The sequence below is a fragment of the Lactuca serriola genome, chromosome 8, assembly GCF_051521515.1.
Source record: "Lactuca serriola cultivar US96UC23 chromosome 8, Lser_US96UC23_V15, whole genome shotgun sequence".
NCBI lineage: Eukaryota > Viridiplantae > Streptophyta > Magnoliopsida > Asterales > Asteraceae > Lactuca > Lactuca serriola.
This window is the reverse complement of record NC_136415.1, coordinates 184756635-184828723: the sequence shown is the minus strand read 5'-3', so window position 1 is coordinate 184828723 and position 72089 is coordinate 184756635. Positions and strand designations below refer to the sequence as shown.

The window sequence follows — 72089 nt, the reverse complement described above, 5'->3', positions numbered from 1 at the left end:
ACAAACAACAAGTTTGATGGTATATTGAGTACAAAAAAAAAAGGAAAGGGACCAAATGAGAACAAATGCAACAGTTGGTTACCCTCCTGATTCATTTTCTTTTTACTCATTTACAGCAAATTTCACGTCATCTCCTAATGAAATTAATGACTATGAGATTCATTATTGATTCTCTTCAAAACATAACTCACGAAAGGACATTATTCATGCATGTACAACATTGTAATGCACTTGAATATTTATTAGGGGAATCTTGACTAAGCAGGCGCATTTCATGACTACATTTACATTTGCAATCAAATGCTTTATCGTATCATGGATTCTAGACAAGTCTACAAACGAGTGGAATCACAAGTGCTGTGATTTTTGAGTTTACTTAGCTTTAAGATCGAACTCATGGGATAAGATACAACATCAATATGTACAATATCATGCTGCTTTTGTAGACACATCACCATAATATTGTACATATTAATGTTGTATCTTATCCCATGAGTTCGATCTTAAAGCTAAGTAAACTCAAAAATCACAGCACTTGTGAATCAACTCGTTTGTAGACTTGTCTAGAATCCATGATACGATAAATCATTTGACTGGAAATGTAAATGTAGTCATGAAATACGCCTGTTTAGTCAAGATTCCCCTAATAAATATTCAAGTGCATTACAAAGTTGTACATGTATGAATAATGTACTTTCGTAGGTTATGTTTTGAAGATAAGCAAGAATGAATCTCATAAAGTCATTAATATCAGTAGGAGATGATGTGGGATTTGTTGTAAATGAGTAAAGGGAAAATGAATTAGGAGGGTAACCAACTGTTGCGTTTGTTCTCATTTGGTCCCTTTTTTTTGTACTCAATATACCATCGAACTTGTTATTTGTGTTCACCATAACCCTTTGACCGGCTATCACAGGTCAAAAGCCGGTCAAAAGGGCTATGGTAAACACCAACAACAAGTTCGATGGTATATTGAATACAAAAAAAAAGGGACCAAATGAATACAAACGCAAAAGTTAATTACCCTCAAGAGTCATTTTCCCCATTATTAATGCACTACCTATGTTTTATATATGGTGTAAATATGTTGATGCTCTTTATTCCACATAATTGTTTTGATTAATACTAATCTGAATTAACTATAATTTGAATGGATTGAAATTTGTTTAATATTTAATATTAAAAAATCAAGTATTAATTATGAGAAAGTTGCCAAAATTTCATAGTAATCGAGCTTGTGTGCTGGTATTAGCAAATTTGGTTCTTAAATTTATTTACACCGGTATGACATAAAAATGTTGTTAACTTGTTTATTTTTAAAACTATTAATGTATTATTATATTGTACATTTAGATAGCATGTACTTGTATTTAGCCCAGCAGTTACCTAACACATGGGGCCCATGTAATCTTGTATTTAATCATTGTTATTATAATTCTTTTTCATTGAGCAAAGATATCATCCAATATGGTATCAGAGAAAAACCCATCTACCCTAATTTCCTCTTCACGATCCTCCTGTTGACGTGCACCAACTCTATCGTCGATAAACCTTCTGCTCTCCCCTGTTTTCTTTTCTTCTTTCTTCTTCACCTCTCTCTCTATCTACACTCTCTATAATCAGCCATCGATGGTGATGAATCCTCAGGTTCCAAAACCTCCACCAATCAGAAGCCATATGGTGTTGTTAAAAACAAAACTCATGTTCCTATTATTCTCGACTTCAATATAATTAAACGATGATGCCTGGCGCGAATTGTTTGAAACTCACTGCAGGGGATATCGGGTGCTTGGATTTCTCGACAGGACTTCACGTCCAACGTCTGATAAGGATGAAGAATGGTATACCCTTGACTCCATTGTCAAGTCATGGATCTATGTCACTCTCACTCAGCCTCTCCTCACATCCATAGTCAAGAAAAACTCCACCGCTCATTCCATATGGCAGAGCCTTGAAGACTTGTTTCGTGAAAATAAAGATACCCGGGCCATTGAACTTGAAAACGAACTACGATTCATGACACAAGGTGAACTTTCAATTGCCCAGTATTGTCAAAAAATGAAGGCCATCAATGATCTCTTGGCCAATATCGAGAACCCTATCCCTGAAAAGTCGTTTATTGCACATCTGCTGAATGGCTTATCCCCACAGTTCGAAAACATATCCACGCTTCTTCGCCACAGGGACCCGTTTCCAACCTATAATTTGGTCCGCTCCAAGCTTCTGGTTGAAGAAAGCAGACTAAAATCGAACCGCCCAACACCACCTTCACACTCGAATCACTCCTCTGCACCTTCGGTCTTGTATGCCGCCAACAGTAGTCGCGCACCGTCTTCCTCTAACCGCAGTGATCATCGTTGATATTTGCATAATTAGTCATACATTTAGCATATATTTTTATTCATTTTTAGCTAATTATGTGTATAATGTGGACAAAAGGTACTTAAAAGTGTTTGAATTATGTTTTCAGTCCAAAAGTGAAGCTCGGAAGCAAAAGGAAGCAGGAGAAGCGGTTGGGAGCTCGAGAATTGAACAAAGAAGAAAAACCACCAAAAACAACACCTACTTGGCGAGTCTGATCGAATATTCGAGAAGATAACGACTCAAAGACACAGAGACTTATCGCATACGGGGATTGAGAGATGGACTCGGCGAGTCGGCACCTGACTCGACGAGTCATTTCGCATATATAAAGATAACTTCTCTGATCGAGAAGGGGGAATTCTGGAAGCCTTCTGGAGAGATTAGCTGCGATTGAAGAGCCAGAAGAACCCTAGAGAACGAAGATGCAAGCTAGAATCCAATTCCGAAGGAGCTTTGAGGCAAATTTCATCATTCTACTTAATCTTTTGTTTTCCATTATGGCTAGACAATTAGAATTCGTTTATTTGCTGATATTTACTTTAATCATGAGCTAAAACTCTTAAAATTCTGTTTGGGGATACAAAATTGAGACTATGGTTTGATTATTGATAGGATTAATTCAATGTTGGTGATTTTTGTTAGTTTTAGCTTGCTAAAGAACCTTGTGTATGAATGATAATTAATTTTTTGTTAATAGGAAGATAATTAAATAGTATGAACATCTTTTGATTATCAACCTCATATGCTTATGTGACCACTTTATCATATGTCTAGGATTAATGAACATGAAACTAGAATTAATAAGAAAATTGAGTAAATTCATGTGTGAGCTTGTGTGATGACCATCAACAAGAAGTTAACTAAAGGACCAAATTAGTTAACTATTGCAAGTCTAAATTAACCCGAATAATTAATCTAGGGAATTTAATTAAATTAGACAACTGATCACTGTTTGAGTTAATTTATTCACTAAGGATTAGTGTAGTGAACGCGTATCTAATCACTTGAATCGGTAGCCAACAAAAGAGTTAATCCATTGCACTATTATCATAATATCAACCATAGGAACAATTGAGTTGAACTAAACAGAAGTCCTTCTCATTATTGAATCTAGTTAATTCTTTGCTTTTCTAGCTTTTAGTTTAAGTGATAGTTATTAAGTTTTCTAGTCTTGTAAAACTAGAGAAAACCCCTACTTATTAATTAATTTAGATAGAATTAGTTTTTAGTTTTAATTTACCGTTCCCTGTGTTCGATACCCTACTTCTTTAGCTACACCACAATTGACAGGTCCACTGCCTTTGTGTGTTTATTTTATAATTTAAAGTAGGTTTAAAACTAGTTGAGTTTACACAAGCATCATCGTCCTAATCAGAACCGCCGTGGAGGCGGCAACTCTGACTCGCGTCGCCCGAATAATTCTGGGTCTAGTCATATGCAACATCCCCAACCAGTTCCTTGGAATCCATTCACCTTACCTTGGCAGACTTTTCCTTAGGGGTATCCACCTTCTTGGCCTGGCTACAGAACCAATTCAGCAACCCAACAACGCAGGCTCAACTCACCAGCCCAGTCAATTCAATTCAACACGACATTCTTGGTGCCCCGTCTTCCGCTACTGTAGTTGCGTATCACACCACTACCACTCCGACTCTTCAGCCTCCATGGCAGTGGTTCCCTTTAATATCTCAAGATCATCCTACCGACCTCGCTCAAGCCTTCAACTCTTTGAATGTTACTGACGGTGCGGATGCTAATTGGTATATGGACACCGGAGCCACATCACACCTTGCCTCCGATACAGGTATACTCACATATTTTAGCAATAAGAGACACATTAAATCTATTCTTGTTGGCAATGGTTTTTCTATTCCTGTTACTCATACCGGTCACTCTAAACTTTTTTCTATTAATCGTCCTTTACATCTTCATAACATTCTTGTCACCCCTAATACTATAAAAAAATTTATATGTGTGCATCATTTTACAAATGACAATCAAGTGTCTATTGAATTTGACCCCTTTGGTTTTACTGTGAAGGATTTGGAAACTCCTCAGGTCCTGCTTAGGTGTGACAGCTCGGGTGATCTCTATCCCGCACCATCCTCATTCCACTCATTTGTTGCTCTTGTTTCCGATAGCTCTAGCTTGTGGCATCAACGCCTCAGACATCCTGGCGCTCGTGTTTTTAATCATTTAATTTCTCTTTGATTTATTTCTTTTAATAAAACTTCTAGTTCGGATAATTGCCAAGCATGTCAACTTGGAAAACATGTGAAACTTCCTTTTTATAGTTCTAATTCCATTGTTTCTAGTTGCTTTGATATCGTTCATTCGGATTTGTAGGAATCCCCTATTACTATCTATAGTGGTATTAAATACTAAATTATTTTCCTTGACCATTTCTCTCACTTTCTTTGGGTCTACCCATTACGAAAAAAGTCTGATGTTTTTTTTCCAAGTTTCTTCACTTTCGTACTTTTGTCAATAATCAATTTCAAACCGAAATTAAACAATTCCAATGTGATCATGGTGGCGAATTTGACAACAAAAAGTTTCACAATCTTTTTGACCAACACGGTATCCAATTCTGTTTCTCGTGTCCCCGCATTTCCCAACAAAATGGAAAGTCTGAACATATGATCCGCTCTATAAATAAAGTTATTCACACTCTTCTTTTTCAATCCCATCTTCCGCCCACCTTTTGGGTTGAAGCTCTTCATATGGCAGCCCATCTCATTAACATCACACCCTCATCATCAATAAACAACGGCATACCTTTCTCCAAACTATATAACAAACCACCATCCTTCCTCCATCTTCGTGTCTTTGGATGCCTATGTTATCCTCACCTTCACACCCCTCACAAACTTGCCCCAAGATCTAGACCATGTATCTTTCTTGGTTATCCTAACCAACATCGAGGCTTTCGTTGTTTTGACCTTGAAACCAGAAAAATAATCATTTCACGTCACGTTGTTTTTCAAGAAAACGTCTTTCCATATAAAGCCATGACACCCAACAAAGCACCTTCTTATTCTTTTCTTGACGAACAATGTGACATAAATCCCACATCCAGGGCTTTTCGATTGCCTGAATTTCCCACTACAACCACCACCGAAACTGGGAATGAGTCTGGCAGCCATATTTTTGCCAACGACAACCACTAGGCTGACTAGGCTGTCAATAGCCCTCTCAAACCACCCTTTTCTTTTTCTCACAACCATTTAACACCACCCACTAAATCTCCACCATCTCCTGAACCAACTCACCCTATGGTCACCCATGGTCGTGCAGGTATATTCAAACCTATCTCTTGTCTCAACCTACACACAAACACTGAGTCTCCTCTTGTTGAGTCTCACCTTCAAGCACTTCGGGACCCCAATTGGACCATTGCCATGAAGGACGAATATCGTGCTCTTATTTCTAACAGTATGTGGGTCCTTGTTCTGAGACCTACATATGCTAACATTGTGCGCTCTATGTGGTTATTTAGAAAGAAATATAATGCAGATAGTACACTTGAGCGATACAAAAGCTCGCTTGGTAGCGAATGGCAAAAGCCAACGCCTCGGCATCGACTGTGATGAGACATTTAGTCCGGTTGTCAAACAGACTACGATTCGTACGGTTCTCAGTCTTGTCACCTCTCGAAAATGGCCGATTCATCAGTTAGACGTAAAAAATGCATTATTACATGGTCAACTGAATGAAACGGTTTACATGCACCAACCACCTGGGTTTAGAGACATCACACATCCTGACCATGTCTGCCTATTGCAGAAATCTCTATATCGGCTGAAACAAGCTCCACACGCTTGGTTTCAGCGATTTGCATCATATATCACCAGGATCGGTTTTACACATAGTTGTTATGATTCTTCAATGTTTATATTTTTCAGGGATACGGAGATGGCTTATTTATTGTTATATGTTGCTGACATCATTTTGACAGCCTCCTCTACGGATCTCCTACAGCGTATCATCTCACTTCTAGCATCAGAATTTGCTATGAAGGATCTTGGTGATCTATCTTACTTCCTGGGCATTGTTGTTACACGGGATTCTAATGGTATATTCCTTTCCCAACGCTACTGTCACACCCCAAAACCAAGAACGGCGGAAACGTTCTGGGGCGGAGGACGTCATGTATAGTATCACAACACAGTAAGTGTAAATAAGCAAACAACATCATCCATTGCATTAAATATATAATTTTAATACAAGTGTGTTCTGTACAGTTATAGACACCAAAAATAATGAAACACAAAATAATATGAGATGAGTCTTGAATGCACTCCATCTTCTCAAAAGCTGGCCTCGGTACCTGTCTACTGATGACCTGAGAATACAAGTTATTTTGAAAGAGTTTATCAGCATTAAGCTGGTGAGTTCATAAGTATTTTAGTGTCAATGTTTATTGTAAAAAACGTTTGAACCTGTCTCAATGTATAAGTTTGTAAAAATGTAAGCAAATGTTTGAAAGTGTTTGTAAAAGTTTGAATCTCTCAGAAAATCCTATATTTTCTATAAAAGTAACCTTCTACCAAGGCTAAACTATTTTGTAAACTTGTCTGTTGTAAAAGTGTGTAATTACCCAAGTATAACTATCATTTGTTAAAAATATAGTTTGTACACTGATGCTTAAGTGAGATTATCACTAAAATATGTAATGGGTAAATCATTGTAGTACTGTAGCTTTGTATAATAAGACTACTGATGTACTAAATACTACTACCTTAAACCGGATTTATATTAAGGCATAATGTGATAAATTGCACCATGCTATCGACTGGTAACAACGACATAATGAATGGTCGTAATAAAAGAAATGACGTTTGGCACCCGCAGACCTGCAGGTCCGGCTGTAGCTAGCAGCAAGGTGTAGGATAGTCAATCCAGTATAGATCTATACGCAAACTCACGCTCTCCCTCCAAGAGAATTCTGGCTACAACTCGGGCCATGACATTTAAGGCATGCCCGATACAGTGGATCACAATTATTACGTATTTATGTATATGTATTGTTTCTCATATATCTGTATATGTATTGTTTCTCGTATATCTGTATATGTATTGGTTCTAGTATATCTGTATATGTATTGTTTCTAGTATATATGTATATGTATTGTTTCTAGTAAATCTGTATATGTATTGTTTCTAGTATATCTGTATATGTATTGTTTCTAGTATATCTGTATATGTATTGTTTCTAGTATACCTGTATATGTATGATCCTGCGTTACCCAGACGGTAACTAACTAATGAGGTACTGATGAGTATGAATACGGAAGTACTTTTATGTCTATATATGTATATATGATGTATAAGTAATATTGAAACGACCTTCGGATGGTCACCCGAAATCCCACCAGACCACATCTCAAGGCGCGAAAAGGAAATAGGGCGGATGGCCTTCCTAAGTCCTTTAAACATTATTTATACATCTATACATATATGGGCATGCAATTGAATATATAAAAACATAAATAAGTTTTCATAAAACATTTGAAGCATAAATATGATTTCAAGAGGAGATCGACTTGATGTCGATCTATAAAACAATTTGAAGGCATAAGTTAATAAAACAGTTTAAGTATAAGAAGCATTTGTTTAAATCACAGTCTATAAGTAAGTTTGGATAGTAAAACAGTTTGTAAAACATTTCAAAGTAAGGCATTTTGATAAACAGTTTGAACAGTGGTAAAAATCGTTGTTTTCCTAGTTATTAATCACATGTGATTAAATGCAATCACATGTGATTGAAGCAATAACTTATAAGTATTTGACTTGTATCCCCCCCCCCCCCCCATAAAGTATTTAAAACACTTAAAATCATTTCAAAGGTTGATTCAAGGGGTATGAACTCACTTGTGGTGAGTCGTCTGAATTGTAGTGTCGGCTACCGTGCTAGGTGGCAAACGGAGACTGGTTTACATGCACGAGCCTAGTTATCATATAATAAGCATATATATAACTAATTAGACAAATAATAACTTAAATAAATCAGTTAAGACACTTAGAAAACATTTAAACACTTTTATGAGTGTTTAAGGTTCAAATGGTTGCATCTAAGTTGCTACGGGACAAGGCAAAAGGGTTTGAAACATCAAAGGGCCTTGTATAGGAGTTCACCACCCAACAAACCCCACACCTTGGAGTTTACGGCCGTAAACTCATAGGTTTATGGCCGTGAACTCCTAAAAGGGTAGTTTTGGGTGTTTTGTGGTGTTATCTTGATCCTAGAACACTCCTAGCTTTGTTGGAATAACACATGAAGTAGTTTAAGGCTCTAGAACACTCCATATGGGAGTTTACGGCCTAAGGTCCTTCATCCTAGAGTTTACGGCCGTAAACTCTTGGATTTTAATTGATTTGAAGCACTTAAACCACAAGGATTGCTTTCATGAATTTATCTAAGGCTAATGGGGACAAGAGACACACTTTGGTGCCTTCACTTGGAGTTTACGGCCCAAGTCATGTTCCTTGGCCGTAAACTCCTTTCAAGGAGTGATTTCTATGTGTTCTACTCTCCATTCTAGTCCCAAAGGTGCAAGGTAAATTTTCTAAAGGCTTAAGGGTTGCTTGGAATGATTTTTGTCCCACAAAAAGGGGTTTACGGCCCAAGAAGGGTTCTTGGCCGTAAACTCCTAGAAACTTATAGTTTTTATGGGCTTTTGATGTTCTAAACAAGCACAAGTACTAGTAGTTAAAGTCCTTAAGCATTTGGGGAAAGTTTTAGGGCACTTAAGCCCTTGAAAAGGGGTTTACGGCCCAAGGGAGTTCCTTGGCCGTAAACTCCTAGAACTTGTGTTTCTTGGATGCTTTTTGGCCTATAAAGATCATACCCTATCTCCTAAACAAGTTGTCTAACAAGGAATCGGGACCAGGAAGTCATAATGTTCCATTTTGGAGTTTACTCCCCAAGAACGTTCTTGGGCGGTAAACTCCCGGATCTTGATATCTAGACATGCAATTGATGTTAATAAACACCTAACAAGTATTGAATCACATATAGAAAAGTAGACTCACAATCTGGGATGAAAACCCGAAGATCCGTCAGAGAGAATATGGCTTTTCTCTATTTGGAATTGTGAATAATGAATTAATTTAATTCAGAAAACTATTTATAGTCCTGGAATATTTTGACAGAAAATATTTTTATTCCTGACGTTGGACTGTAACATTATGAAACTTGAAGTGCCCAAGTTTCACAAAACCAGGAGTATCCACTCTCCTGATATCATCTAAAACATAAACCCTAATGTACACAAACTTGTTCGGAAAAGCTTGAAAATCACTGAAACTGAACTAGCTTCTATTGAATAGATGATGTTCGTACAATGGAAATTTCGGGTTGTCACAGCTACTATGCTTTGGAAATCTTGGAGTGCGCCAACATGTTAACTTGTAACCCGTGTCAAACCCCTGCTGATACTCAGTCCAAACTAGATTCTTTAGGCGATCCTATCACTGATAAGACCCTATACTGAAGCCTCACAGGTGGTCTCTAGTATCTCGCCCAGACTTATCATATACCGTGCAACATATTTGTCTATTCATGCACGATCCCCACGAACCTCACTTTCATGCTCTTAAATGTATCTTATGATATGTTCATGGGACGTTAGACTATGGGCTTCAACTTCATCACTCTCCCACCACAAATCTCATAGCCTATTCTGATGATGATTGGGGGGGGGGGGGGGGTTGCCCTGACACATGTCAATCCACTAGAAGCTACTATGTATTTTTGGGAGATAATCTTTTATCTTGGTCCTCTAAACGCCAACAGACCGTTTCACGTTCAAGTTCAGAAGCCGAATACCGTGGCATGGCCAATGAAGTAGCCGGAACCTGCTGGTTACGAAATCTTCTTCATGAGCTACACACTCCTCTTTCTAAGGCAACCCTTGTTTACTATGATAATGTCAGTGCTGTTTATTTGTCTACAAATCCTATTCAACATCAATACACTAAACACATAGAGATGGATATTCATTTTGTGTGTGACAAGGTTGCAATTGGTCAAGTCAGAGTTCTACATGTTCCTTCCAGCCTTCAATATGCAACTATCTTCACCAAAGGACTTCCATCTTCTTTGTTTATAGATTTTCGGACCAATTTGAGTGTTTGCTCTAGATCTCCCGCTCAAACTGCGGGGGCGTATTAATGTATTATTGTATTGTACATTTAGATAGTGTGTATTTGTATTTAGCCTAGCAGTTACCTAGCCTATGGGGCCCATGTAATCTTGTATTTAATCATTGTTATTATAATTCTTCTTCATTGAGCAAAGATATCGTCCAATAAAAACAAGTATATATATTATTTTGTTAAAATAAAACAAGTATATATTATTTTGTTAAAATAAAACAAGTATATATTATTTTGTTAAAATATTATCAATGAAAGCTTTTATGATTTTTGGTTGTCAATAATTTTCGGTTATGACATGTTATTTGTTTTCAAGAGTAAATTAATTAACACAATATATTGTCAAAGCGATCTTTTTTGTGAAAATTAATTTATAAGAAAATTTAAATGTAATGATTTGTGTGTTTATTAATGCGGATATTAATCGACCCAAAGGTAGGTGGATATTTAGCCGGATAAACATATATATGATAGTAAACAGTCGACAATTTTTTTAGGTTATATGTTATTAGTAAGTCAATCAAAAATGGGGCTTTTTAATTGACATGATTTATTGTCGATGTTTATTATTAGATTTTATTGTTTATGTGTTAATTAATGCGGATATTAATCGATCCAAAGGTAGATCGAATGTTTAGGTTACATGTCCTTAACAGATTCATAATATGCATTCTATCGACTTCGTTAGAATTTATGTAACTAACCCTATCACTGGTCACATATACATATATAACTAACAACATGGATTAAACATGATGTGTGGTTTTAAAATCTAAATATATTTCAAACGAGTTCCTCTTTAGATTGAAGTGAGATCAAACTTCAAATAAGTTCAACTAATATTGGAGTTAACTGCATTCTTAACTCTATACAAAAAAACATAATTGTTCTAAATCAAAACATAAAACACCATAAAACTTCCACTAAACCCCAATATCACACCAACGTGTGTAGTATGGTCATGAAAGACCTACGGAGGTAATCCCTTTATGAGCGGATCCGCTTTCATAGAGCTTTTTCATATGTGCTATATATTTCCATTTCGCACTATTTTGTTAACAGAAAGAAACTTGATGTCAATATACTTTGACTTAATAGATCTTCTGTTGTTGGAATATAACATTGTTGACTTATTATCACAACTTTAGTGGTCTTTCAATACCAATATTGTGTAGCCTCGTGATAAATTTCCGCAACCATATTCCATGCTAAAAATTATTCTGCCATAATGGAAGAAGTTATCAATTTCTATTCCATGAAATGGCACATCATGCTAAAATGTAAAAATATCTCGATATGGATCAGTAACCATTTTGGCATCTAATAAAATCAGATTCTTAATAAAAATGATATCCAAAACAGCTAATTTCCGATAGTTGAGCATATAGCCTTTTGGTATATATAGATATCTCAAAATCCATTTGATTGCTTTCTTATGATCCAAACTTGAGTTACGTAGATATCTGCCCAAAACCAGAAAGATAAATTTACTCCCACTTAATCTGTGATACACAAAATCATTTACTGTATTTACCTCAAAACTAAAAGAGATAACAAATTGATGAAAAATATGGTACCGTGCATAGGATATCCAAAGTTGAGGTTGTTGAGTTTGTGTATTTAGAATAGGAGATTGAATAACATTGTCGATCACTGATTCATAATTTGCATACTATCAAAAGCAATCAAGATCGATTCCTCTTTAAGGATAATGTTTTGACATTGCTTCTCCCCCAAACTCAAAATCCTCAAAGAATGTTGCTCTGTGCAAAATGCAAGGTTAATATCCATGTAATTGATAACTAACATAATGCCCTCATTCCATTCCCTAAAGTTAATCTCATTGAGTACAGTACATGAATCATAAATGTGATCAATGTTAGCAGATCTAATACCATAATTTAAATCTGTTGTTTTGAGAATATAAGCAAATCTATTTTTTTAATACTCATTAATCCAATAACCATAATCAATAAGTTCATTTATGACATCTTTACAAGGTATCGACACAACATTAATATCAAGTCTTTGAACAGTAATACTAACTTGCAAGAGATATCCTTGTCTTGGTGATAAAACATTAGTAATAAAATATGTCAATTACTAAGCCCTCTTTGGATTGACTTATTAATCACGTAGAACCAAATAATTGTCACATGTTTACCACCACATATGTGTTTGTCTGACCAAATATCAACCAACCTTTGGGTCGACTAATACCCACATTAACAAACACATAAACCATAAAATTGAATAATAATAAACATTGATAATAAATCATGTCAATTAAAAAGCCCTCTTTGGATTGACTTATTAATGACATATAACCTAAAATAAGTATTGCATGTTTACTATCATATGTGTTTATCTTACCAAATATCAACCTACCTTTGGGTGGGCTAATATCAGTATTAATAAACAAGTTAACCAAAATATTAAGTTCTTTGTAAATTAATTTTCACAAAAAAAAAATCATTTGATGATATACTGTATCAATTAATTTACCAAGATAATAAATTACATGTCACAATAGTAAGTTACTGATAACCAAAAAATAAAAGACAAACGAGTGTCAAATTAATATAACAATAGATATTGTCAAAGTAATTATCACATAATTTCCTTAAATGCCCTCACAACACTTTAGGCCAATTAAATTATCGAGATAATGATGTGAACATAGTTGTATTCGGAAAACACAACAATAATAAAATCAAATCAAAATCTATCATAATTTGCCATATAATCGAGTGCGCAAAAAATGGAGCTATGAGAACTGAAATTTGCAAATTTAAAAAACAGTAATATTGACAATATAGTGAAAAGCCAAAAGTATTTTACACAAAATTCAAAACTGACATTGTCATATTAATTTAATACCTTACACCCGAATAGGTATTTCACACAACTTTCAGAAAAATTAACTTAAGTTGTTGCATAAACATTGTGTAAAATATTCGATTAATCTATGGCTCCAATCAAATTTATGAGATTCCCTCATCCCCTTAATGTTTAAAGACATCACATTCATGAGAAAATTTGCTTTCTGCCATCAAAGTCAAACAAAGTCAACAAGTCAAACCGGACGACTCAATTAGCCCTTGTATATTAGGGTTTTCATTATGTAAGTACTAAACAACTCGCTATTTTGATGAGAAAACATCAATTGGAAAATTCACGTGTTTAATTTTCCTTAGTCGTGATAGTGCTAAACAATGAACCGAAGTGATAAAACACTACTACACACTCATCGGGAGTGTGTAGGACACTAAAACATGGCTTAATGGGGTTTACGGACTTTGCATTGCGAAGCCGGACACTCAAAAATGTCACAAACAAAACCTCTCTCAATCGTATTCACTCTATCTCTCTCTATTTTAAATCTCTCCCAAATCTCTCTCAAAAGTTCCCGTAACTTTTGGTAGTCCTTCGGGCCATCCCGACCCTTAACCAAGTCAAAAACCGCTTAAAACAGGGTTAGAACGAGTAAAATACCCTAAAAAGACCCGAAACCCCTTTACAGGGCCGAACCCTCTAGGAGTCGAAACCCCTAGGAGCGAAACCTCTGAAGCAGCTGAAACCCTAGGACCGAAACCTCTGAAGCAGCCAAACCGAACCTGTCATAAGCGAAACCTGCCAGAGCTGAACCTCGCTCTCGGTTCTAACCGCCCAGCCGAGACCGAACCTCGCACCTTCGGCTCCCTCCTCCTACTTTCGGTTCTCTCTTTCTTTTTCTCGGTCCCTCTTCTACTCTCAGTCCCCATGTGCAACCGAGCCTCCCTTCGGTTCTAAGCTCCTAAGGAGCCGAACCTTCTCATGTTCGGCCATAATTTCGGATTTTTACCATTTTTGCCCAATTTTCAATATTTTTAGCATTTTAAGCCCGTTTTTCATCATTTTAAAGCGGGATTTTCACCCAAAACTTTATTTTAACATATTAAGACCCATGTGTCTTAATTAATCACGTTTTTAATGCAAATCTAATCCAAGATTTAGTAGTTGGAGTAATAAAGGTGGAGTGTTGACTTTCCTTTAGCTTATGACACAAGCAACCACTCACACTCACTCCTTGACCAACCACACTCCTTCTACCATGCCTAGGTCATGTCAATGTACTTTTTCATCATTTCCAACCTTTTCCCACAGTATTAGAGTTGGAACATCACTCCACACCCCTCACTTCACTCATTTCTCTCATTTTACCAAAGATCAAACACAACTTTCCTCTCACTTTCTCTCTCTAAAAATTCGAGATCCCAAGGCTCATCATCAAGCTTTCTTACACTCTTGGTAAGTATAATTCATCCTTCTTGTGATTATTACATTCCATTTTACTCAAATCATGGGTTACTTACACAAACTTCATCATATTTGTGTTAGATTCTCGAATCTTCAAGAAATATTCTGAGTGTTCTTGAGTTGAACACTTCCCTTCTCCAACATCCATCCACCAAAATCACTCAATGTGAGTTCATACCCCTACATTTTCATATTTTCTTAAGTTTTAAGGGGGGAATACAAGTTAAATCACCAAGAACACAACTAAATGCTTCTAACAGCTTTCATCAGAAAAGTTGGACTCCATTCACGGACTGTTTTGGTCAATTAAAACATTTTAGTTTTCAAAACTGTACAAGGTGCAAGTAGTTCAAGTTATTATCTTTAAAATGGCTACTTGCATATTTCTATACGATTTTTCTACAATTTATGGTGATTTTTACAAAATGGCCTATCATTTCAAGAACCAATCTGGACCAGTCTGTGTTTATGGACTATTTCACCTAAGTTGGAGGTCACTAAAAATCATGGGAAAATTTATGAACAAACTAGACTCATTCTCCAAACTCCCAGAATTTTTCGGATTCTGATTTGGATATGTTATGAATTTTCTATAAATTTTCTAAGAACAGTAATGGAATCTGTTAATAACAGAAAAATACTTACAATTTCATTTCACCTTGTAACATGTCGAGCAAGGTGTACATCTTTATGTGAATATATGTTATTGCAAATAAATAACATTTTGTCTGGTTATATAGACATGCATCAGTTAATAAATGGATTTTGATACATATATAAAAGATAACAAATTGTTATAATCAAAGTACATCCATTTCACACAAACACTCGAATAAACTATGTTAAATATAGTTTGCGTACATTACCACTACTACCCTTGTTTTGATAAACTATAATAGGTATAGTTTATGATACATTACACAACACACTCATACAAAAAGGGTACATTTATACAAAAAGGGATTTTCATCACATTACACGTAAATTCGTTAATGACTTTGTGAGACATTCACTTCACATTTACCAATAAGTCATGTATTGTAACCAGAGTCTCCTGGAGGGAGAGCGTGATAGTTGTATATAGATCTATATTGGGATTGACAAACCCACACCTTAACTGCATGCAACAGTTAGACCGACAGGTCTAGGGTGACAAATATCATAACATTTCCAACGGCTGAAGAATGTCGTTTCAGGCCAACTAGGTCATAGCATGGTTATAATAACTCATAGAAAGTATCAACAAACATAAGAATTTATGGGAATTTCATTGAATTCAAACGCATTTATGTCAATTTAAACTTACATTATTTTCTATAAGTAAGAAAGGTTACTTGTACATTTCAGTCTTTGGATATAAGACTACATTACACATTTTAAGGAAAATATCGGATTTTTCTGGAACAAATATGACATTTACAAGAGAAAGGCTTTTATCAAGTTTAAAACAAAAGCTTATGAACTCACCAAACTTTGTGTCGACACTTTTTCAAACAACTTGTATTCTCAGGAAATCACTAAACAGGTGACCAAGTGCATTTTGAGGATGAGACGTTAAGGTGTCAACTTTTCATATTTTGTCAACATATTGTAATTGATTTGGAAACATGTAATTCATACAATGATGTAACTCTTTCAATTATACATATGTTGGTTGTGTTTGCTTGAATTACTATTGCCATTGTGGTTATGATACTATACATGAAGTCCTCCACCCCCGGATTGGGGGTGTGACAATCACCCAATAGATGATTGGCTAAAGAACGGGACTTTGGCAGTGAAATTCCCTTCTTTATATGCGTTAGACAAGAGGAAAACTTGCCTTTTAGCTGATAGATGGGTGAATAGTGCTTTCTCGTAGACTTGGAAGCGGAAACCCAACAATTATCAGGAGTTGCTGGAATTGAAATCTATTTTGGATGTTACAAGGATGGTTGTGAGATCCAATGGGCCTGACACTTGGAGATCAAGGTTAACTGTCGATGGTTTTTTCCGTGTATGCGATCTTAGGGACTTCATTGATAGTAAATTGACTATCCCGATAAATAACTCCACGGTTTGGCTTCACTTAGTTCCTGTCAAGTGCATTAGTTTTGTTTGGAGGGCTTGTATGGGGTGTATTCCTACTGCAGTGGTTCTTTCCAAGAGAGGTATCAACATGTCTTCTATTTTCTGTCAAATGTGCTTTAGTGGTGTGGACACTGCGAATCATATTCTCTTGGACTGTCTGATTGCTTTTGATTCCCTACGCTGGATTTCCAATTGTTGTGACATTTCTATTCAAAGGTTCCTTTCGATTTCAGATTTTGTTAATTTTGCTGCCTCATGGGGAACTGTCCAAAAAAGAAAAAAATATTTCTTGTTATCTGCTATGAGTTTCTATGGTGTATGTGGAAAGCAATGAACGACGTTTGGTTTAACAGAATCCAAGTGAACTCTTCAAAGTTGGCGGATAATGTGATTTCTATGGTTTTTAGTTCGTTGAAATATATGGATAATTTTGGAAATTATAGATGGGAATGTTGGGTTTGTTCCCTTTTGACATTTTGTAAGTTTTGTTTTGTTTTTTCTTTTGTGTCCTGCCTTTTTCCTTTAGGCCGTAAAAAATCTATGGCTCCAAATAATAGATTTGCAAATTACATAAAGAATTTCTCACACATATAGTTATTTAGACTTTAAAACATACAACCAAATGGATAGACAGAATACATAGGCGTAAAGGAATTAGGACCATGCTTTTATACTTATTAATTAAATTCCCAAATTCTATAAAAATCAAAATAAAACGAGTAGTAAAAAATCCGGAAACACAAGAGCACAGGGTACCAAGACCAAGTGATGTAGACAAGTCAGAAAAACAATAAAATAATAATAGTTTGGTCCTTTGTGTAATACTTGTCTAGAGGATTTCGATGTGACGTCGTTTTTCAACAAAATATAAAAGACTATGTTGTCAAGACTTTTGGCAACAATAGAAGGGAAAATGATTTGAAAAGGTAATGAAGTTTCAAAAATGTACAAAAATTACAATTGTTTTATTTTTAGTATTCAAAATACCATTAAAGTATATTTTTTTATACATAAAATACCAATGAAGTACACATGTGTTCAAATAAAACCTTGTGGGTAACCTACAATAGCAGGTAAAATGGTATTTTGTGTACAAAAAAATGGTATTTTTTGTACATTTTTGAAACTTCGTTACATTTTTAAGTCATTTTCCCTTCTTTGAATGTAATGGAAATTTAGCTACTTTTTATAAAGAACCCTCCACTTCACTTCGGCCACTACTGTTCTTCATCGTCACCCTCCACCACCATGGCAAAACCCTTTTTCTTATTCTTCCTCCTAATCATCTGCCTACTTTCATCTACACTGGAATCTCGCCAGCCACCTCCGTTTCTCGGCAAATCCGCACGGCTTCTCAAAACCCAAAACATTCTTGTTCAGCCGAAGTACACTTACGAGACACGATACTTTGATCAGACTCTTGATCATTTCAGCTTCAATGATCTTCCCAAGTTCCAACAACGTTATCTCATCAACTCCGATCACTGGGTAGGCGCATGCCCTAATCATTTGGGCCCAATCTTCCTTTATTGCGGCAACGAAGGCGACATCGAATGGTTCGCTGCCAACACCGACTTCGTTTGGGAACTTGCCCCTCGTTTTGGTGCCACGGTTATCTTCCTGGAAGTAAAAGCCCTAATCACTCTAATCTACATTAATTTCTTCACTTGCAGACCTTTAATAATACAATTTTATCAAAAGCTGCGTGATTTGATCTAGCATCGATATTATGGTGAATCGATGCCTTATGGAAACCAGAACGAGGCATATAAGAACATTACATATAACAGCCGAATAAGCACTTGCTGATTACGCTCTTCTCATCACCGATTTGAAGAGAAATTTGTCAGCCGAAGCGTCACTTGTAATCTTGTTCGGCGGATCATACGGTGGAAGTAAAATATTTTCCAACAATTTCAACAAAAATTAAACAATCTCATCAAACAAGCACTTGCTGATTACGCTCTTCTCATCCCATTTACCTGAAGTACCTGGTTACCACAATATTTTAGTTGAACATATGTGTATTTTGTTGGTATTCTGTGTACAAATAGTAACATTAATGATATTTTTTGTATTAAAAAAATAACAATGATATTTTTTGAACATTTGGAAACCGGATAACCTACAATAGCCGGTAAAATGGTATTTTGTGTACAAAAAAAACAACAATGGTCTTTTTTGTACACTTTTGAAACTTCGTTACCTTTTTAAGTCATTTTCCCACAACTGAAAGGAGATCAAAGTTGTTTTTGGTACATAAATAAAGAAAAACATATATCCATACAGTCTCACCAACCCTAAGCGTAACTCACAAAAATCGCTACAATCTTTTAACTAGAAGGAGTTTTAGAAATGTCGGTTTAGTTCTTCAAGATTCAAAAAAATGGTCCATTAATGGGTTTAGTTACGTAAATTGTAACAAAGACCGCTTTGATCCTATACTATTATGATTAGTGGACGAGATTGTTTAAGGGTATCAATATTATGATAGCATTCATTAAAGCGCTTATACGGTTATACGTACATTTATATATTCGTGGTTCAGTAGGAGATTGTTAGATAATTATGGGACCACTTCATATATATGTAATGTTATCATTAAATCCAATTATTATGGTAAGAATATAAATTGTTGATAGACCGATTTATAGAATATTACTTATCTTATGAGTTGAGTTCCCAGTTTAATTCAAGATCTCTTCCATCTCTCACGTTAAGATATATCTCCATCTATATATACATGTGACGATGAGCAGATCAAGACACACATAACTAGTTATACCCTTATTATATATGGTGTTTCTTATTTTTTATTTTCTAGTAGGGGTTAGCGAGGCATCATCCGTCGGTGATGGTAGGTCGAGGAAGGAGTGGATTGGTAGTAAGAGTCCTTTGCAACTTTGATATCATATCAGGTTTAGAATATTTTCCAGTCTTTGCATTAACGATTGAATAAAGAGAAAATAACAAAAATAGTCATTTATACTAATTACATTACAAAAATAGCCAAAAAAACCGAAGTTGCAAAAATAACCATGAATTTTGCAGATGGAATAATCTCATCTGCGAAATGGGCTTTTCATCTGTGAATGTACAAGCAGCTAAAGCACAACTGTGCTTTAGCTGCTTGTACATTCGCAGGTGGTTTATTTTATTTTTCTCTATATATATTGAAATTGTGGTAAAATCGCAGATGGAATAGCCCCATCTGCGATTTACTCTGATTCCATCTGCGAAATTGCGGTTATTTTTTTATTTTTTATTTTTTTTAAGTTTGACTATGAAATCAATTGGTTTGACTACGAAATAATGTTGCCGAACAAGAAGTTAAAGTTATGAATAGGCGTGTGGTAGATAAAACTAAAAAGAAAAAAAATTCAAGTCAAAAAAATGAAAAAAAAGCATGTTTACGGGCATTATGTTGATGTTGGTGATGTACGTTTAGATATAACCGAGCTACAAACCAATTGATTTCATAGTCAAACTAAAAAAAATAAAAAATAACCGCAATTTCGCAGATGGAATCAAAGTAAATCGCAGATGCATCTGCGATTTTACCCTACAATTTCAATATATATAGAGAAAAAAATAAACCACCTGCGAATGTATAAGCAGCTAAAACACAGTTGTGCTTTAGCTGCTTGTACATTTGCAGATGGAAAGCCCATTTCGCAGATGAGACTATTCCATTTGCGAAATTCATGGTTATTTTTGCAACTTCGGTTTTTTTTGACTATTTTGTAATGTAATTAGTGTAAATGGTTATTTTTGTCATTTTCTCTCGAATAAAACATAGTGCAGATTACAATGGGCCAAGTGTAGGTCTAGGCTATATACAAACAACGTAACTGGAATACAAGTATACAACTTTATAAGATTTATATTCTTTGTAGAAACATTTATTTTAGTAAGTCGTCGTGTACTAAAATGAGTGCTCCGGAAAGTAAAGTCCCGAAATACCATTGTAAACAACAAAAACCCAACCACTCGACTCCGAATCACGACTAAAAATGAAACTTTTATTACTGAACACATTTCAATATTCAATAACATCGAGCTCACGAATCCAAATTCAAACATATATAAAGCTAAAAAAAAAAAAGACACACGATCATTTTCCAAACAACATTTTTACAATTGTATAACCTAAAATATTCGTAAAAACAATCTACGGATTTAAAAAACTATCAACTTTAATATTACTTGATCTCGAAAGAAACTTCATGCAAATCGGAGGATTAATACCCGCCAAAGCAAGAATCGAACTCGGGAGTGTCCAAATCCCATCGCCACAAATCAACCCCGAAGCCACCGCGGGCCCGAACGCATCCGCCTTCGCCTTATTAACCCTCGACCAAATATACAAAATCAAACTCCCAACACACATATCAATCGCGAAATACCCTCCGATATAGAACGGAATCGCCATCGCCATCGGAATCGGAATAAACCTCGCCCAATTATTCCCGACGGAATCACGGATTCCGTTCACGAAAATCGCAAACGCAAAGAAGATATAACAAAGCGTAAGGCACCGAGAGGGCAACGCCGAAAACCCTTCGACTCCGAGGATCGCCATGTTTCGGTAAACCAACGCGTACGGCGCAGGGTACTCGGAACCGGGGATTCCGAGGTCGTCAAACGCTTTGTAGAAAAGCCAAAAGACACACGGGGAAATGACACACCCCATCGCGGTCCCAACCACTTGGGACACAAACATGGACCGGGGCGACGCCAGTGTCATGTACCCGGTCTTGAAATCCTGCGTTAAATCCGACGCGGTGGCGACAATATTCATCATGACACCGCAAGCGGCTAACCCCGCTAGAACCCCGCCGTTCTCGCCGCCGACCCATGCACCGATTACGAAAATCGCGAGCTTTCCGTAGGTTGAAGCTAACGACCAATCGGTGAGGCCGCATCCGTAGGCATTGCAGAAGGCTAATGCGGGGGCGAAAATGTAAATTGTGGCGATGTAGTACCATTTGAGTTGGTGGAAGATGTGGGGGAGAGTGGCGGCAGAGATGATGGCGATGGTGAGGTAGCCGGTGATGGCGATCCATACTGGGATTTGGTCTTTGAGGAATAAGCGAGCGCGTTTTTGGTCGTCGTATGATAGGGAGGGGAGGTCCGGGGGAGAGTTGCCGGTTATAGGGGTGTTGGGGTTGAATCTATGGTCTTTGAATTGGTGGTATAATCCGTATAATGTGTGGCCGAGGACTTTTACAAAGTTGTAGAGCCCGTCTCCGAGGATCATAGCTATACCGATGAATACCTGCAATTACGTAATTACGTAACAGAATCAGAAACACGTTATACTGTGTTTGACGTTGACATTGACACAATAGGAAAAAATTGTAATTTTGAGTTTTGACCTACCCAAAAAGGTGGGGTAGACAAAATAGGGTTAGAAAGGTTTTTTTGATAAATTGTGGACTGGTTGTGTCATGTGATGTCATGTACAGTGTACAATGCAGTGTAAAGTCTTGGAGTTGAGAAGTTTACCCGGTAACCTTGAAGGCCGTGTAGACTGCTTGACTTGAGATCTGCAGGGTACCAATCGCCTTTTTTTTCGTTTATGAGCGGCCACATTATACCCCATGAAAGGATTGATCCGACTAGTAAAGATACGTTGATCAAATAAGGGCAAATCATGCCCACACCAACATAAGTTGCTGAAAAGTCGAAAAAAAACCTGGTTTTGATGGAAAAAGAAACTTGTTGACGAGAATATTTGATGTAATAAAAGCTAATAACTAAGATTATAATAACAAATATTTTCTAGACTTTTAAAAAATAAAATTGTAATTCAGTTAAAATCATGTGTTTATTTGTAAGTCCAAGAATCGAGATAGGAACAACAAAAATGTAGGCTAATTGCGAGAAATAGCATCCAACTTTCATTTATTTTTGCCAAAATCATTTTACTTCGAAAGTAGGATACTATAATAAACAAATCAATGAAAGTACGTTGCTATTTCGTGGATTTAACGATAAAAAAACACGTACTTATTTTCATAGGCCTTAAGACCAAATGTCGGGAAGCTTGAAAATCCACATCCATCTCCACCCGTGAAGAACCATTGAAAGAAGCCCCATAAGAAACTAAAGGAAAAGAATTTACCTAAAGCTCTCACTTGTTTCCTGTAGTAATTAATTAAAATCATTAGAGTTAAAAAAAAAAGAACTACAAATTAAAGAAAAAGTGATTGTGGTTTTACTTGGCCAGCTTGGCACCCTGGGGAGTGTGGAAACTGTTGATAAGGTGAGCTGTTGCTGTTCCACTTGGGTAAATCAGTTTGAAATCAATAATCATTATCTGCAACACAACGAAATTAACAAAAAATTATATTATTAACTAAGGGAAATTTATTAAATGTACACAACATATGTAAATCCATATTGGAATTAAAATTCTCACACTGTAGACACTCAGACTGAGACAGACAGACAGACTGACAGGGTTATTAATTACTAAATGTACCTTGCGAAGAGGGACAACGGAAAAGAGGCCAAGGAAGCTAACAACGAAGAGAAATGCAATCATCCAAACAAGAGAAGGGTTCTTGGTGTTTTGTTCAGCGTTTGCTTCATGTGATTGTTTGGCAATAATTTCACTCATGCCAAACAAGTAACTACCAAATCCTCCTAAAAAAACCCATCAATTGTAGTGAGATAAATCCATATATACTTAATATAAACAAAACGCCAAAACCACAAAAATTCAGGGTATTTTTTAGTGAGTTTTACTACAGTAATAATGTTTTATTTTGATTCGTTTACGTTGCATAAGTTGTGATTCGTATGATTTATTTACATAAACTTGTATGGATAAAGTTTGTAATTTTTAGAAAGATGGAAGAAGGTACTAGGCAGGATAGTGACATAAAATATCTTTAAAAAAGGTAAAGATTGCATAGGCGATAGATATGTACGGATTTATTATTGCCAAAAGTTATCTTTGTTCTAGGAAAGGTATAAACTTTTAGAGAAATTTAAATATTCTACTAGTGAATTAAATTATTATTAATTTCATTAAATGTGTCATTAAATATGACACGTGTCAACATTTGATACGGTAAAAGGATGAATAGGAAGAAAAAGTTGGAGGATATTTAATTTCTCAAACTTTTATAAGTGTATAAATTTGGATACAATTTTCTCCTAACAATGAAATATCTAGATGTTAGACAAGAAGCAAAACTGTTTCTGTGTTATTTGTTATTATTAAAAGTATTTGCTATTTTGCTATTTCTTATATTTGATTCAATGTTTGTGTGTGAAATGTGAATGTTTGAGGTGAATGAGATGTATGACTTATGAGCATGTTCACGGATTTCAATTGCCAGCTCGGGATTTCGATATATAACTCATTCATGTGGCCCACATGAAAACCCCCCTACCACCTTACTTTAATTATACGTGACTTGTTTTTTATTTGTATAGATTACGACCTTCAACCACAAAAGTAAAAAAAATGAATTTTTATTTCAGCTTTTTAAAAAAAAAAAATCAATCTTTATCCGATTAGCATCCACAGTTAGATTTTTTTTTTATATAGTTTTTCCATTCAAAAAAAACTATCACAATCAAATTAAATTCGAGCTCGTTGACTTGTTTGTAGTTAATAATTAAGTAATACTATTTTTTTACCATCACATCTATTTTAAGATGAAATAAATTATGATAGTTTAATATTTTTATTAAAATAATAAGAAAAAACAATAGAGCGTGGGTGAGATCCACTATCCAGTGGGACTTGTAGACTCATAAAAAGTCAATTAGATGATGGAATCTGGTCCACATGATCAATATTTCAATACCCTCCTCTATTCACGCCTATTTTGGTGCCACACCCGTTACTTTCACGTTATGTTTTAATACGAGGGTCATTTCGTGTGTCACTCATATTTACAAGGACTAAATGGAAAAATAGGAATATAATTTTTATTCATCTATGTATATAATGTATTGGCTTTCCATTTTCCACTTAGATATATTTATTGGATTAAGAATCAAATATATACGGATAAAACAAAATGTTGTAATTAGAATAAATGAATAATAATAATAATATAATAATGATTGAATTATTACATAGATTCAGATTTCATAATTTAAAAACAAATCCATAAAAGTAGTATTATAAACTAAAAATCACTTGACTTGATTGGGTTCGCATTATACACAAACCATCATGAACAAAATGGAACACGACAATCATGAAAATTGAAAGGAGGGAAAAAGAAAAAGACAAATATATTTATTTAAAATTTCTTGTAATAAGTTTTCATAAAAACTTAGGACAAATGTAATGTAATATATGACTACATTTATGAGCAACCGCTTACAACTCAGTTTATGTTAAATATTAATTTTTTATTCATCCGATCAATTTTATATATTTATCATTTATAAACCACCAAAAACATATTTTTTATATATAAGTTTCAGAAATATATAAAAATACATTAATACTCTATTTTATTTGTAAATAATTAATAACCATAAATTTTGTATATCTTCTTATCTAATATATATTTTTTATAAACATATTACAATTAAAATAGTTATTAAAGTGCAAAAGAAAAATAAAATAAAATAAAATATATCCATTTATAACACGACACGTGTTTGGTTATTGGTTGCGATTTGGGATTGGCAGCCAACCTCAACTTGCATTAGGTTCTATCTCTATTTTCTATGGTAATCTTGTATATTTATTTTTTATTTTTATTTTGTACTCAAAAATTATACGGATGATTGGTTGTAAAAGACTATGGATAAACATGGACAACTTTCTTATGTTTTAGGAAAAAATATATAAAAAAAATTATATTTTAGTTAATTTTTTGTTTGACTATTATGTTTCAGTTTCCAATAAAAGCACCTAAGTTTGATATTTTGTTTCTATGTAAACCATGTTAATATGATCTATTATTAATAGACAATCTGTATTATTTATCACAATTTATCAAAATTTAGATATTTATATCTAATTGGGTCCCATGAGGCCATAACTTATTTATTAAAGACCTTTGGACTATACGTTATGTCAAGCTATGACTTCTTTTAATAGAAAGTTAAATCGCAATGAATGACTTCGTATTTTCGTCCTCCCGATAACCACGGAGATATACAAATTTATTAAATTAAATATAGTTTATTATTTTATACAAATTGTTCAATTTATTATTTATTTCATACTAAAATTCTTAACAATATACTTGAATTTTAATTGGGTGAATTAACTATGCACTTTGTTTATGTTTAATTATCAATAATAATGATTTTTTAAATAAAATAAGTAACTATATGATATATCTGAGGTAAGATCAAAATATATAATATTATTATTGAAGGTGTTTGACTCTTGAAGTGAGATTAATAATATATTTGTTTATAAAATAATAATGTTTTTTTTATTAAATTAAAATAAATGCACTAATTATACAGCTATATTTCCACCTACTAGGTACTTAATCAAATAAAAAATTAATCAATAACATAATATAGAGAAACAAAGCACAACCTCTTTTAATTTAATATATTTGCAAGCAACCAAAGTAGATATTTGATTCTTGTCTAAATATTTGATGATCTCATACTCATAATCATCGATGTTGTTCGGACTTTTTGTAGATTTGAGCTTTTTGTAATGCAAATTCGAGAATCACACAGACGTGTAAAGAACTAATTCAACTCTGTGTTTGTGTGTGTGTGATCGAGTAATTGGGAGGAATCAATTGGACTTACCGGAGAAAGCAATGCCGGAGGTAGCAACGACGCACGTCTGAATCACAGTATTCTCTTGCCTCGTGAAAGGCTGCTTCAGCAAACCAGATTTATCAAGGAATTTCGTCCAAGTCTTCACGAAGAAAAACCCTAACAGTCCGGCGGAGACGTTGAGAGAAGGAATGATTCCGGTGGTAAGATTAAGCTTCATAACGATGAAAGTGAACAGAATCCCCAAAATAAAACTCACGACGAAAGCCCGAAGTGTAAGCTGGTTCTGCCATGACGGAACCTTCTTGCTCTCGAATATCCTCTCAACCGATTCCAACTCCGCCGCGTCCGTGTTTCTCTTCTCTCCGTTTCCGTTCTGCTGATCATCTTCTCGTGAAATGTTTGAAGAAGTTCGTTCCATCGCCATAACCGATTGTTGAGTTCTGATTCTGAAATTGATGAATCTAGAGCTGGAATTGAAGTTCTGAAGTGTGAAATTCGGGGCTAATTAATGGTTTTGCGGCTCTGATTCTCTGTTTTGTTACTGGGGGCCATTTGAATCGGTGGGAAGGGGAGGGGATAGTCGTTGTATTGGCCTCGATGTGATAAAAGTAGTAAAATATTGAATGCTTTGTCAGAGTGTTTGTTTGGATTTATATAGCGGGAGGGGTAAGGAGACTGGATCGGAATTGGGGAGGAGACACTGGAATCGGATGTCAATGGAGGGAATGGAATCCGCTTAACAGTGACAGCAGGAAGGTTGTGGGAATGTGTGAAACCATTGAATATTCGGATGTGGTTGGATGCCTCGTGTTCGTTTTTTTTATAAAAAAATTAGATAATTTTTAAGCTTCAAAATATTATATTTAACCATTAAACATAAACATTTGTTCACAATTGATAATCATTTATTATAATTTAAAATCCTTATAATTTAAAAAGAAATAATGAATTGACCTTACTGCCCTTATGTACTAAAACCTTTTTTGAGATAAAATACTTTTAGCAAATAGCTAATGTATCACGTATATACATCCTCAAGCTATATGCTGGAGTCAAAAGACAAGTTGCAGAACTTTCTATAGAACTTGATAAAGAAATTAAAGATTTCTATTCCTGCAATAAAATCAAAGCATTTAGTTCACTGTTACTAACGAGTTTTCCATAATTTGAAGTTCAAGTCATTTACTTGAAAGTTGTTAAATTAAAAGTTCATTTGAATTTGGTTGCCCTAAAGGGGCGGAATAATCTTCAACCATTTCATGTCATTACTGATGATAAAACACCATGAGAGAAGTCTGTAATTATATATATATTTAGCAAATAAACTGCAAAAGCATAAAACCACAACCTTTCGTGGAAAATGAAGAGACAAAGCACAGGGGAAAGGAAATGCTTGGGAATGTGGTAGTTCTAATCAATTGGAGACAACAAACTTCACTTTTATTTAAGGGTTGTATGGTCAATTTATTACTTCTTTTTAATCTATATTGTGTTTTAAATACCCGTGGGCGGGTGAGAATGAAATACACTATTGATAATTTCAAATTGTAATAAGTAATCAAAGATTTGTAAAAAACTTTACTAATTTACAAAGATATATTTTTTTGTGTAAGTTTATAATGATTAGTAATTAATATATACATTGTTATGAATATCCGATCTACGTTCTGTTGTATGCGTAGATATTTAATAAAATCGTGATTTTTGTACAATGCAATATAAATTTCAATAGAGTGAAAAAACACAATTAATCATAGAAATAACATTGTTATATGACAAATTAGAAATGACGGTAATTTAAATTACAAATTAAAATGATGGATAAGTTTGATTTAATAAAAATAAAAAAATAATATGAGGGTGATAATTTAAAATAACATAGATAATATCACAGAAACACACAAAGACACATGACACAAAATGATAGGAACTTTACGATAAATAGCAACCGACTTTTAAAGTTAATCTAGAATAGCAACCGAGTTTGTAAAAATAGGTTATGATAGGAACTTGTTCAATTTCTTTGTCATTTTTGCAGATTTGGAAGTTTTTTTATACTAAATTTTATGATAAATAGCACAATTTTGGATAAATAGGTTAGGATAAGAACTTGTTCCATTGTTGGTCATTTTTTCAGATTTGGTCATTTTTTGACATGAAAGTTTATAGTAAATAGCAACCAACTTTGTAGAAATAGGTTGTGATAAGAACTTGTTCCATTTTTGTTCTTTTTGCATGAATTTTATACTAATATATATCAACCAGTTTTGTAAAATTAATATATAATAGCAAGAAACTTCATAGAATAACAACATGCTTAACCTTTTCAATCTCAATACCATTTCCAATACAATCCAACAAAATATCATTTGAATACGTTATACATTGCACCATGTTTCTTCGCTTAATGCATTAAGTTAGTCGGTATGATGTCCTGACCATGTCTTAACTCATAAGCCAAAAAGAAATAGTCGCTCACACATAGTATGCTCATCGAAATTCTATAATTTAGTCTAATAAATAACGTCGATCATAAATTATAGTTAAGATGCACATTGTTCTTATTTTAACCACATTTTACACATTGACTTTACACCTACCACTCGAAAGTGCTCTATATGTTATCACCATAATGCAATTAGCTTGTAAAAAATGTACCTACCTTGCAAAAATACTAAATTAAGACCTATGTCAAAATAAATTCTTAAAGAAAATCAAGTGTATCCATTTGAATCGATCTTTACCCTATGCTGACAATGTTAACATACAAGAGAATAATGGAGTCGAAAATTTGGAGATTTTTATTATCCCCAATATATTATAGTTGGATTTATGTAAGCTTAATTCTTTACAACAAAACCACACTTACATCAAGAATTATCATTTTCATCAAACAAAAACATATATAAACAACAAAGATCGATAGCATATATCTTTTTGAGGTCTGCTTTTTTCCAAGGATATAGGGGCAGGTTGATCATCCAAAATAGCGACAAATACAATCTTAGATCCTACAAAAAAATTATTACAATTGACAAAAAAAGGTTATAAAAGTTCCATCACTTGATTTATCACGGCTTTAAACTTTGAAATTGAAATAAACTATTTGGGAAGAAGGCTCACCTTTGCTCAAATCTAAAGATCTATCGAGTTTCTTGTCATAGAGGCTCATCCCCTCCTATAATTTCCAAAACTTGAAAATTAATCATAACATAATGATAGAATGAAGTTCAATTGAATATTTGGCCCAAAGAACCAAAATTTGGATAGAGATAACACCAAAGAGGCAAAGACGGACATATATTGGAGATTTTGGAGCAAAAAAAGAACTTTGAATTTGCACGTTGTTAAAATAGGAAAAAATGAGATTAAGGTTCAAATAAACAGAGAAAAAATAAGAACACACCTAGCTTTAACTTCGATCCTTAAAACTTTTGTTTAAAAAGCCTCTAAGACCTTTCTTTCTATCCACTGGTTCATAGCTATCCGCATACTTTCTTGAGCCTTTTAAAAAGCTTTTTCTCAAAGCAGCTGCAGAAGCACCAATGACATAATTTAAAACCCATAAAACAGAGAGAAAAAGAGGAGTGCCTGGTACAGAAAGTAACCTTGAATTGTTCGTGTGGGTGACAACCGGAAAATTCCATTCAACATCGATCAATTTCTTGAATGAAAATCCAAATCAAAATTGGGATTAAAATTACCAAAATCAGATGATCAAAAAAGGAGACAACCCGTAGCATTTTCTTACTTTAACAAATAAACAAAATTTTGATAATCCAATAAAAAATGTTCAGATTCAATAAAAGCAAATTTCTATAAATTTTGGATATAACTTGCGCTAATTGCGACTATATATGTCTGTTTGTTGCTGAAGACCGCTTCATGAACCCTAAATAACAGGAGCAATCAGTTGACTTTTGCAATCATATATAGAATCTACCCAAGAGAGGCTGCGAGAAAAAGTAACTTGGAAAGCAAACATCGAAAATGAGGACCTTATGACAAAAGAGATAGTCGATATTTCATTGGACACCTACAGATCAAAAATATGATTAAGGTAATTATAAACAAAAAAACACGGTAAAAGCTTAAATAAGAAAACATAAGACATTGAATGAAAATGGGAAAAAGATTAGTCGGACCTTATAATATTCTGCAACAAGTTATTGCAAAAACCTCAATCAATAAGTAAAAAATTAAACTTGTTAGAAATTTAACATCACTAAAAACCACTGTATGCATGAATTACAATGAAGAAGTAAAGAGAGGATGCCCAATCGGTCAACAATTGATTCTAGAATCATTGATAACATCAACTCTTTCCGAATCTTAGTAAAAACAAAAGTGGAACCAAAACCCAGATTAAGAACATCCTGGACAGTCAAAATCGAAACCAATAAAATTGAAATGTCAGTAATGCTTACCAAACAATATTAATCAAAATTGAAACCAATAACATTGAAATGCCACTAATGCTAACCAAACAATATTAGGGTTAACCAAAAATTGGTAAAGTACAACCCGATAACGTCATTAGCTACCCTCGACTTTTCCACTCAGCTGCAATACAAACAATTTATCTGTACATATGCAAGCCAACCCTAATAAACTCTAAAATTGATTGTTTAGATTGAACATGTAATTAGTTACAGTGAAAAGAAGTAGATAAAAGATACCTAGATGATAGAGCAAGGCGTGAAGAAAAAAAGACCCAAAGGCAATATTTTTAGATAGTCCATAACATATCTAAAAAAATTGTGTGTTCATCTTCAACATAAGGATCGATATTCATATCGTCTGCCAAGTATCGATTGCCTGTTAGAACTTTTGAAGCCATTGATCGGGTTGAGAGAGAACGATGGTGAAGTTGCCTACCGGCTTTGAGCAATCAATTTCGGGTAAAAGGTAAAAGGGAATCCAGGTTTCCATCGGAGATTTGAGAATTTTAAATTCTGACTCAATATCTAGCTTCCAAAAATTAAAAATCGAAATCGAATGATCGATGTTTCCATCACAGACTTGAGAAATTTAAATTTTGAATCAATATCTAGTTTCCAAAATCAAGAAGCGAAATCGAAGGAGACATGATTTCGGGGAATAAACCGATCAATTTTGGGGACATTTCATAAGGGCATTGTCGGTAATTTACTTTGAAAGTTTATGAATTGAAGAGATGCCACGTGTTATAGAGGTTTTATTTATTAGGATAGGAGATGAATATAAATTGTGAAAAAATCTTTAGAAAAAAGATTTTGGCATATACGATATTTTGTATGTTAAGAAAGGTATATATGATATTTAGATTTTAAGATAGGTAAATATGATATTTTGAAGTTTAACAAGGATATATACGAAATTATCCTTATAAAAAATATAAATTGTTCACTCCCCATTTTACGGGGATGCAAATGTGTTTGTTAATTGTCCATATAGGTTTGGTTTTGTGGGCTTTTTAGTTCATCGTTCAATTGTTTTGGGTTTACATCACTAACTTCAGCTGTCGTATGAAAACGTATTATATGTGACCAAATTTATATGTAAGAAACGTACATAAAAATAGGCACGAAAACATACACAAAATTTACGTTGAAACGTAAATAAACTCGAATTTACAACGTACATAAAAATAAGTAAGTGAACGGAAGTTCAAATAATAAAAAACGCATTATGTGTGACCTAACACATACGTATGAAACATACATAAAAATAAGCACAAAAACGTTTAAAAAACAACGGAACGTAGACAAACTCGAATTTATATATACTACGGGGGATAAACACGAAAGTTTAGAAAATGAAGTTGGTAAAAGTGATATTTACAAAGTTCAAAGTCAAAAGGGGTGAAAGTGACATTTTTAAAACGTAGACGGATGAAAATGTCATTTTACAAAGTACAGAAAAATAGAGGGATAAATATGTTATTTTTCAAAATAGATGGTGCAAATTATCGTAGAAACATCTACTAACTTTGTCTTTTAATATAGAACAAATTACCCCACTTTGCAGAGGCATTGATTGTAATTTTTCTATTATGCAGGAACCATTTTCTAATTCTTTTAAACATGTGAAACATTTCTGTAAAACAAAATACTATACATGAACTTTTTTGTAAATTATAGGGGTAGTTTTTGTAATTAATGTTTTCTAAAAAACTAAATTTACTAATATACAAACATGGCCTAAATTTTAAAAGCTAAAAATCTATTGTTAAAGTCTTAAAATAAAAAAGTATACTATTCATTGAGGCTTTGCTTTTTATTCTATAGTATAATTGGGGTGATGTCACATCTGGTGACATAATTTGTAAATTTTGTATTAAGCAGAGACTAATTTTGTAATTTTTTAAATATATGAACTGTTTTTATGAAAAAAATATATACCTTGACCTTTTCTATAAATTACAGGACATTTTTTGTAATTTATTTTATATACAGTAACGAAACCTACTAACATACAAAAGTCTTAAACAAATAGACCTTTATTATAAATAAATAAATAAATCACACATGGACTTTTCTTGTAAATTACAAGATTGTTTATGTAAGTTATTTTCCATGTAGGGTGTAAATATTAGAACTTCACATATACAAGGACAAGTTGTGACCATCTCCAAAGTGAAGCCACCTCAAACAAATATTGTTTATAAGTCACTTTGGTCTTAATATATGTGTAACAACTCAGAAATAGTGGCGAAAATTTTCATTTAAAATCTATTAATTTCATTCATTCATTGTACCAAAAACCATCATTCATTACAATATTCGAAACATCATAGTATAATTATTTGAAATGCGGAAAATCTGAGGGAGGATGTTGTGCCATCACGTTGATATTGTCATTTTTATACATATTTTTAGGCAATATTTATTTACATTTCTATTGATATTTTGGTTATTTGCATAGAATAATGGTACTTATGAGTTTAAATTGTTATTTTGCAGCCAAATAGAAGCATCTTCAAAGATAGGGACTGAAATTGACAGAATATGGAACTTTGGAGGATTGAAGAAAAGAAGAACGGAAAATCACCCAAAAGACGTACTCACGACGTGAACAATTCATGGTTCACGACGTGAGTGGAGAGTTCTAGAAGATATGCATGCAGGTGGAAGAGTCATTGCCGAACACAGTTATCTCATATTCACGACGTGAATCCTTATGGTTTACGACGTGAACTCGGGAAATCAGAAAACTATAAATTCCCTTGCCCTACGACTTGGAGGACCTTTTGGCTGATTGAAGGGTTTCCAGAAGACGATTTTTAGTAGAGGAGAAGTTCTGGAAAAGGGTTTTCAACACCAAAGGAGTAGAGATTCATAATTTAGTTTACTTATTTGATACTTATGAACATGTTTGTCTATTTAGTTTGTGTTTGCTTGTTAGTTGCTATTATGAGCAGCTGAATCTAGCTACTCTTGTTTAGTTAGATGAAGCTTCTAACTTATGAATAGCTTAATTTTATATGGATTTATTTAGTTGGTAAATTGATTGTGTTTGATTTATAGTTACCTAGCATGCTTATGTTTGTTTCTTTAGTTGCTTAATTTCATGTTCTGTGTAGCTTAGTGACCATTAACTGCATGAACTTGTTTACCTAATGATTTAGTGAACATTAAATTGTTAGAGCTAGGATTGACCAATCTTAGTTAGTAATTAAAGTAAATAAACTTAGCTGTGCTAGAGAACGTAGATTATGACTATAATTGCGTTCACATAATAAATCTTACATAGCATATTCATATTCATAATTGGTTCTGTGTTTAAATTGTGTGTGGCCATACATAGTTTTACATGAATTAATTAATTATTGGTAAAGTTAGACTTAAATTACTAATATAATTAAAACCAACTTGATAATCCATAATTATTAGCAGACCATAAGCAAGTGGATTCGAACTAAACAAGAGTGTTTTTACTTATTGATTGAATTTGAGTTAAGTTCTTCTGATCTTGTCAGATAAAACCCTTTTTAAACTTGTTAATAATTAGGTTAATTTGATAGCAAATAGATTAATTAGTAACACCATTCCATGTGATCGATTCCCGACTTACCCAAGCTATACTATAATCTGACTAGGTACACTGCCTATAGGTTCATAGTTAGTCTAAGTTTGTTAGGTTATAAATATTAAACTTAGTGAGTACTTTTGTGCACATCAAGTTTTTGGTGCCGTTGCCGGGGAACGACTTAGTTAATTATTAGTTTGTTTGCTTTAAATTAATCGGTCCTTTTGTAGGGTAAAACCTGCAAGAAGTTACTTTTATGTTTTAATTTTTTTTCTGCATTACAGGACTCACGACGTGAATCTTTAAGATTCACGACGTGAGAACTGAAGTCCTTAGTTTTGTTTATTTAAGTTTGTTTTTCTTAGTTCAGTTTTATGTTTTATCTTTTTGTTTTATTTCAGGAGTTCATGACCAGAGGTTCTAACACACCTTTGGTGCTACCACTTAAAGATCCCGAGTCTGCAATTCACAAAAAGAAGGATAAGAGCGTGAAAGAAGATAAAACACCAAAGAAAAAGCCTTTACAAGAATTCAAGTAAGTGTTCTAAAAGAAATCAGGGAAGAAAACGGGGGAGTCAAGTTCATTTTCAAAGAACAAGAGCAAGCTTGAACACTTAGATCAAATACCCGTCCAAACCGAGTCCGAATACGATACCGAGCCTGAATTTGAAGAACATACAAGTGAACCCGGAAACAAGCCAAGGAACGAGATGGCGAATATTGAAGAAATGTCCATGGGAGCTTACAAAAAGTAAATTCGAGATGATGTTGGTCCAGGCTTAGAACAACCCGCTATTCTTGCCACTGCCACATTCGAGCTGAAAGGACATATCCTTTCTACACTAAAGGATATCCCATTCTATGGAAAAGATCATGAGGATGCATTCAAGCATTTAGATGAAGTGAACGATATTGCTGATTACTTCAATGTCCCGAATGTTCACAGAGATACCGTCTTGCTAAGGATGCTTCCCGTTACCTTTAAGGGAGCTGCAAAGGATTGGTTAAAAGCACTTCCACCTGCTACAATCACTACTTGGGCTCAAATGTGCGAGCAGTTTCTAGACCAATTCTGTCCACCATCCAAGATAGCTAAACTTAAGAAGGTAATAGCTAATTTTGAGCAAAACCCGGGGGAGTCACTTTACGAAGCATGGGAGCGTTATAAAGGGTTGTTAAGGAATTGTCCTCAACATGACCTTAACATTCAACAAGAAGTGTCCATATTCTATGACTGGGTCAATGTAATGACAAGACAACTCCTTGATTCTCAAGGACCACTTACGAAGAAAAATCCGGTAGAGGTCAAGGAATTGGTTGAAGAATTTGCAAAGCATTCTCGTGAATACCACAATCCAAGGAATGAAAGTGTGAAAGGAGTTGGGGGTGTACATTCTGACGAAATGGCTGCTATGATGGCAATGCTTAACACTATGGATATGAGATTGATCCAAATGGACCAATCAATTCATGCAATCCGAGTTGGTTGCGAGAGATGTAGTGGCCCACATTTGACAAAAGATTGCAACATGGATGAATACGGGAACAAGAAAGATCAAGTTTGCTATTCAAGTGGAGATAAATACGATGAAGACTGGAGAAAACCAAAGAAAGAGTGGATGCCATACGAAGAATACAAGAAGCAAAAGGAAGAGAAATATAAGCAAACTGGCCGAGGCTTCTACCAAAAAGAACAGCCACCAACTGAGAAGAAAATGGACTTAGAAACCATGTTGACCCGATTCATGGAAGCATCCGAGAGAAGACACGAAGATACCGATGCAGTGCTAAAAGAACACATGAATATGATGAAGGAACAACACAAAATGATGATTGACCAGCAAGCTTCATTAAGAAATCATCAGGCGTCAATTCATAATTTAGAAGTCCAAGTTAATCAACTCGCTACTTTGGTGAACAACAATTTATCCTCACAGTCTCCCGAAAAGAAAGTTCAATCTCACGTCATGGCCATTGACACTGAAGAAGAAGTGATTTATGAATTCCTAGAAGCTTTAGAAATGGAGCCAAATCCATCTGAACCAAAGCATAAGAAGACAAAACTCGAAAACGAAGAATCTGCTAGAATACCCAGTTCACGTCGTGAGCCCGCTATGCTCACGTTGTGGGCTCGGTCTGAACAGAAGAAATCCGTATCTGTTCCAGCTTATAAACTGCCTTTGTCATTCCCGTCTCGAGCTAATTTTAGTCCACTGGAAAGGAAACATCGGGAGTTTATTCAGCAAATAAGGGGTATTCCTATTAATGCTCCTTTTATTGATTCACTTGCAAAAGTTCCAGAATATGCTAAGTTCCTCCAAGATTTAATAAACACTCGACATGATTTGAAAAAGAATTCTAAGGTAATTCTAAGTGAACAAAGCTCAAGGGTTGTGTTGGGAGAGATACCTAAGAAGATGGGAGATCCTGGACGCCTCACTCTTCCATGTGAGTTTGGTAATAAGTTGAAGACATATGCTTTAGCCGATTTTGGGGCTAACATTAATTTGATGCCTTTCTCGTTTTATCAAAAGTTTAATATTCAGAAAATGAAGGGTACTAAAATGACAATTCACATGGCAAACCGTTCAGTGACTCACCCAAGAGGCATAGTAGAAGATATCCTAGTTAAAATTGGGAAATTCGTTTTCCCAGTTGATTTTGTGATGTTGGACATGAAAGAAGATCCCGATGTTCCGATTATTCTTGGTCTCCTGTTACTAAACACTGTTGGGGCTTTAGTTGATATACGCGAATCTAAGCTAACCTTGAGAGTTGGAGATGATAAGGAAATTTTGGAATGGAAGATGGATTTCAAGGATATGATGTTAAGGGTGAAGTGTCCAATATTGTTGAAGACAATGAACTTGAAGAATTGGAAAAACTCATGGAGGAAGAAATCAAGACAATTGATCAAGTCAAGCGCACTAAACCAAGGGCATCCGTTCCATTTTTCGTTGAGGTCATTACTTATACAAAACCAACATCTTGGGTGAGTAAGGGAAGTGATGACATGTCTAGTGATGAAGAGGAGGTTACATCAAAGGTGACTAGCCTAGTTGTGAAGAAGGAGGAGGATATTATGAAGCTTAAAGATGATGTAAAATTAAAGATTCAAGGGATCAAACCCAAGCTCGATGGAAACGAAGTAAAGGCTAAAAAGGAGAATTCTAAAAAGGCGTATATTCATCGAGTGCAAGATTACAAGAGGCGTTTCAAGGAGCAAAAGATCTTGGTGGTGGACTCTTCTGATGAGTCGACGTAGGAGGCACGGAGTCCGGCTCATGACTCCATAAAAAAGAAGCGCTTCTCAGGAGGCAACCCGAGTTTTGTTTGCGTTTTTCTTTCTTTTTCTGCTTATTTTTTGCATTTTTAGTTTTAGAAACATCGATCATATCATCCAACTCACTTTATTTATAATTAAACACTAATTGTGGGGTCTTAAAAATGAAGTGGTAAAATTTATGGAATATAATAAAAAAACATTTAGGATTAATAAAAAAAAATTATCATACAATATTCACCACGTGAATCAGTATGATTCACGACGTGAGTTTGGAATGAACCGAACAATATATTGCTGATACATATTAGCCCATTTTTCTATTAAATTAAATGGCCCAAGACTAATCCATTTCTGATGAAGAATGAATGGCCCAAAATTAAGCCCAGACAGGACTCACGACGTGAATCCTTAAAGATTCATGACGTGAACAGTGACAAATTCGGGACCAAAAATTAAAGAACATAGATCTCTCTTTGACCAATTCATTCTTTATTCCCCATGAAGTGAAAGTGAAAACTGGTCCCCCTTGCTCCGATTTCGGCCAACATACATTCTATTTTCGTTTTTGCTTACGTAATCCTTCGATCTAAGGCAAAACTTCTTTATTCTCATGTCTAATTCTTCTTTAATAGTTGAAACTTAGGGTTAGGGTTTGTATTTAGTTGAAATGTCTAAAATGTTCCCTAAAAATCCAATAATAGCCTTGGAATGTTGATGATTTGTGGTTGGAATTAGCATAGGGGTAAACCCCATTGACATTGTTGACCTGATTTGCGTCCTGATATTACCGATTTTGGTTGCTGCATTACGAACTCACGACGTGAATCTTTATGGATTCACGATGTGAATCTTTATGGATTCACGACGTGAATCCTGGGACTTGACAACTTCAGTTCTGTTTACTTTTAATCTTTTGTTATGTTTTTTTTGGCTGTGTTTTATGTTTATTTATCCAGTTATGGCTCCCAGAAGAGAAGTTCAAACCAAGGTTGCTAGTCTCCACCCGTTTTACAATTTCCCAACAACTATGCCTCGAGAAATTTTGACACGATGGAACAATCGGTTGGGGTGGCTTTACAATCGGGAATTTGCTATTGCCCCCACTATTCAGTGGGCTTGTTTGAGGGAAGTCGAGCTTACGGATAGGCTGTCCCCATTTCTTACCAAAATGTTTCTTGGAAATGGTTTTTCATTCACTTGCTCGGGATGGCTCAATATTTTCCGTGTCCAAGAGCGGGTCTATAAGGAGTTGTATGTAGAGTTTTTCGCCACAGTGACATTCCAAGAGAATGTCCAAGATCCACATTATCAGCAAACACTGGTCTTTCGTCTTGGGGGGGGGGGGGGAGTATCGGGAATGTAACCTCATGGAATTTTCTTGGAGGGTTGGTATATATGATCACCAAGAGGCGATGGCACCTGAATTTGGAATGTTTTTTAGGGAGGCAGCTAAAGGGTATGAAGATGGTACTACTGGGTTTGCATTCTGGCATAATATTGCCTCCGTGATAATCAATTCCGGAGTGTCCCCCGAGAGCAGCATTCGCTCTCCTATCCACTGTTTACTCCACCGACTGATCACTTTCTCCATCAATCACAGAAGGCATGGGGACAAAGTGACAAATCAAAATCTCTTCTTTTTATGGTGCATTTTGCAGCCAGGAGTGTGTTGCAACATTCCCTACTTTTTAGCACGCTTCTTGGCTGACTCTGCTGCTAGTTCTCGACCCGGGAGCCCTATTTGTGGAGGGCATTTTATTACACGTTTGGCCCGGTCTTATGGTCTTATCGTTCCCGTCATCAATCGTTCTTTGACTTGCATGGAGGGGAACGAGTTTACTATGGGGTATTTGGAGACGATGAGAGTTTTTAGGAACTTTGGATCTCATTGGGGTATTTTGCCATCAAATGATGATGGTGGTGAGCAGCAGGGTGACCAACCCGAACCACAACAAAGGCCAAAGCGGAGGAACGTGAGAGGACGGGGAGAGAGAGGGCAGCCAATGTATCCACCTGCTCCCATGGTAGGATCACATATTGGGGATGATATGGTTGGGTATTTCGATCAGCTCTCGTTGAGTGTTAATTGGATTGGAGGAACGGTAGAGAATATGGTGCAACATTTCCATGTGGAGCAGCCTCCTCACCTAGGGTATCATTACCCAATTTTCCCGAGGTGGACGGAGTATCGTAGACAAGGAGGAGATGGGGCAGGCACTAGTGGAGCTCGGGATGAAGAAGAGGATGATTGATCGCTAATTGTTCTTATTTATTTTAGTTTTTAGTTTTTATTTTTTTTGGTTTTGATTTGTTGGTTTGAAAACTTTGTATGGATTGTTAAACACTTGGATTACTATTATGTTACTTTTGTTTCCTTTTGGTTGTTTGAACTATAGCTTGCTAAGGAGTCTTAGGAAAGGAGTAAAGTCAAGGGTTGTGAAAGTCTAGTAAAGAGTGTTATGAGTCTAGAGTTAAGAGTCGAGACCCACAATTAAAAATAAGTGTGGGGTGAGTCGAGAAAGATGATGAAATTAGCAAGGAGTCATACAACTTTTGCATTCAAAAGTGTCTTTATTAATTTGGATATTGGAGTGGGATGCTAAAAGTAATAAGAAGAATGGGCAGTTTCATTTTTCAATTGCCCAATTTTCACGACGTGAGCATCTACTATTCACGTCGTGAGTTGGGTTCCAAGGGATTTCTGAATCCGCATTCCTGCGAATTCACGTCGTGAGTTTTCCATTTTCACAAAATTCAGTGTTTTATGACGAGCATTCTGGCTATTTCCTCTACTATACACATTTTGAAGACTTACACCATTCTTATAGGAGATTGAAGTTTCGATTCATTGTTTTTTTCGCTTGTTGGCTTACTTACATCTTTCGCGAGTACAAATCCAAGTTCCTATTTAGATGAAGTTCAATATTCAAGATGCACATGCAACTACACGTTTGGAGTTCGATCTTGCCACTTCTATCCTAGGGGAGTCTGTTCCATTTTTCTCCCTTTTATTGCTTTTAGTTTCTTTTATGCATACAATGCGGGCATTGTATGAAATAAGTGTGGGGTAGGGGGTAGAAAAAAGTAAATTTCTAGATAATTTGGTAAATTTTAAAAATTTTAAAAATTTTACTAATTGGATCTAGTAGTAATAATTTGAGCTGTAGTTGCTAGTGTTATATGGGATGATCCGATAAGAGCTCAAATGTTTAGTTGAGACGATACACATTATAGTGCATTTGTGGCCTCCTTTATTCTAGTAAAATCATGGGACAAAAACACAACCTCGCTTAGTTTGAGGGATGCAATAGGTTTAGCAGCCTAAACCTGAAATGTATCCAGGAAAGATATGTTTTAACCAATAAAGGTTGAAGTTAAGCGCCCTTGCTTAAGCATGTAGGTTTTTGAGTGATAAAGAAAAAAAGTGAGATACATGTTAAAAAAAGAGAGAATTTACAAAAAGTAAAGAAGTTGAAGAATATTTGGAGCATAAAAGTATCAAAGTATGAAGATCAAAGATCGAAAATTCTGAAGTTTCAAAATTTGAAGATACCAAAAATCACACAACAAGGTGGTGAATTAAAAGAGATCGTAATATCAAATATCAAAGAAGAATTCAAGAGCTCCATTGTGGTATCTAAAAGTTGTAATTCTATAGTTTATGTATGTTTGGGTAGCTTTACAAAAATACCTTGAGGTTAGAAAGCTTTCCGAGGATGGATTCGGAGGGTTGCATAAAATGAGCATTGTTCAAAAGAAGTGGGCAAGTGTTTATGAGGATTGTGAGTATTTAGAATTGAGGGGGGTTACTTAGGAAACATTTTAGACACAAACGTATGCGTTGAGGTTTTAGCATAATGGTTGAGCTTGAGTTGGATTGTTCTATGTGATATTGGTAATGAAGGTTTGATTTAATAATTAGATTTGCTTGAGGGCAAGCAAGGAACGAGTGTGGGGTATTTTGATATTTTCATTTTTATACATATTTTTAGGCAATATTTATTTACATTTCTATTGATATTTTGGTTATTTGTATAGAATAATGGTACTTATGAGTTTAAATTGTTATTTTGCAGCCAAATAGAAGCATCTTCGAAGATAAGGACTGAAATTGACAGAATATGGAACTTTGGAGGATTGAAGAAAAGAAGAATGGAAAATCACCCAAAAGACGTACTCACGACGTGAACAATTCATTGTTCACGACGTGAGTGGAGAGTTCTAGAAGATATGCATGCGGGTGGAAGAGTCCTTGCCGAACACGGTTATCTCATATTCATGACTTGAATCCTTATGGTTCACGACGTGAACTTGGGAAATCAGAAAACTATAAATTCCCTTGCCGTACGACTTTGAGGACCTTTTGGCTTATTGAAGGGTTTCCAGAAGACAATTTTTAGCAGAGGAGAAGTTGTGGAAAAAGGTTTTCAACACCAAAGGAGTAGAGGTTTATAATTTAGTTTACTTATTTGATACTTATGAACATGTTTGTCTATTTAGTTTGTGTTTGCTTGTTAGTTGCTATTATGAGCAGCTGAATCTAGCTACTCTTGTTTAGCTAAATGAAGCTTCTAACTTATGAATAACTTAATTTTATATGGATTTATTTAGTTGGTAAATTTCTTGTGTTTGATTTATAGTTACCTAGCATGCTTATGTTTGTTTCTTTCGTTGCCTAATTTCATATTCTGTGTAGCTTAGTGACCATTAACTGCATGAACTTGTTTACCTAATGATTTAGTGAACATTAAATTGTTAGAGCTAGGATTGACCAATGTTAGTAATTAAAGTAAATAAACTTAGCTGTGCTAAAGAACGTAGATTATGACTATAATTGCGTTCACATAATAAATCTTACATAACATACTCATATTCATAATTGGTTCTGTGTTTAAATTGTGTGTGGCCATACATAGTTTTACATGATTTAATTAATTATTGGTAAAGTTAGACTTAAATTACTAATATAATTAAAACCAACTTGATAATCCATAATTATTAGCTGGCCATAAGGACGAAGTGGATTCGAACTAAACAAGAGTGTTTTTACTTATTGATTGAATTTGAGTTAAGTTCGTCTGATCTTGTAAAATCAGATAAAACCCCTTTTAAACTTGTTAATAATTAGGTTAATTTGATAGCAAATAGATTAATTAGTAACACCGTTCCCTGTGATCGATACCCGACTAACCCAAGCTATACTATAATCTGACTAGGTACACTGCCTATAGGTGCATAGTTAGTCTAAGTTTGTTAGGTTATAATAAAATTAGTGGGTACTTTTGTGCACATCACATGCCCTTCCCTTTTAAACTGGGTGTACCTGAAACCATAAACATAAAATGTAAGCACAAAGCTTAGTAAGTTCCCCAAAATACCACATACCACACATAAAAGAAAAAATATATGCTATGGGCGAAATCATAGTCTTATAATCATTTCCTTCCATGGGCCAAACCATGGTCTTTCCGTGTAGTGCCGACGGCCAAATCCCGATCTTACGTACCAGTGTAGGGGCCAGATCCTAGTCTTTCATGCAATTATCACAGAGATAACTAGCATTCCAGATAACAAGATAATGGTTCGGCATTGGTGCCTTCGACCCATGAATCCAGTGAGGAGACTCACTTCAATCAGAATATAGCAAAACTCACGCCTAGGTTTGTTGTATAACAACTCCTTATACTGAACACAATCAATACCAAACCTAGTTATATTTCTAGAGTTAAGCCCAATACAATAAGGCCCAAGCCCAAAGTGGGCCCAGTATTAGCCCAGCCCATCTAGAGAGCCCTAGGACCCAAATGATCCAAAATGGACTTAAGTCAATGGTCCAAACTCCAACACCTAACCCTCATGTTGTGGCCAACCCAAGGTCACGTCGTGAGCATTGACTCGAGCCGGTCCTAACTTAGCGGGTCAACTCAGCCCATCAACTTGCCCAACCTCGATTACAATCATTGTCACGTCGTGACCACCTCCTAGGTCACGTTGTGACCTACTCCGGACAAAACAATCGGGATGGCATGCATTCTCATGACGTGACATGCTTGTTCTTCACGTTGTGAGAGTTGCATTGGCCAGCTTAAGCATTAAGCTCTTATTCCTTTCAGCCATTACTTGGGACTTTTCCATAGGGTCTTCCCTCACCCAAAGGATGATAAAATCATAGCCTTTCAGTCATGCATGTCCAATGCATGACTCAAACACTCACTAGGTCAAAAGAGGGGAAAATGAGGTCAAGACTCATGCTTGGTGTCTCAAACTACACCAAAACTCAGATCCATAGATTATATTACAGAGAATGCCTCCATGATCCATGAAGTTGCTAACTTTATGGATCCCATGCATGAAATCCTTCACCACAATGCAAAAAGGAGCTTAAAACTTAGATCTAGAATGCAAGAGGTAAAACTGCCAAATCTTTATGACTTACAATGGTCCAAAATCTCTGCAAGAAGGTGGGGTGGAAGCTGGATTGCCAAGAGATTGCTTTACCAAGGTCTTCTTTCACTTCAGAGAGCCAAAAACCACCAAAAAGTGCTTCAATGTCACCAAAAATGGCTAAGGACATTGATGTGACCTGGTTCCGAACCACCATGGCTGCTGAGAGATGGTCACCAGAATGGAACCTAAAAGGCCACAAAAAGAGAAAAGATGTCAACCGCTCTCCGGGAGGGAGTCCCGGAAAGTCGCTCCGACGGTCAAGTTAGCGAGGTAAATCTGTGTGTATGGAGGTGAATATTTAGGGTTGAATAGCTTACCTCCCAAGGCAAAGGGGGCGTCCTTTTATATTAAGGATCTTCCTCGGTCCGTAAGAGGGACAAGGACTGCGGTTCCGACAGGATCCGCCATTCTTATTGGGGAGCCGTGCTCCATGTTTGTGTCCGACCCAACGATTGGTCCAGGCGATAATGCTCTGACCGCGCTCTTTGTTTCCTGGATCCGTTATCCTTGGACTATAGCTAAAGGACAATATTTAGCAAGGGTGGACTTCCTAAGCGGTCGCCTCACGGGAGTGCTCGACCGCTGAGGCGGCCGAGTCGCTGGGCTGGCTTCTCGTTGCGAGCGACTCGCCGAGGGTTCTCTTGCTTCTGGCCCGCTCTGAGGGGCACGTCATCAAGTCCCCTAGTCCACTAGTCATAGCGTATGCTAGCTAGCTATGATGTCCTTGTCTTGTTTTGAAAAACTGTTATGAATGTCATGTAAAATCTTTAAGTAAGACAGTTGATATAAGTATGAAAAACCCTAAGAAATCCCTTATTTCCTACTAGTATGAAATGTAGTCTTCTACCAAGACCCGAATGTTTTGTAATGACAATGTAGTCTTCTACCAAGACCCGAATGTTTTGTTATGACAATGTAGTCTTCTACCAAGACCCGAATGTTTTTGTAAGTAAAAATGATAGCTTTTCCTTTCTATTGACTAGTACTAAAAGTACTTAGTCTAACTCCTCGTTTATGTGAATATATCACAAAATAAAGTAAATAGGAAAATGTACTAATGTAAGTGTTATCACTGGGTACTAGGAGTAACACAACATCACAATAAGCGAAAGGTATAACCTAATGAACATCCGAAGATTGTCCAGAAAAAGTACTAATGTAAGTGTTATCACTGGGTACTAGGATTAACACAACATCGCAATAAGCGAAACGAAGATTGTCCACTCATCCTCTGTAGCGGCAGCAAGGTGGAGGGAGGGTTAGTCCCGAAATCGATCTACCTAGTATAAGTATTAACCTTAGACCTCCGTAGATGGTCATCAACCACTGGTGCTAATCAGTTGGGATTCGGAATGGTTAGTCCCGCCTAGATATCCCGTTGAACTGGGATAGAAAAGACAATTTACACAGATAGTACTAATAAATCATCCTCGCAAGCCGAGATACAAGTATTCATATAAGTGTGTTCATGTATCATGTAAGCATATGTAAACGTACTCATGTATCAGGTAAGTATATGTACATGTACTCATGTATCAGGTAATGTACTGGTATAGAATCATGAATGAACTGACTCTTGTGTGATTCCTTGTAATAAGAATAATGTTTTGTTTCTTCTAACTATCCCTATGATAATTAACTGGAAAGTAATTTGTTGTTCAAGAAGGTAAAAGTAATGGTTTTGCAAGATATCTAAGAGTTTTGAACAATAATTAATAGTGACTTGATATCATTTTAATAAACATTTCAAAACTAATACTTTTGTTATCAAGGTATTTTAAGATAGAAAACCATTTCATGCATCACATTTTGTAGTATGTGAAATCTACTGGATGAAAACACAGTTATAAAATACATATGAGTGATTTAATAACATGTTGTTTTCTACTTGTATTCCCCCCATTAAATCATTTAAAAACATTTAAAATATTCATTTAGGGGTATGAACTCACCTGTAGATGGTGGTTTGGATGAACTGGACGGTGTAGGATTGTTAGGTGTCAAGTGAGGACTTGTACACACACTACGATCCTAATGAACATATAATCACACATATATGCACTCAATTAGTCTTAATTTACTAATTGATAATGTTAAGACATACTAGAACATAACAAACACTTTATGTAAGTGTTCTAAGCCCTAAGGATTGCATCTAAGTTGTTGTGGGACAATGCACTTGGGTTTAGGGTTCCTAAGGACCCCATACTTGAGTTTACTTTCCATATAACCCCACACAAGGAGTTTATGGTCGTAAACTCTTGAGTTTACGGCCGTGAACTCCAAGGCTTAATGTCCTTTGTTGTTTTGAGGTGCTAAATGATTCCTTGAAGCATTCCAACTTATTGGGTTAATTCATGGAAGGGTTTAGGGCATAACTACACTCCTTTGAGGAGTTTATGGACCCAAGGCCAATTCCTTTGGAGTTTACTGCCGTAAACTCTCATGGAAGGGTGTTTTTGATGCTTTCAAGTCTCATACACATGTAGGATAGGTTCTAGACTTTTACCTAAAGCAAATGAAGGCCTTAGGCACACTTTGGTGCCCTTGATTGATGTTCACGGCCCAAGAACCTTATTAGGGCCGTAAACTCACTTTGGGAAGTGTTTTTGATGTTTTAAAGTCCATGATTTATGTAGGAGTAAACCTAGGTAATTGTCCTAGACTTTAGGAGTGCCAAAAGTACTCTTTGGTCCATGATTTTGGAGTTCACGGTCCAAGATCTTCTTGGGCCGTGAACACCCAAACTTTGGTGTTTCATTGATGTTTTCTTGTCCCAATTACACCTATATACAAGCCTAAGGTAGTAACATATCACGGGGGAAAGGCTAGGCATTGTTTCGGGAGTTTACCGCCCAAGAACACCTTGGGGAGTAAACTCCTAAATCTAGTTGTTTAGCTATCTAATCTATGTTATAAACACATTAAGAGCTATATAACACTACTAGAGAGAGGTACTCACGATTTGGGATGAAAACCCAAAGATCCGTGAGAGAGAAAATGGCTTTTCTATTGAAGTGATATTGTTTGTACATAATAGAATTTCGGGTTGTCACATCATCCCCCCTTTAGAAGGAATTTCGTCCCGAAATTAGAATTTAAGCAAATAAGAAATTACACATAACTAAGCGAAAAGATGAGGGTATTTCAGTTTCATCTGATCCTCTCGTTCCCAAGTGAATTTAGGTCCACGCTTTGCGTTCCAGCGAACCTTCACTATCGGGATACGGATCTGCTTTGTTTGCTTGACCTCTCGGTCCATGATCTCTACTGGTTCTTCCACGAAGTTGAGGCTCTTGATCTCAATCTCGTCGAGTGGAATAACAAGAGTCTCGTCGGACAGACACTTTTTCAAGTTCGAGACGTGGAAGGTAGGATGTACGTTACTGAGTTCCTGGGGTAGGTTAATTTTGTAAGCTACAGGGCCGATTCTTGCGAGAATCTCGAAAGGCCCTATGTATCTTGGATTGAGCTTCCCACGCTTTCCAAAGCTTATCAAGCCCTTCCAGGGTGAGACCTTCAGTAGAACTCGGTCGCCCACCTGGAATTCCAACGATTTCCTTTGCTTGTCAGCGTAGCTTTTCTGTCGGTCTCTAGAGGCTTTCAATCGTTCACGGATTTGAACGATCTTCTCTGTCGTTTCCCTAATGATCTCCGGACCCATGAGAGTGCTTTCGGGAACTCGTCCCTTAGTTAACTGGGTATCACCCACCTCAGCCCAACACAGAGGGGATCTGCACTTTCGGCCATAGAGGGCTTCGAATGGAGCTGCCTTTATGCTCGTGTGATAACTGTTGTTGTAGGAAAATTCGACGAGGGGTAAATGGGTATCCTAAGCTTTCCCAAAGTCAATCACACAGGCGCGCAACATATCTTTTAAGGTTTGGATAGTTCTCTCACTTTTCCCGTCGGTCTGTGGATGGTAGGCTGTACTCATGTCCAGCCTAGTTCCTAGGGAACTTTGTAATGACTGCCAGAACCTCGAAGTGAATCTATTGTCTCTGTCTGAGATAATAGATAAGAGAACACCGTGCAGTCTTACAATCTCCCTAATGTAAGTTCTCATAAGTTTCTCCATCTTGTCTGTTTCTTTGATCGGCAGGAAGTGTGCAGACTTGGTCAGTCTATCGACGATGACCCATATGGAATCAAGTCCACCCGTCGTCTTGGGCAACTTGGTTATGAAGTCCATAGTAATCCGCTCCCACTTCCATTATGGTATTTCCGGCTGCTGTAAGAGACCGGAGGGTTTCTGGTATTCGACCTTGACCTTTGCGCAAGTAAGGCATTTACTCATGAAGGTAGCAATATCTGCTTTCATGTTAGGCCACCGGTATAACTTCTTAAGATCCATATACATCTTATCTGAACCTGGGTGGACGGAATAGCGAGTGTTGTGAGCTATGGTCATGACCAAGTCTCTGAAGCCACCGTGTTTCGGTGTCCAGATCCGATCCATGAGGTATAAGGCTCCGCCACCCTTGACTTCCAACCTCTTATCCATCCCTCTAAGGGATTCACCAGCCACGTTTTCAGGTTTCAAAGCGTCGAGCTGAGCTTCCTTAATTTGCGTGGACAAGTGTGAATGGATAGTTAGAGTCAAAGATTTGACTATACGACCAGTATATTCTTTCCGACTCAGGGCATCGGCTACTACATTGGCTTTACCCGGATGATAACGAATTTCGCACTCGTAATCACTGAGTAGCTCGACCCACCGTCGTTCTCTCATGTTGAGCTCTTTCTGGTCGAAGATGTGTTGTAGACTCTTGTGGTCTGTAAAGATCGTGCTTTTTGTACCATACTGGTAGTGTCTCCAGATCTTCAGAGCAAATACGACTGCTCCCAGTTCAAGATCATGGGTGGTGTAGTTAACCTCATGTGTCTTAAGCTATCTCGAGGCATAGGCTATGACTTTACCTCGCTGCATCAGAGCACATCCGAGTCCTTGATTGGATGCATCGCAATAGACAACGAAGTCTTCTATCCCTTCGGGGAGGGATAGTATCGGTGCGGTGCACAAGGCTCGTTTGAGCGTTTGGAACGCTCTTTCTTGTTTCTCTTCCCAGTCAAAGGCTACGCCCTTCTGGGTCAGTGTTGTAAGAGGTTTCGCTATGCGGGAGAAGTTCTGAATGAACCTGCGACAGTAGCCAACTAGACCTAGAAATTGACGAATTTCTGTAGGTGTCTTCGGTGCTGACCAGTTCTCAATGGCCTTGATTTTGGAAGGGTCCACGTGTATTCCTTCTTCGCTAACAACATGGCCCAAAAATTCGACTCGTCGAATCCAAAATTCGCACTTGGAGAACTTCGCATATAGCTTCTCCGACCGCAATGTTTCTAAGACTCTACGAAGATGTTGACTATGTTCCTCCTTACTTTGAGAGTAGATAAGTATGTCATCAATGAACACAATGACGAACTGATCCAAGTAAGGACGACACACCCTATTCATCAGGTCCATGAATACCGCGGGCGTGTTGGTTAATTCGAACGGCATCACCACAAACTCGTAGTGTCCATAACGAGTTCGGAAGGCTGTCTTGGGACCATCCTTGTCACACCCCCAAACCAGAATGGCAGAAACATTCGGGGGTGGATGACTTCACATAGTATCACAACAATTGAATATTGTAAAGAAAGTAACACAACCATCATATATATAATAAAAACGTATCTTGTTGCGTTATACATATTTGCAAAAGAATATTACAATATGATGATATAAATGTTTAATGATAAACGTCCTTAGCGTTCCTTCTTCAAAAGCTGGTGGTTACCTGTATTACTGATTCCCTGAGAAATACAAGTGGTTTCGAAAAAAGTGTCAACAATTAAGTTGGTGAGTTCATAAGTGTTTTGCATTGAAAAGTATGTCCTTTTAGTAATAAATCGATGAACGAGGTTTTCAGAAAATCCAATATTTTCTATAAATTGTTTGAAAAGTTTCCAGAGTTGGAGTGCGTTAGTATGTTCCATACTTGAATAATAATGATAAACTTTGTGCTAAAAATAATGTGGAAAACTGAATGCATATATGAATCTCGTAAATCAAACTTGTTTTTATACTTTTATGTGAGTTTTATAACCATACTATTGACACTGACGGCCTGTAACAACATTCTTCAGGTGTTGTAGTGTTATGACATTTGTCACCCCAGACCTGCCGGTCTAACTATAGCTAATAGTTTAGGTGCGGGGTTGTCAATCCCGTATAGATATATACACAAGTATCACGCTCTCCCTCCAAGAGATTATGGTATATAATACAGGACTTGAAATGCATACATACGAGTACGTTGAAGTTTGAATATCTCACATTACTTGGTATAAACAGATTTACGATAAGAAAGACTTTACTTCATTTGAAAGTATTTCGTTAGATGTATATGTAAAATGTATGAATAACTTGTTAACTATACTCATTATAGTTTCTCAAAAAGTATGTTTCCATTTAGTAAGAATAACTTGGTGATATAATAGCCCTTTAAACATAAAGATGTTTGTATCAATACTCTATAAGATAGATATTATAATTATGTTTATAAAATGATACTTTGACTTGTAATGTACTTGTATTTCCCCCCTAAAACATGAAAAGAATTGAAAGGTAGGGGTATGGACTCACTCGTTTGGTTTGAAAAGAGAGAGACTAGAGTTGAGCAAAACTTCAACTGCGGAAAGCTGCGCCTTCGGACTCTTCGGGGGTCTCGGTAGCGTAGATCTTTCGTCGGGGGCTCGGGTGCGGAAACCGAGGGCGTCGGGATGATCTCTGGAGCTTGAGAGATTGACTGGAAGTTTGAGAAGGTGTGCAAAAACCCGAGGCTCAAACCTTCTATTTATAGGGCTGGAGGATGGCGTACGCGGGGCGTACCTCCGGAGTACGCTGGGCGTACTTCGGTTACGCGGGGCGTAAAAATGCGTCACGACTTACAACTCCGGTCTAGCTAAGTGTAGAGCTGCAGCCGATGGGACTCGACCCTGCTCCTAAGTACGCTGGGCGTACTCCTATATTACGCTGGGCGTAATCCCGGCTTCCGTCTTCTAAATTCCGTAACTTTCGCATACGGGCTCCGTTTTTCGCGTTCTTTATATCCACGCATAGGTGAGATTATGCTCTACAACTTTCATTTAGACTCCGTCGGCTAGTTTTGAATTTATTTTTAATGATATATTTTTAATAGGCCGGGACTCCTAAAGTCCGTTAAAAATTCATAGTTTCTTTATTCGACGTCGGTTTTCGTTTGTCTTTTTATCATTTTACTCCTATTGTGGAGATCTTCAACTTTCGTTTAGGTTGCGTTAGCTAAATAACACTCGATCTTCAATTCGAGTTTTTAGCCCTCTACAACTGTTACGAAACTTTGGAAATTCGTAACTTCTTCATACGAGGTCCAAATTGGGCGATCTTTTTATGTATGTTTACAGTTTAACAAAGTCTACATCTTTTGTTTAGATACTTAAGGCAAAAATGCATTTTATTGAAATTTCACTTTTTACGTTAAATAGCGTTTTAACGGTGTGTCGTAAATATACGATTGATTATAATTTCTTCAATATAACCCAGTTTTGAACGTTCTTTACGTTTTTGGAAACCTTGGCACGATATCTAATATTTGTTGCATCCCAACTTAGATAATTGAACACTTTATTTTTGAGGTTAATTTAGTTGATTCCAAATAGTTTTCGTTGTATTTGACATTTGAGCATTACACTGCTTTTGGAAAAATATAGGGTTGTCACATCATCCCCCTGTTAAGGGAATTTCGTCCCGAAATTTAATCTAAGATAGAGTTCACAGGTTAGGAAAAAGATGCGGGTACTTTTGTTTCATCTGATCCTCGCGTTCCCAGGTGTATTCAGGTCCTCGCTTGGCGTTCCAGCGGACCTTTACAATACGTATGCGGCTTTGTTTAGTCCTTTTTATTTCCCGATCCATGATCTCTACTGGTTCCTCTACGAATTGGAGATTCTCATTTATTGCAATTTCGTCTAGAGGGATGACAAGGGTCTCATCGGACAAGCACTTCTTTAGGTTTGATACGTGAAAGGTAGGGTGTACGTTGTGGAGCTCCTGAGGTAATCTAAGTTTGTAAGCCACTGGGCCGATCCTGGCAAGGATCTCGAATGGTCCGATGTATCTTGGGTTTAGTTTTCCGCGCTTCCCGAAGCGTATTAATCCCTTCCAGGGCGAGACCTTTAGTAGAACTCGATCTCCGACCTGGAATTCCAAGGGTTTCCATCTTTTATCCGCGTAACTCTTTTGTCTGTCCCTTGATGCTTTTAGACGTTCCCGAATCTGAAAAATCTTCTCCGTAGTTTCCCTTATGATTTCTGGTCCTGTGAGTGTGTTGTCTATTGCTTGACCTTTTGCTAGTTGTGTGTCCCCCACTTCAGCCCAACACAAAGGTGACCTGCATTTTTGGCCATAGAGGGCTTCGAATGGGGCAGCTTTGATACTGGTGTGGTAGCTATTGTTGTACGAGAAGTCGACCAAAGGTAGATGTCTGTCCCATGCCTTACCAAAATTGATTATGCAAGACCTCAGCGTATCTTCTAGGGTTTGTATGGTTCTCTCGCTCTGGCCGTCGGTTTGTGGGTGATAAGCGGTACTCATGTCTAGTCTTGTCCCCAAAGCTTTTTGTAGCGACTGCCAGAACCTTGAGGTGAACCTACTATCTCGGTCCGAGATAATGGATATGGGCACACCATGTAGTCGTACAATTTCTCTGAGGTATGTCCTAGTTAGCTTCTCTAATTTATCCGTCTCTTTGATCGGTAGGAAGTGCGCTGATTTAGTTAACCTGTCGACAATCACCCAGATAGTGTCGAGTCCGTTTGCCGTTCTGGGTAGTTTGGTTATGAAATCCATGGTTATACGTTCCCACTTCCATTCGGGTATTTCTGGTTGTTGCAACAATCCCGAGGGCTTTTGGTATTCTACCTTGACCTTGGCGCACGTCAGACATTTACTCACGTAGGTAGCAATTTCGGCCTTCATGTTCGGCCACCAGTACAATTTCTTGAGGTCGAGATACATCTTATCGGAGCCGGGGTGTATGGAGTATCGTGTTTTATGGGCTTCGTTCATGATGACTTCTTTGAATCCGCCAAACTTCGGCGTCCAGATCCGATCCGTGAAGTAATGAACTCCATCATTCTTGACCTCAAACTTCTTATCCATTCCCCTTAAGGCTTCCCCTGCCACATTTCCAGATGTTAAGGCTTCTATCTGGGCTTCCTTGATTTGTGTGGACAGGTGTGAATGGATTGTCATGGTTAAAGACTTCACTATGCGGCCCGAGTATTCCTTCCAGCTGAGTGCATCGGTCACCACGTTATCCTTTCCGGGATGATATCGAATCTCGCATTCATAATCATTTAGTAGTTCTACCCACCGCCTTTGCCTCATGTTGAGTTCTTTCTGGTTGAGGATATCTTGGAGGCTTTTATGGTTGGTGAAGATCGTACATTTCGTGTCGTAGAGATAGTGTCTCCATATCTTTAGAGCGAAGATGACTGCTCCTAGCTCAAGATCGTGCGTTGTGTAGTTCACTTCGTGCGTCTTTAGTTGCCTTGAGGCGTAGGCGATGACCTTCCCTCGTTGCATCAGGACACACCCAAGTCCTTGGTTTGATGCATCGCAATAGACCACGAAGTCCTCCGTTCCTTCCGGCCAGGTTAGGATGGGCGCACTACATAAGGCTCGCTTTAGCGTTTGAAACGCGGCGTCTTGTTTTTCTCCCCAGTCGAAGGTTACACTCTTCTGAGTTAGGGTGGTAAGTGGTTTGGCAATCTTCGAAAAGTTCTTTATGAACCTTCGGTAATACCCGGCGAGTCCCAAAAATTGCCAGATTTCTGTAGGGGTCCTTGGTGTCGTCCAACTTTCTATTGCCTTGATCTTAGAAGGGTCCACGTGTATCCCTTCCTTGCTTACTACATGTCCTAGGAAATCCACTTTCTGAATCCAAAATTCGCACTTGGAAAATTTTGCGTAAAGCTTCTCTGCCCTCAACGTTTCCAAAACTTGGCGGAGGTGTTGGCTGTGTTCTTCCTGGCTTCTAGAATAGATGAGTATATCATCTATCAACACGATCACGAATTTATCCAAAAAGGGACGACATACTCGGTTCATCAAGTCCATGAACACCGCTGGAGCATTTGTCAATCCGAAGGGCATTACTACAAACTCGTAGTGACCATAACGTGTTCGGAAAGCCGTTTTGGGGATGTCTCCTTCCAGCACTCGCAGTTGGTGATAACCAGATCTTAGATCGATCTTGGAGAAGAAGCTTGCTCCCTGTAGTTGGTCGAACAGATCGTCTATGCGCGGTAAGGGATATCGGTTCTTGATCGTGTGTTTGTTCAGCTCCCGATAATCGATGCACATGCGAAAGGATCCGTCCTTCTTTTTCACGAATAGGACTGGTGCTCCCCATGGTGAGAAGCTCGGTCTGATGAATCCATTGCTCAGCAGCTCGTTTAATTGACTGGACAGTTCCTGCATCTCGGCTGGGGCTAAACGGTAAGGCGACTTTGCTACTGGGGTAGCTCCAGGGATTAAGTCGATTCTGAACTCAACTTGGCGCTCTGGTGGGATTCCTGGAAGATCTTCTAGGAAAATATCTGGGAAGTTGCAGACTTCCGGAATGTCTTTAATGTTCTTTGGTTCTGGTTTCTGGTCCACTACGTGGGCTAGAAAGGCATGGTATTCCTTGCGAAGATATTTTTGTGCCTTAACACAGGAGATGATTTGTAAACTTGAACTAGGTTTGTCACCATAAATGACAAGAGTTTCGCCGTTTGGCAGATTGAGGCGAACGGCCCTTTCGTGACATAGTATATCGGCATGGTGAAGGCTCAACCAGTCCATACCGATGATGACATCGAAACTTCTTATCGAAATGGGCATTAGGTCGATTTGAAATAAGTGTTCGTTTAAATTTAATGTGCACCCTACGTACATATCGCTTGTGCTTTCCGTTTTACCGTTAGCCATTTCTACCGTGAATATTTTATTGAGTGGTTGGGATCTTTGATTAAGTAAGTGTTTGAATTTATGGCTCACAAAACTTCTCTCCGCACCGCAGTCAAAGAGTATGCATGCATAAATGTTGTTGAGGAGAAACGTACCCGTAACCACCGTTGGGTCGGCTATTGCTTCATTTTGACCTATTGCCAGCACTCTCCCAACACCGCCAACATTTCTCGTCTTGGGGCAGTCCCTCTTGAAGTGCCCAATTTCTCCACACCCATAACATGCCTGGCTTATCCCAGTACCAGGAACTTGAGTGACTGGTCGCGCTGGTGCCTTACAGAAACGGGCTGTGTGCCCTTTCCTATCGCAGTTCCTACAGTGCATCTCGCGGAAAATACCGTGGTGATGGTAGTTGCATTTGCTGCACTTGGGCAGGTTCCCTGCATATGGTTTTGTTGGCGCAGGGGTAGCAGGAGTTGTGGTGGGAGCAGTAGCAGCATGAACCGCAACCATTTGTTTCTTTGAAGGCTCTTGTGAAGTTTGCCCCTTTCTCTTGTTCCAGAATTTCTTCTTGCTGTTGTTGTTGGTATTGATCTCATTGTTGCTGTTCTCTTTGGTTGGTTCAGTCCTGACAACCGTGACTCCTTGACAGACACCATGATCAATGAGAGATTGCGCCAGTTCCTTGGCGCTGTCGAAGGTCATGGGTTTGGAAGCTAACACACTTCCTCGAAGTTGGGGTGATAGTCCCCAGATGTATCTCTCGACCTTTTGGCTTTCCAGGATCAACATTCCTGGGCAAAGTGCTATTAAATCACTGAACCTGTTGGTGTAACCTGCGATGTCCGAGCCTACCATCGAAAGGCCCCACAGTTCCTGTTCAAGCTTCTGAATCTCGCCCCTTGGGCAGTATTCTTGAAGGAGCATTCGTTTCAAGTTTTCCCAACCCATGGAGTTCGCCACCACTAGGTTTAGTGTCTTGACGTGGCCGTTCCACCATGTCAGGGCGCGTTCAGAGAAAGTAAAAGCAGCAAACTTTACTTTGCTTTCTTCAGGGCATGCGCAAATTTCGAATACAGCTTCCGTTTTCTCTATCCATTGAGATAGAGCCAATACTCCCCCAGTCCCATAAAAGGGAATAGGTTTTCCGTTGGTGAAGTCTTTGTAAGTGCATACCCCTGAACGACCTTGACCTTGGCCATTTGTAAAGCTGTTTGTTCCTCCTCCCGACCCGTTGTTGCTCATTTGAGCCATCGTTGCGGTTACAGCAGTTTGGAACATAACGGCATCCATAATTGGAGGAGGTGGTGGAGGTGGTGTTGAAGTTGAGTTTCTGCGTGTTGATCTACGAGGAGGCATGTTCTGGTAGAGAAAATAAGAATGAATACTATAAGTTTCTAATGTTTTGACAATCGTGTGTTAGTTGTATCTTGTAACTTGTTTTGACTTTAGTTTATGGTTTCAAGGTAGGTATAAAAATTTTTATTTAATCCCATAAGTTCCGAGAGATATACAAAGAAGTACTTCATATTTATATATATAGGTCACACCTGAGGTGTGTTACATTACGCTTCTTGTTTGGAAAATTTGACCTACCTAAAGGTCTCCGATTATAGATACAAAAGGAAATAAGGGAAAAACTTTTATCCGAGTCCTATTTTATAACAAAATTGTCGGGGTTTGAGCAAGCTCTACTTGCGGCGTGTTGCATGTTTGGAGCTAGATTCGGCATCCGACTGTTTTACTCCCATCAAGCGCCTCTCGAGATCTGCTTGTTGTTCCTTCATTTCTCTTATTGCTGCTAGTGCCGTTATCATTTGATTCTAAAGCGTCCCTGTGTAGATTTGGGTATTCTCATGTAGTCCTTCCAGACGACGGATGTCTGCGGCGTTACCCTGAGTAGCAGCATTGGTCTCACGAACTCTGGCTACTTGCTTGTCCGTCTGGTAGTTCTGGGTAGCTATGGCATTCATAATGACAGGAAGTGCTCGATCAGCTGAGCCTCCCCCACTGACATTGTAAAAATCTCGACACATGCCGAAGGGAGGGTGTACACCTTGCTGGCGGCTCCAGTAGTAGAGGTGGCTTCCCCACATGGGAATGGGTCCCGGTTGATATGGTCTGATTTCGGGAGGATGAGGGATGGGAGGGTCGATTACTTCTAGCTCGGAGTCTGTTCCACTAGTAATTTCCTCGACCTCCTCGTCGACTTCGAATTCCTCTCCGACTTCGACTTCGAACTCTTCTTCGACTCCCTCTTCGGGTTCTTCCTCGACCTCCTCTTCAATTTCCTCTGGGTCTTCTTCCGGGTCTTCTTCTATCCAGCCGCCGTTGCCTTGGTTTGGGTAGTAGGGATCTCCCGATAAATGGAATCCGGCCATTTGTCTGTACTAGGATAGAGGTATGAGAATTTTATAAGAAAAGAAATTTCTATTTAGCGACTTCCTACGTTTAACTATATCCTTACGGAGCACAAATGTTTCATTGTACAATTATTTTTAATAATACTCCTATAGTATTTCAAATTGGCGAATCTAAAATAATTTGTATTTGGTAAGTTTTTGGCTTGTTGTCCACTATGACCATTCCTCGACGTACGTTGGTCAAATCTAGGAAAAATATAGTTGATCAGGCTATATTTATTCTCGACCTGATTACATACCCCGAGGCCCAATCGTAGTGTCGCAACTTGCCTTAATACTTATTAGAAAACTTGTCATGATACGAGACTAATACATGCGAGTAAATATGTATATTTTAAAAGAAAATATATTGTTCATGAAAACGTTTTGTCAGAGGGTTTTTGGTCCCCTTTGCATTTATAGTTTGTATATCTTATGTGGTTCGATATACTTAGTTCATTATAAACAATGCTCTGATACCAATCTGTCACACCCCCAAACCAGAATGGCGAAACATTCGGGGGTGGATGACTTCACGTAGTATCACAACAATTGAATATTGTACAGAAAGTAACACAACCATAATATATATAATAAAAACGTATCTTGTTGCGTTATACATATTTGCAAAAGAATATTACAATATGATGATATAGATGTTTAATGATAAACGTCCTTAGCGTTCCTTCTTCAAAAGCTGGTGGTTACCTGTATTACTGATTCCCTGAGAAATACAAGTGGTTTCGAAAAAAGTGTCAACAATTAAGTTGGTGAGTTCATAAGTGTTTTGCATTGAAAAGTATGTCCTTTTAGTAATAAATCGATGAATGAGGTTTTCAGAAAATCCAATATTTTCTATAAATGGTTTGAAAAGTTTCCAGAGTTGGAGTGCGTTAGTATGTTCCATACTTGAATAATAATGATAAACTTTGTGCTAAAAATAATGTGGAAAACTGAATGCATATATGAATCTCGTAAATCAAACTTGTTTTTTATACTTTTATGTGAGTTTTATAACCATACTATTGACACTGACGGCCTGTAACAACATTCTTCAGGTGTTGTAGTGTTATGACATTTGTCACCCCAGACCTGCCGGTCTAACTATAGCTAATAGTTTAGGTGCGGGGTTGTCAATCCCGTATAGATCTATACACAAGTATCACGCTCTCCCTCCAAAAGATTATGGTATATAATACAGGACTTGAAATGCATACATACGAGTACGTTGAAGTTTGAATATCTCACATTACTTGGTATAAACAGATTTACGATAAGAAAGACTTTACTTCATTTGAAAGTATTTCGTTAGATGTATATGTAAAATGTATGAATAACTTGTTAACTATACTCATTATAGTTTCTCAAAAAGTATGTTTCCATTTAGTAAGAATAACTTGGTGATATAATAGCCCTTTAAACATAAAGATGTTTGTATCAATACTCTATAAGATAGATATTATAATTATGTTTATAAAACGATACTTTGACTTGTAATGTACTTGTATTTCCCCCCTAAAACATGAAAAGAATTGAAAGGTAGGGGTATGAACTCACTCGTTTGGTTTGAAAAGAGAGAGACTAGAGTTGAGCAGAACTTCGACTGCGGAAAGCTGCGCCTTCGGACTCTTCGGGGGTTTCGGTAGCGTAGATCTTTCGTCGGGGGCTCGGGTGCGGAAACCGAGGGCGTCGGGATGATCTCTGGAGCTTGAGAGAGTGACTGGAAGTTTGAGAAGGTGTGCAAAAACCTGAGGCTCAAACCTTCTATTTATAGGGCTGGAGGATGGTGTACGCGAGGCGTACCTCCGGAGTACGCTGGGCGTACGCGGTACGCGGGGCGTACTTCGGTTACGCGGGGCGTAAAAATGCGTCACGGCTTACGACTCCGGTCTAGCTAAGCGTAGAGCTGCAACCGATGGGACTCGACCCTGCTCCTAAGTACGCTGGGCGTAATCCCGACTTCCGTCTTCTAAATTCCGTAACTTTCGTGTACGGGCTCCGTTTTTCGCGTTCTTTATATCCACGCGTAGGTGAGATTATGCTCTACAACTTTCATTTAGACTCCGTCGGCTAGTTTTGAATTTATTTTTAATGATATATTTTTAATAGGCCGGGACTCCTAAAGTCCGTTAAAAATTCATAGTTTCTTTATTCGACGTCGGTTTTCGTTTGTCTTTTTATCATTTTACTCCTATTGTGGAGATCTTCAACTTTCGTTTAGGTTGCGTTAGCTAAATAACACTCGATCTTCAATTCGAGTTTTTAGCCCTCTACTACTGTTACGAAACTTTGGAAATTCGTAACTTCTTCATACGAGGTCCAAATTGGGCGATCTTTTTATGTATGTTTACAGTTTAACGAACTCTACATCTTTTGTTTAGATACTTAAGGCAAAAATGCATTTTATTGAAATTTCACTTTTTACGTTAAATAGCGTTTTAACGGTGTGTCGTAAATATACGATTGATTATAATTTCTTCAATATAACACGGTTTTGTACGTTCTTTACGTTTTTGGAAACCTTGGCACGATATCTAATATTTGTTGCATCCTAACTTAGATATTTGAACACTTTATTTTTGAGGTTCATTTAGTTGATTCCAAATAGTTTTCGTTGTATTTGACATTTGAGCATTACACTGCTTTTGGAAAAATATAGGGTTGTCACAATCCTCCTCTAACACTCACAGTTGGTGATATCCGGATCGCAGATCAATCTTCGAGAAGTAGTTGGATCCTTGAAGTTGATCAAATAAATCGTCAATGCGGGGCAAAGGATAACGATATTTAATGGTAAGTTTGTTGAGTTCTCTATAGTCGATGCACATACAAAACGATCCATCTTTCTTCTTGACGAACAAGACCGGTGCTCCCCATGGTGAGAAGCTTGGCCTAATGAATCCCTTCTTGAGAAGTTCGTTAAGTTGATTGGAAAGTTCCTGCATCTCGGCCGGTGCCAGACGATAAGGAGATTTGGCTACGGGGGTAGCTCCTGGCACTAAGTCGATTATGAACTCGACTTGGCGTTGTGGTGGTAAATCGGGAAGTTCTTCTGGGAAGATGTCGGGAAAGTCACGCACTTCTGGAATGTTATGAATGTCTTTCGTTTCTTGACTTGTATTGACGATGTGTGCAAGGAATGAATGATATTCCTTTCGCAAGCACTTCTGGGCTTGAAAGCACGAAATGATGCGAAGGCTCGTACTAGGTTTGTCGCCATAGATAACTAAGGTTTCGTTGTTAGGAAGGTTAAGACGAACTGCTTTTTCAAAGCACATGATGTCGGCGCGAAGAAGACTCAACCAATCCATGCCGATGATAACGTTGAAACATTTAATTTGGACAGGCATGAGATCTATCTTGAAAGTATGGCCATCTAAAGTTAAGGTACAACCTACGTATATGTAGTTAGTACTCTCTGTTTTCCCGTTAGCCATTTCTACCGTGAATGAACTATCTAATGCACATGGTTTTTGTTTAAGCAGGTGTGCAAATTTGTGACTTACGAAACTTTTCTCTGCTCCACTATCGAAAAGTATGAAAGCATATGAGTTATCGAGGAGAAACGTACCAGTAACTATCGTAGGGTCAGCTACCGCTTCCTCGTGGCCTAGGGCAATAACTCTTCCTACTCCTCCAGCCATTCCTGCTTTAGGGTAGTTCCTCTTGTAATGGCCCACTTCGCCACAACCGTAGCAAGTTTGGCCCATACCGGCGTTAGGAACCTGGGCGGCCTGAGCTGTTAGAGTCTGACAGAAACGAGTTGTGTGCCCATTCCTGTTGCAGTTAGTGCACTGCATCTCCCTGCAAAGTCCGCGGTGGTGGAAACTGCATTTGTTGCACTTGGGAGAGATCCAACATAAGTTTTTGCTGGTAAGGGGTTCGCAGGGACAACGGGAGTTACCGTGGCGGCATTGATTGCCACAAGTTGTTGTCTTTTGGAGGATTCTTGCGAAGCCCCTCTTTTCCTCTTGTTCCACCCCTTCCCGTTGTTGTTGGGGTTGGAATTTTGTGGTACGGGTGTAGGGATTGTTGGGTTCTGAGGTTACCTGTGATCTATGAGAGATTGTGCCAGTTCCTTGGCACTATCAAAAGTGATAGGCCTGGAAGCTAACACACTTGCTTGGATCTGGGGCGACAGCCCCCAGATATATCTCTCTATCCTCTTGCTCTTGAGAGCAACCATATCAGGGCATAGGTTTGCCAGATCACATAACCTATTTGTGTAGGTTGTGATGTCGGATCCAACCATTTGTAGACCCCAGAGTTCCTGCTCGAGTTTTTGTACTTCACCTTGAGGATAGTACTCTTTCATCAACATGTCCTTCAATTTCTCCCAGCTGATGGAATACGCCACCACCAAAGTCAGATACTTAACATGGCCGTTCCACCATGTTAATGATCTGTCAGAGAAGGTACAAGCTGCAAACTTGACCTTGTTGCCCTCCTGGCGAGCACAGATTTTAAAGACGAATTCCATCTTTTCAATCCATTGTCTCAACACCATAACACCCTCAGTTCCATTGAAGCTGCGGGGTTTGGCATTTGTGAAGTCCTTGTAGGTGCATTTCCGAGGGTGTCCATGGCTTTCTCCGTGGTTCGAGGGAGGTGCACCTTTTCCCGATCCACTAGGGACAGGAGCGTTGATTGCTGACACAGCAGCTGCAACTGCTGCTGTGAAAGCTGCCTGGAACATATTGGCATCGAAGGGAGTAGGTGGTTGAAGAGGTTCAGGTGGTGGTGGAGGTGGTGGTATCGGTGCTTCGTTGTTTGGGTTACACCTGAGATTTCTGCGAGGCGGCATCTTTAACTATAAGTTTAAAAGATGACGACATGGATAAGAATAAACGAATAATGAATGTGTAGAATGCCACCTCGCAGAAATCCCAGGTGTAACCCAAACAACGAAGCATCGATACCACCACCTCCACCACCACCTGAACCTCTTCAACCACCAAATCCTTTTGATGCCAACATGTTCCAGGCAGCTTTCACAGCAGCAGTTGCAGCTGCTGTGTCAGCAATCAACGCTCCTGCCCCTAGTGGATCAGGAACATGTGCACCTCCCTCGAACCACGGCGAAAGCCATGGACACCCTCGGGAATGCACCTACAAGGACTTCACGAACTCCAAACCCCGCAACTTCAATGGAATTGGGGATGTTATGGTGTTGAGACAATGGATTGAAAAGATGGAATCCGTCTTTGAAATCTGTGCTTGCCAGGAAGGTAACAAGGTCAAGTTTGCAGCTTGTACCTTCTCTGACAGAGCACTAACATGGTGGAACAGCCATGTTAACTATCTGACTTTGGTGGTGGCGTATTCCATCAGCTGGGAAAAGTTAAAGGACATGTTGATGAAAGAGTACTGTCCTTGAGGCGAAGTACAAAAACTCGAGCAGGAATTCTGGGGTCTACAAATGGTTGGATCCGACATCACGACCTACACAAATAGGTTCTGTGATCTGGCAAACTTATGCCCTGACATGGTTGCTCTCCAGAGCAAAAAGATATAGAGATATATCTGGGGACTGTTGCCCCAGATCCAGTCAAGTGTGATAGCTTCCAGGCCTATTACTTTTGATAGCACCAAAGAGCTAGCACAATCTCTCATAGACCACAGGAAACCTCAAAACCCATCAATCCCTATACCAGTACCACAAAAGTCCAACCCCGACCACAACAGGAAGGGGTGGAATAAGAGGAAAAGAGAGGCTTCGCAAGGATCCTCCAAGAAACAACAACTTGTGGCGATCAATGCTGCCACAGTTACTCCCATAGTCCCTGTGAACCCCTTACCAGCAAAAACATATGCTGGAACTCTCCCGAAGTGCACCAAGTGCAACTTCCACCACCACGGACCTTGCAATGAGATGCAATGCTCTAAATGCAACAGGAAGGGACACACTGTCCGTTTCTGCAAGACTCCAACAGCTCAGGCCGCCCAGGTTCCTAACGCCGGTATGGGCAAAGCTTGCTACGGTTGTGGCGAAGTGGGCCACTACAAGAGGAACTGCCCTAAAGCAGGAATGGCTGGAGGAGTAGGAAGAGTTATGGCCCTAGGCCACGAGGAAGCGGTAGCTGATCCTACAATAGTTACTGGTACGTTTCTCCTCGATAACTCATATGCTTGCATACTTTTCGATAGTGGAGCAGAGAAAAGTTTTGTAAGTCACAAATTTGCACACTTGCTTAAACAAAAACCATGTGCATTAGATAGTTCATTCACGGTAGAAATGGCTAACGGGAAAACAGAGAGTACAAACTGCATATACGTAGGTTGTACCTTAACATTAGATAGACATACTTTCAAGATAGATCTCATGCCAGTCCCAATTAAATGTTTCGACGTTATCATCGGAATGGATTGGTTGAGTCTTCTTCGTGCCGACATTATGTGCTTCGAAAAAGCAGTTCGTCTTAACCTTCCTATTAATTATCTACGACGACAAACCTAGTACGAGCCTTCGCATCATTTCGTGCATTCAAGCCCAGAAGTGTTTGCGAAAGGAGTACCATGCATTCCTCGCACACGTCGTTGATACAAGTCAAGAAACGAAAAGCATTCAGAACATCCCCGAAGTGCGCGACTTCCCTGTTATATTCCCAGAAGAACTTCACGGTTTACCACCGCAACGCCAAGTCGAGTTCAGAATCGACTTAGTGCCAGGGGCTACCCCCGTAGCCAAATCTCCTTATCATCTGGCACCGGCCGAAATGCAGGAACTTTCCAGTCAACTTAACGAACTTCTCAAGAAGGGATTCATTCGACCAAGCTTCTTATCATGGGGAGCACCGGTCTTGTTCGTCAAGAAGAAGGATGAATTGTTTCACATGTGCATAGACTATAGAGAACTCAACAAACTTACCATTAAAAATCGTTATCCTTTACCCCGCATTGACGATTTATTTGATCAACTTCAAGGAGCCAACTACTTCGTGAAGATAGATCTATGATCCGGATATCACCAACTACAAGTGTTAGAGGAGGATGTTCCTAAGACAGCCTTCCGAACTCGTTATGGGCACTACGAGTTTGTAGTGATGCCGTTCGGATTAACTAACGTGCCCGCAGTATTCATGGATCTGATGAATAGGGTGTGTCGTCCTTACTTGGATCAGTTCGTCATCGTCTTCATTGATGACATACTCATCTACTCTCGAAGTAAGGAGGAACATAGCCAACATCTCCGAAAAATCTTAGAAACATTGCGATCGGAGAAACTCTATGCGAAGTTCTCCAAGTGCGAATTTTAGATTCGGAGAGTCGAATTTTTGGGCCATGTTGTTAGCGAAGAAGGGATACACATGGACCCTTCCAAAATTAAGGCCATCGAGAACTGGTCAGCACCAAAGACACCTACTGAAATTCGTCAATTTCTAGGTCTAGCTGGCTACTATCGCCGGTTCATTCAGAACTTCTCCCGCATAGCAAAACCTCTTACAACACTTACCCAGAAGGGCGTGGCCTTTGACTGGGAAGAGAAACAAGAAAGAGCGTTCCAAACGCTCAATCGAGCCTTGTGCACCGCACCAATACTGTCCCTCCTCGAAGGGATAGAAGACTTTGTGGTCTATTGCGATGCATCAAACCAAAGGCTCGGATGTGTTCTGATGCAGCGAGGTAAAGTCATAGCCTATGCCTCGAGACAGCTAAAGACACATGAGGTTAACTACACCACCCACAATCTGGAACTAGGAGCAGTTGTGTTTGCTCTGAAGATCTGGCGACATTACCTGTACGGTACAAAAAGCACGATCTTTACAGACCATAAGAGTCTGCAACACATTTTCGACCAGAAGGAGCTCAACATGAGACAACGATGGTGGGTCGAGCTACTCAGTGATTACGAGTGCGATATTCGTTATCATCCGGGTAAAGCCAATGTAGTAGCCGACGCCCTAAGTCGGAAAGAATATTCTGGTCGTAGGGTCAAGTCTTTGACTCTAACCATCCATTCACACTTGTCCACGTAAATAAAGGAGGCTCAGCTTGACGCTTTGAAACCTGAAAACGTGGCTAGTGAATCCATTAGAGGGATGGATAAGAACTTGGAAGTCAAGGGTAGCAGAGCCTTGTACCTCATGGATCGGATCTGGACACCGAAACACGGTGGCTTCAGAGACTTGGTCATGATGGAAGCTCACAACACTCGTTATTCCGTCCACCCGGGTTCAGATAAGATGTATCTGGATCTTAAAAAGTCATACTGGTGGCCTAACATGAAAGCAGACATTGCTACCTTCGTGAGTAAACTCCTTACTTGCGCAAAGGTCAAGGTCGAATACCAGAAACCCTCCGGTCTTCTACAACAACCGGAGATACCAGAATGGAAGTGGGAGCAGATCACTATGGACTTCATAACCAAGTTGCCCAAGACGACGGGTGGACTTGATTCCATATGGGTCATCGTCGATAGACTGACCAAGTCTGCACACTTCCTACCAATCAAAGAAACAAACAAGATGGAGAAACTTACTAGAACTTACATTAGGGAGATTGTAAGGCTACACGGTGTTCCTTTATCTATCATCTCGGACCGAGATAGTAGATTCACTTCGAGGTTCTGACAGTCATTACAAAGTTCCTTAGGAACTAGACTGGACAAGAGTACAACCTACCATCCACAGACCGACAGACAAAGTGAGAGAACTATCCAAACCTTGGAAGACATGTTGCGTGCCTGTGTGATTGACTTTGGAAAAGCTTGGGATACCCATTTACCCCTTGTTGAATTTTCCTACAACAACAGTTATCATACGAGCATAAAGGCAGCTCCATTCGAGGCCCTCTATGGCCGAGAGTGCAGATCCCCTCTGTACTGGGCTGAAGTGGGTGATACCCAGTTAGCTAAGGGACGAGTTCCCGAAAGCACTCTCAGGGGTCCGGAGATCATTCGGGAAACAACAGAGAAGATCGTTCAAATTCGTGAACGATTGAAAGCCTCTAGAGACCGATAGAAAAGCTACGCTGACCAGCGTAGGAAACCACTGGAGTTCCAGGTGGGCGACCGAGTCCTACTGAAGGTCTCACCCTGGAAGGGCTTGATACGCTTTGGGAAGTGTGGGAAGCTCAACCCAAGATACATAGGGCCTTTCGATATTCTCGTGAGAATCGGCCCTGTAGCTTACAAACTCAATCTACGACACGAACTCAGTAACATACATCCTACCTTCCACGTCTCGAACTTGAAAAAGTGTCTGTCCGACGAGACTCTTGTTATTCCACTCGACGAGATCGAGATCAACGAGAGCCTCAACTTTATGGAGGAACCAGTAGAGATCATGGGCCGAGAGGTCAAGCAAAGTAAGCAGAGCCGTATCCCGATAGTGAAGGTGCGCTGGAACGCAAAGCGTGGACCGGAATTCACTTGGGAATGTGAGGATCAGATGAAACTGAAATACCCTCACCTTTTCGCTTAGTAATTTATAACTTCTTAATTGCTTAAATTCTAATTTCGGGACGAAATTCCTTCTAACGGGGGGATGATGTGACAACCCGAAATTTCCATTATGTACAAACTATATCACTTCAATAGAAGTTATAGCAGTCACAGTTAATTTTCAGACTTTTTAGTGTAAGTTTGAGTAATTCAGGGTTTACACTTTAGGAAATATCAGGAGAGTGGGTGCACTAGGGTTTTGTGCAACACTGTTATTCCAACACTCTATTATATTAGAGATCATTTCGGGAATAAAAATATTTTCTGCCAAAAATATCTCAGGACTATAAATAGAATTCTGAACCAAATTCTTTCATTATTCGCATTTCCAACTAGAGAAAAGCCATTTTCTCTCTCACGGATCTTCGGGTTTTTATACCAAAACGTGAGTACCTCTTTTTAGTAGTGTTAGAAAGCTTTATATGTGTTAATAACATGATTTAGAAGGCTAAATCACTAGATTTAGGAGTTTACTCCCCAAGGTGTTCTTGGGCGGTAAACTCCCGAAACAAAGCTGAGACCGACCCTTGTGTTATGCTACTGCCTTAGACTCATTTGTATGCGTATTAGGGACAAGAAAACAACCAAGAAACACAAACACATGGGAGTTCACGGCCCAAGAGGATCTTGGACCGTGAACTCCAATAAAATGGATCAAAGGGTGTTATTAAGGCCCCTAAAGCCTTAGACAATTACTAGAAATTGTTCCTCACTCAAATGATGGATTAAAACACATTCAAAACACCCCTTCAAATGATTTCATGGCCCTAATAAGGTTCTTGGGCCGTGAACATCAAACAAAGGCACCAAAGTGTGCCTAAGGCCTTCATATGCTTGGAATAAAAGTGTAGAACCTATACCACATGTGCAAGAGACTTGAAAGCATCAAGAACACCCATAATTGAGAGTTTACGGCCGCAAACTCTAAGGGAAATGGCCTTAGGGTCGTAAACTCCTAAATGGAGTGTTTCTAGACCTTAAACCCTTCCAAGAATTTAACCACTAAGTTGGAATAATTCTAGGAATCATTTGGAACTTCAAAACACACAATACACCCCTGGTTGGGAGTTTACGGACGTAAACTCAAGAGTTTACAACCGTAAACTCCATGTGTGTTGGTATATGAGGAGTAAACTCATATATGGGGTCCTTTGGAACCCTAAACACAAGTGCCTTGTCCCACAATAGCTTAGATGCAATCCTTAGGACTTAAAACACTTATATAAAGTGTTTATTATGTCTAGGATGTCTTAACTTTATCAATTAGTAATTTGAGACTAATTGAGTGCATATATGTGTGATTATATGTTCATTAGGATCGTAGTGTGTGTACAAGTCCTCACTTGACACCTAGCAATCCTACACCGTCCAGTTCATCCGAACCACCAACTACAGGTGAGTTCATACCCCTTAATCAATGTTTTAAATGATTTTAAATGCTTTAATGGGGGGGGGGGGGGAGGATACAAGTAGAAAACAGTATGTTATTAAATCAATCTTATGTATTTTATAACTGTGTCTTCACTCAGTAGATTTCACATATTTCAAAAGGTGTTACATGAAATGGTTTTTTATCTTAAAATACCTTGATAACAAAAGTATTAGTTTTGAAATGTTTATAAAAATGACATCAAGTCATTCTTAATTATTGTTCAAAACTCCTAGATATCTTGCAAAACCATTATTTTTACCTTCTTGAACAAAACTACACTTATACGCATATGTTCTTATATATGTATTGATGTTATAGTTTCCATCCTTCGTTCAGTTTCCCACACCCTGGTGTATCGAGGGTGCACAAATCTACTTGAACAACCAATTACTTTCCAGTTAATTATCATAGGGATAGTTAGAAGAAACAAACATTTATTTCTATTACAAAGAATTACACAAGAGTCCGTTCATTCATGAGTCTATACCAATACCTTACATGATACATGGGTACACTTACTTAGGATTACATGATACATGAATATGTTTACATATACTTACCTGTTACATGAACAAACTTACATGAATACCATACAGGAACACTTCTACATAGGTGCATTATCCTGTATTTACTTACCTGGATACTTGTACTTAGAACTACGAGGATGATTTATTAGTACTTACTGTGTAAATTATCTTTCCTATCCTGGTTCAATGGGATATCTCGGCGGGACTTACCATTCCGAACCCCACTGATTAGCACCAGTGGTCGATGAATGTCTACGGATGTTTAAGGTTGTTACTTATTTAGTAGTCAGTAACGAGACTAACCATCCCTCTGTCCAACTGTTGCAACAGTGGATGAGATGTGAATCTTCGGAGGATCATTAGGTTAACGATCGGTATTAGGAGATAGATATCGGGACTAACCCTCCCTCCACCCTGCTGCCGCTACAGAGGATGAGGGGACATTCTTCGGATCTCCATAGGGTCTATCTTTCGCTTCGGCGATGTCGTGTTTGTCCTGATAACCCAAGATAATAACACTTACATGATTATATTTTTCCTGTTTACTTTATTTTGTGATACTTTCACATAAACGAGGAGTTAGACTAAGTACACTAGTACTATTCAATAGAAAGGAAAAGCTATCATATTACTTACAAAATATTCGGTTCTTGGTAGAAGACTACATAGTCATAACAAAACATTCGGGTCTTGGTAGAAGACTACATAGTCATAACAAAACATTCGGGTCTTGGTAGAAGACTACATAGTCATAACAAAACATTCGGGTCTTGGTAGAAGACTACATAGTCATAACAAAACATTCGGGTCTTGGTAGAAGACTACATAGTCATAACAAAACATTCGGGTCTTGGTAGAAGACTACATAGTCATAACAAAACATTCGGGTCTTGGTAGAAGACTACATAGTCATAACAAAACATTCGGGTCTTGGTAGAAGACTACATAGTCATAACAAAACATTCGGGTCTTGGTAGAAGACTACATAGTCATAAAAAAACATTCGGGTCTTGGTAGAAGACTACATAGTCATAACAAAACATTCGGGTCTTGGTAGAAGACTACATAGTCATAACAAAACATTCAGGTCTTGGTAGAAGACTACATTGTCATAACCAAGACCCGAATGTTTTGTTATGACAATGTAGTCTTCTACCAAGACCCGAATGTTTTGTTATGACAATGTAGTCTTCTACCAAGACCCGAATGTTTTTGTAAGTAAAAATGATAGCTTTTCCTTTCTATTGACTAGTACTAAAAGTACTTAGTCTAACTCCTCGTTTATGTGAATGTATCACAAAATAAAGTAAATAGGAAAATGTACTAATGTAAGTGTTATCACTGGGTACTAGGAGTAACACAACATCGCAAGAAGCGAAAGGTATAACCTAATGAACATCCAAAGATTGTACAGAAAAGGTACTAATGTAAGTGTTATCACTGGGTACTAGGATTAACACAACATCGCAATAAGCGAAAAGTATAACCTAATGAACATCTGAAGATTGTCCACTCATCCTCTGTAGCGGCAGCAGGGTGGAGGGAGGGTTAGTCCCGAAATCGATCTACCTAGTATAAGTATTAACCTTAGACCTCCGTAGATGGTCATCAACCACTGGTGCTAATCGGTTGGGATTCGGAATGGTTAGTCCCGTCTAGATATCCCGTTGAATTGGGATAGAAAAGACAATTTACACAGATAGTACTAATAAATCATCCTCGCAAGCCGAGATACAAGTATTCATGTAAGCGTGTTCATGTATCATGTAAGCATATGTAAACGTACTCATGTATCAGGTAAGTATATGTACATGTACTCATGTATCAGGTAATGTACTGGTATAGACTCATGAATGAACTGACTCTTGTGTGATTCCTTGTAATAAGAATAATGTTTTGTTTCTTCTAACTATCCCTATGATAATTAACTGGAAAGTAATTTGTTGTTCAAGAAGGTAAAAGTAATGGTTTTGCAAGATATCTAAGAGTTTTGAACAATAATTAATAGTGACTTGATATCATTTTAATAAACATTTCAAAACTAATACTTTTGTTATCAAGGTATTTTAAGATAGAAAACCATTTCATGCATCACATTTTGTAGTATGTGAAATCTACTGGATGAAAACACAGTTATAAAATACATAAGATTGATTTAATAACATACTATTTTCTACTTGTATCCCCCCCATTAAAGCATTTAAAATCATTTAAAACATTGATTAAGGGGTATGAACTCACCTGTAGATGGTGGTTTGGATGAACTGGACGGTGTAGGATTGTTAGGTGTCAAGTGAGGACTTGTACACACACTACGATCCTAATGAACATATAATCACACATATATGCACTCAATTAGTCTTAATTTACTAATTGATAATGTTAAGACATCCTAGAACATAACAAACACTTTATATAAGTGTTCTAAGCCCTAAGGATTGCATCTAAGTTGTTGTGGGACAATGCACTTGGGTTTAGGGTTCCTAAGGACCCCATACTTGAGTTTACTTTCCATATAACCCCACACAAGGAGTTTAAGATCGTAAACTCTTGAGTTTACGGCCGTGAACTCCAAGGCTTAATGTCCTTTGTTGTTTTTAGGTGCTAAATGATTACTAGAAGCATTCCAACTTGTTGGGTTAATTCATGGAAGGGTTTAGGGCATAATTACACTCCTTTGAGGAGTTTACGGCCCCAAGGCCAATTCCTTTGGAGATTACCGCCGTAAACTCTCATGGAAGGGTGTTTTTGATGCTTTTAAGTCTCATACACATGTAGGATAGGTTCTAGACTTTTACCTAAAGCAAATGAAGGCCTTAGGCACACTTTGGTGCCCTTGATTGATGTTCACGGCCCAAGAACCTTATTAGGACCGCAAACTCACTTTGGGAAGTGTTTTTGATGTTTTAAAGTCCATGATTTATGTAGGAGTAAACCTAG

At 37.8% G+C, this 72089-nt stretch overlaps 1 protein-coding gene and 1 non-coding gene across 2 annotated transcripts; both read right to left on the bottom strand.

The window, feature by feature from the left end:
* Positions 1–20897: 20897 nt before the first annotated feature.
* On the bottom strand, positions 20898–27346 carry LOC145070837 (putative metal-nicotianamine transporter YSL7). Its single transcript, XM_079017795.1, has 6 exons — positions 26653–27346; positions 23381–23544; positions 23118–23215; positions 22906–23040; positions 22402–22591; positions 20898–22171 (listed from the first exon to the last, which is right to left on the bottom strand). Exons 1-6 carry the CDS (start codon positions 27047–27049, stop codon positions 21065–21067), a joined length of 2091 nt encoding a protein of 696 aa, XP_078873921.1. The 5' UTR covers positions 27050–27346; the 3' UTR covers positions 20898–21064.
* An 8383-nt stretch (positions 27347–35729) lies between these two features.
* LOC145071507 (small nucleolar RNA R71) lies at positions 35730–35836 on the bottom strand. Its single transcript, XR_013690518.1, has one exon. It is a non-coding gene; the product is annotated as a small nucleolar RNA R71 (small nucleolar RNA).
* Between the last annotated feature and the right edge of the window lie 36253 nt (positions 35837–72089).

What these genes read in the sequence shown, in the direction of transcription:
- LOC145070837 (XM_079017795.1), bottom strand. Translation starts at nt 27,049, where the DNA reads ATGGCGATGGAACGAACTTCTTCAAACATTTCACGAGAAGATGATCAG. An exon ending in CTCCGGCATTGCTTTCTCCG is followed by an intron (nt 23,545 to 26,652) that starts GTAAGTCCAATT and finishes GGGTTTTTTTAG; the next exon opens with GAGGATTTGGTAGTTACTTG. An exon ending in ACGGCCTTCAAGGTTACCGG is followed by an intron (nt 22,172 to 22,401) that starts GTAAACTTCTCA and finishes ACGTAATTGCAG; the next exon opens with GTATTCATCGGTATAGCTAT.